This window comes from Portunus trituberculatus, chromosome 23 (genome assembly GCF_017591435.1).
Source record: "Portunus trituberculatus isolate SZX2019 chromosome 23, ASM1759143v1, whole genome shotgun sequence".
NCBI classification, from domain to species: Eukaryota; Metazoa; Arthropoda; class Malacostraca; order Decapoda; family Portunidae; genus Portunus; species Portunus trituberculatus.
In genome coordinates, this window is record NC_059277.1 from 12712847 (window position 1) to 12784547 (window position 71701).

Here is a 71701-nt window from a genome sequence, read left to right on the forward strand (position 1 = left end):
ACTTAGATGCCAGTACCCGAGCAGGTCTGAGAGAGTAAGCCAAAAGAGGATAAATGTCTTGAAACTTTCCTCTGAAAATGAGTTCAGATCATAGAGACAAATACAGAAGCAGGCAGAGAGTTCCAGAGTTCCAGATTTCATATATGACAGCATTTTAATTCAATAATTGCCTTATTTCGACTATTATACCTGCCAATATAAGAAGATATAAAGGAGGGATTTCATGATTCTAGTAACAGTTTAACAAGGAATCATTATTAACATTTGGTAAAGACACAGAAACAGACACCCCGCCGCTCCTTGCCTGAAATCTGATAGGGTGTCTTGGCGTGTGTTGTGATCCTATTATACTCTCAAATGCCGTATGTTCTCTTTCCAAGGCCGCAGAGATGATTAATAAGGTTCTTAGTATGGTTTCTCCTGTTAATAATGTGGAAATCTTGTTAATCTATCACTGGAACCATGTAAAAAAAATCCTTAAAAATCTGCCACATTTCAACTAAAGCCCTAAGTGTGGTCCTGTGCAATATAAAGGTTAAATTATGCGTTTGTTCTGATTATGTATCCTTTTTGTATCATTGTATTTTGGTTATTGACTACTATTTTATTTTATTTTTTGTTTGTTACGCACGTCATAGTGATAAATATTCGATCCATGCTGTAGAGTGACTTAAGTTTGACACCTTTCAGAAAGTTACAAGGCTTTTATTGTTCATTTCACCACATCACGAAGGAATTAAGCTTGTGACTGTGATGGCTGAGTGTGACTGGGAGGTGGATTTATGTATGCAAGAGTAATAATTATGTAAGGATGTCATGTGATATGTAGGAAAACGTGGTCTCTGTGCATCCATATATCTATTATTCATGACCCGTGTGTGTGTGTGTGTGTGTGTGTGTGTTCCCCATTTTACGATTATTTCAGGATCTCTCTATTAGTCCCTTGATTTTTTTTTTTTTTGACTATAAATAAATGAGAAAGAAAACGAAAACGGAAGGAAGATAAATAGGATGAAGAAATAAAAGACTGAAACATTATGAAAAAAAAAAGGAAATACGACGAAGAGAAAAGAAAGACAACACTGCAGACAAATTATCCTCATGCAGTGACATTAGTATAAATTTCCTGCCTTAGCCATAGAGGAGAGCGCGGCTACCAATGAATAAACGCTTTCTTTTACTACACTAACAAACACTGACGGGGGAAAAAATATATTGAACAGCATAGGCAATGTGTGTGTGTGTGTGTGTGTGTGTGTAGGCAGGCATGGCAGGTATCTAGGGAAATGTTTGGGCTCGTGGACTGCGCAACTCCCGCCACACACTGACAGTCGGCTGGGCGTGAACAATTTCCACGGGGCGCAATGCTGCTGTAGACACGCATTATCCTCACTCCCAGGTGGGCAGAGCAGAGCCACCTTGCCTGCCACGCCGCGATGAGCCTGCAAGGTGTGTTAATGAGTGTTGAAACACCTGGAATGTCCTGCTTTGGTGTGGTGGCAGGGAACACACTTCACCTCTGTATTATTGTATTGAAGTGTGTATTGTCTGAATCTCTCTCTCTCTCTCTCTCTCTCTCTCTCTCTCTCTCTCTCTCTCTCAGGTAGTATGCGTGTGGTCCATACAGGTGTGGCAGGAAGACATTGTTAACTAATCTTCAAAATGTACCTTAATATCCTGTCAACACCTTGCTGGTTCTATCAGTAGTGCGTATGTTTGTACGTTGGCTTCAGTATGGCATGGCGTAAGCTCATCTGCATGTTAGGTTAAGGTTAGGTGAGGGCCTTGGGTTTGAAGTAGCTCGTTTTCAAAGTGGTGTTTTTCATCCTTGGACTTGAAATAGCGGACCCAATCTGGTTAACCACTTGAGTACCTACCATGACACTGTTCCATATTCATTCTGGTTACTATTTGATGATGTTATACTGCTTCAGAACTTATGTGAAGGATTAAGATAGTGAAGACTGTGGCCATTAATCATCTGCCTTCCATACACCCTTCCTAATGTCAATAAAATGGTCTACTTGTACAGAAATCTTGAGGTAAAAATGTGTCCCACTATTGAAGGAGTTAATCTTGGCTTCACTGCAAAATCCCACCTTCCCACCAGACCCCAAGGTTTGCTGCAGTTGTTGGAGACAGATAGAGGGAGAAAGAAGAAAGGTACATGGGATGCTAGTCCCAAAGAGAGGTCAATAGGGTATATTCATAGTTATAGGATGTGTCATGAGTTCAAGTCATAGGAAGGAGGAAATACAGAAGCAGAGGTGGATCCAGAATATTTTGTTGTGGGTGGTCTTACCTTGATTAGAGTAGTTGGTTTGGTTAAGTAAATTAATTTCCAAAACAATGGCCTACTAACTGTCATTTTTTACTCTTATAAGGCCATAAGACTATTCACGTTTTACTACTTTTACTCCATAATTTCCTGTAGCTTCGGTTTATAGCCCTGCCCAATAGTGAGGTAAATGTAGCGTCAGCCTTATGAATAAAGGAATGCTGGTAAATACTAATTTCCAACAACAAGCATACATAAAACAGAATCAACAAAAAAGTAAATGAACAACAATAAAGAACAGTGAAAATAAATTTTATGGCCAGATCCACACACTGAACATATACTTTCCCCATAAAATGTTGCTTATAAGAGTCTGCCACACCTGTACTCTTCTATCTTACTCAATTATAGCCTACAGCATACACTGCAAGGAAACTTTCAGCAGATAATGACTGAATGTTGGCAAAATGGAATATGGTAACTCAGTCACTAAACCAGGGATTAAAATAATTTAGGTAGCACCAAATTACTTGTCAGGCTGAGGATACATTGTAAACTTTGCAAATAATTAGGTGGTGCTGGTACTGTCCTGGCTCTGTAAGCAAACCAGCATTCCAGGTTAGATTAATTTACTGTACTTAGGCTGTATAACACTTGTGTTTTTAGTAAATTCCCAATAATTATATATTTCATGAACCTGGCCATGAACTAATTTTGTCAGATTAGATTGATACTGGAAAAAAATATTACAATGGAAACTGACTCAGTGAGCACAGAAGGAATGAAGAATTTAGTTTTCTTGCATCAGGTTGGCAATGAAAGAAAGGTGTCAAATCTACTCTTAAAACTATTACAGAGGTGACTCTTGTTTACATAATGACTTAAAATGTGTGATTGAATTTACATTTTCCTTTTCCTTTTTCAAACTGAATTACAAATATCGTATTCAGTAACTGAGAATAATTAATCAATCTGAGACAGGCAGCTTGGAGGTCCAGAACACATTGCTCCCCCATGAATCCACCACTGAGGAGGCAGGGAGTTCTTAGGTATACCAGGAAAAGGGATGACTGATTGAAGACACTGGTCAACTCTTGCATTACTGACCGGAGTCATCTAACACAATACTCTTTCTCTGCAGTGACCTCAGCAGTGATGGGCAGTGTTTGCCGGTCTTCTTGGCTGTGGTGGTGATGGCGGTGGCAGTGGTGGCTGTGGGGGTGGTGGCCAGGCAGCAGCAGGGTCCCCTCACCTGCTGGTCCTGCCTGGCTCACACACAAGGGCCAGACTGCTACGACCTGGACTATGAGAACATGACCCTCACCAAGATGTGTAACCCAGAGGAAGTGTTCTGCACGGTGAGAGAGAGAGAGAGAGAGATGCTGGTTATCCCTCATATTATATATTTATTATACTAGGTTTGTTGGATGAGGATTTGTTAGGTTACTGCAGCCTCCATTATGTTGTGTTCTCCTGCTATGTTGCTGCAGCTTCCCTCATGCCTTGTGTTGCCTGCAGGTGAATCGCATCTGGTACGTGGTGGAGGCAGGAGCTGAGGCGAGGAACTTGAGTGTGAACCGTACCTGTGCCGCCGACTGCAGCCCGTCCTGTGTGGTGATTGGCGACAGGACCAAGGTGAGTGCTAGCTGGGTGGGCAGTGTGATGTTTTTACTCAAAGTGAATTTCCTGTGTCTTTGATGTAAATACATAGGTATACAATATACACAATGTAACAAGGTAATCACATTGATGTAGATGTAATACATGACACAGCTTGTGTTGTGTGTGTGTGTGTGGTGTGGTGTGCAGCTGCCACGTGCCACCATACCCACTGCCTTGAAGGTGACATGGTGACTTGTTCTACTGCAGTACTCATGGTAGCTCCAGATTGTTTGTTCAGACATTCATGTCATTGCTCGGGAAACTCACACCATTCAGGCAGCAGTGCTTGTGGTAGGTTTAGAGACCCTCCCATCCCGTACATGGCAGCTGGGCTGTGCTGGCTGGGGAAAGGCAGCGTGTGGGATGTGCCTGAGCTATAATGTACAGCTGCTGCATCACCTGATTCACCTTGCCCTCAGACGTTATTCTTTGTAGTTTTGTGAACAGCGCAGTACGTATATTCTAGTAACACTGGTAGTATATGTATTTTTATTTATTTATTTATTTATTTCCATCTTCATTTTAAGATATTTTGTGTTTGGTAAAGTAAACAAAATTTCTCAAACTTGGTTAAAGGGAACCTGTTATAAGAACTAATGGCACAGTCCAGAAGTTGAACCTCGGACTTTCTACTTGGTGGGCAGGTGTGCCAACCATTACACTGCAGTGTCCTCTGGGTGACTGTCCTCACATAAAGGCAGACAGCACTAACACCATCACCACCACCACCAAGACAGTCCCCTGGACACACCAGTACATCCTGGGCTGCTGTGTGGCTTGAGGCCATGACTTTCTCCAGGGTGGGGAAAGTTGTTCAAACACTCACAATAAGCAAACATTTATGATGTTATCATGAGCCAGTCCTCTGATCAAAGGAAGGAAGATAGAGGTGTCAGAGATGGAATAGACCTTGGAGGGGAAACTTATCAGCCACTAAACACTAAAAGGGTCCATGCACCAAGACTTAGCTTGATGCTTCCATGGAAAGACATAGATTATATTTCTTTGCCTGGAACACAAAAGTAATGCATTATTAAACAAGCAAAATGTTTCATCACATTAAAGAGGCTCGTGTTTTGTTTGATAAGAAAGGAATTACAATGCAGGAGTGTCAGGTGCAGTAACACTGGTAGGAGTTTAGATAGACACATGCCTTATTTGTGCTCTGAAGGTTTGCTCGTTGTGGGTGAGCACGTCCCTGAGGCACATCTAGCATGGTAGTGGTAGTGGTAATGGAGCCTTCATGGGATGAAGGGCCCAGCAATTTGATGGTTTGTTGGCCCAGCAGTGTAAAGCTTGTAATGGCAACACATGCTACATTGTTTCTGACCTAAGTATACACCAATGCTAAGTAGTGACTCTCCTCTAGATCCACTCCTGCACCTCCTGCTGCACAACATCATACTGCAATGTAGGCAGCTCAGCCTCAGCCCGGCCCACGGCCAGCAACCACCTGGTGGTGGCCGCCGCTCTGCTGCTGGGGGCCTGGAGTGGCCTGGTCTTGCCCCGGACACATACCCTGCCGGCTGGCTGAGCCAAGTCTGCTTTGCTTTGTTTACAAATTATAAGATTAAGTATTTTTGTAAAAGTACCAACGTAACTTTTGATAACTCTTATGCACTAGTCCTATAGCATGTGCTCTCTGCTGTAAGAACTAAGGGGTGATTTCCAAATAGCATTGAAGGTGCCAGTAAACATTTACTATAAGAGCATACAAGCCCAGCTTTCTTTATAAGTGCCAGAGCTATGTTACAGTGCTTGCTTCAGCGATGCATTCCCTCCCTCTGATATCAGCGGCGGAGAGCTTAGCTAGACGGTACCTGAGTGGTGTGGCAGTGTGGCAGCAGCGGCAGTACAGTGGTGAGTGGTACAGTTGACCTACCAGAACCCTGTGGTGTATTGTTGTGGTGGACATGTGCCCTGCTGAGGCTGCCTCAGCCACATACTAGCTTGTTAATTATTGTTGGTTGTTAATTTATAAAAGATTTAAAAAGAATTTCATCAGGTTAAGATTATTTCTCTAGCTGACAAACAGCCAAGTGTTTGGTGTTAGCAGTGTCAGAGTAATGCCTCAGTGGTGCCAATGTTTCCTACTTGCTGGAGTCCTGGCATGCTGGCAGTGTGGGGTGTGGCAAGGTGTGACGGGAGGTCATTGCAAGAACAACTTTATTAATGTTAACAGGTGTACTGAGATAATGGGACTCACTGGAGAGTGTTGTGTGGCAGGGTCAGCCACTCACTGTATTGCAAGGGAAGAGAGTCATGGGCCTTACTGGCAGGGTGTTGCTGTGTAGTGCCCAGTCTCTCTCTCTCTCTCTCTCTCTCTCTCTCTCTCTCTCTCTCTCTCTCTCTCTCTCTCTCTCTCTCTCTCTCTCTCTCTCTCTCTCTCTCTCTCTCTCTCTCTCTCTCTCTTTTTGTTTCTTTCTCTTATCTCTCTCTCTTTTTCTTTTCTTTCTCTTCTCTCTCTTCTCTTCTCTTCTCTTCTCTTCTTCTTCTCTTCTCTTCTCTTCTCTTCTCTTCTCTTCTCTCTCTCTCTCTCTCTCTCTCTCTCTCTCTCTCTCTCTCTCTCTCTCCTCTCTCTCTCCTCTCTCTCCTCTCTCTCTCTCTCTCTCTCTCTCTCTCTCTCTCTCTCTCTCTCTCTCTCTCTCTCTCTCTCTCTCTCTCTCTCTCTCTCTCTCTGATATGCATACACTTAACTGGCTTGGGTGGAAGATATTGGAGTTTTCAATGGTGTTTTATAAGTTCTAGTCAGTTTCAATAGTCTTTCTAGTGTAAGGAATCATGGTTTTCCTAAGTATTTTCATGGTTCTATTCTGTGCAAGTTTTCTCATTAGTGGGTCTATGGTTCTAGTCATAGGTTTAACAGGCCTTCTGAAGGTTACTGAGGTTTTCAGGGATATTTGGTCAATTCTAGTCATTTAGCATCAGGCTTTATAGGGTAAGGTACTGGAGTTTTCAAGGGTGTTTGCATTATAGTCATAAGCTTGTATTCTGAAACACTTTGCTCTCTTACCACAACTATTTTCCAAGGCCACAGAGTTGATTAGTGGGATTTTTAAGAGTTTTTCTTCAGTTGATAATGTACAAATCTTGTCACTCTGCCTCTAAAACCTTAAAACACCCTAAAAAAAAAAGTTTAAATTCAAATAAAGCCTTTTGGAAGTGTAGGTGAAACAAGGAAGTGTTTGAGAATATGAGCCATAGTCTTAAAAAGTTTGTAGTGGAGAATTATCAGGATTTTCAAAGATATTTTCATCAATCTAGTCATAGTTTAGTAGAGATTCTTCATTAATGAGAGACAAGAACACAAAAAAACACCCATGGAAACCCAATTCACTAACACTATGGCCTATGAGAACACTCCTGACTACAGCTCAGAATGTTTCCAAATCCAGGTCTTGTTTCATCATGACCTCCACAACCCTTGCAGGCAACATTCCTTCCTGGCATGTCACCAAGTCATGAGCACATAATGTCAGTTAGAACACTTTTATTAGTAGTATTAATAAACAGTATTCATTCTTAAGTATTGATTTTTACTATATCCTTTCCTTCACCTCGTGTGTGTATAGGTGAAGTTGATCTGGACAGTTGCTAGGGTGTACAGTGCAATGGTGACAGTCGTGGTTGTCTTGCTTGCCGTGGTTTGGGCTTGAATTACTTGTCTTGGCTTCAGTTGCAGTGACACAGAGGTTGAAGAGTCTGTGGTTTTAGTGATACAAGGATACAGGGATAGTGTGGCGAAAAGATGATTTTTGTCTCCATGCTTAGTAAGGGTGTGTTTGTGGACACTCTCTCTCTCTCTCTCTCTCTCTCTCTCTCTCTCTCTCTCTCTCTCTCTCTCTCTCTCTCTCTCTCTCTCTCTCTCTTTCTTATTAGTCAAGTCCCTGCTGAAAGGTTCGTGTTTACACAGTTTTCTCTGGTGGCACCGCTCTGCCCCGCCCCCGCCCCGCCGCAGAGTTGCCAGTGGTCCGCGGTTTACCTGCGGAATTGGGCTGTTTCTGGTCAGAGTTAGCGGGGGAAAAAACGATAGTCGAGGGCTGGCAGTTTTGGGATAGTTTTTTTTTTTTTTTAATACACAGCCGCGGCATACGTACAGGATGACAAGCTTCAAATGTCAAAGATACGAATATATTTTTACCCGGCTGTAACATGTTCAAGGAGGATTATAATGATAAAACTAGCTGTGACCTATATAGAGCCTCATTTTCTACTTAACACGGTCACATGGTTCACTCTATTAACAACAACATCCCTTGTGATGACTGAATAAACTTAGAAGTTGCAGGATTCAACACGTGAGTTTGGAGAACACACTGCATGTGCGTCTACTCATGCACAATATTACCACACAAATAACATGTTGCAACGACTTCAAACCAACAGTTAAAGGATTGATGTTCTCCTTTTTTACAAAGAACGTAACAGTAATGCTGGTGACCACGAGCATTGTCGAGTGACCGTATCTGATGTAGTAATTTATTAATTAATTTATTTTTTCTAGAAGAAGAGACATTTGTATGTATGTTACAGCTAGTATGCCCAGCTATCCAGAGAGGTAGGCGGACTTTGTGAATGACTGTCTATATCCCCCCCAAATGGCTCTACATGTGCTGTCGTACGTGTCACTGATGCTCCCGTCTCGTAACGACAATGATACCACCTGTACCGGGTCCTCCTCCCATCCTGCCTCCTACACGATGCAGGATATAAAGACGGAAGGAATTGTACATCTTGCAGTGTTGGACGTTTATTCGTTGTATTGTTGAGATATTACACTGCGTTCCCTCCAAAGTCTTGTTCAGCAGTCTCTCTAGATGGATGGGGTCATGCAGTCTCTATTTATTTGCCATACACTAAAACCACAGGATATAATTAAGATCAGCGAAGATTAAAGAGCGCGACACAGATGGAAAGACATGGATCCACATGTTACGCCAAGGGCAGAGAGGGAAAGAGTTATGATTGCGTAGCTGCCCTTATTGGACAATTAACACCCCTTTGAAGGGCGATCAGTGAGGTGCGACGAAGGGAGGGGCGGAGCGTCATCTAATGTGACATTCCTGAGACATATAGGTGGTAGTAGTGGTAGTAGACAGTACCTAATAGTAGTGGTAGTAGTAGTAGTAGTAGTAGTAGTAGAAAGAAAAGAAATACAGTACATGACAGATATGTTTTTCCCTCTCATGCTATACTTCCGCCAGTCACCTTTAAACTGTTTTTCCGTTGTTTTCTTTCTTTATTTTTTTCTTAAAGACCGAGGTCGCTGATTTTGGGCTGTTTTTTTGGATGGGATTCCGCGGGAACAGAATCCACGAGTGGCAACTCTGCCCGGCGCTGCGGCTCACGTCTCACTCTCACAGTGAGTCTCACTCTCTCACCCAGTAGTCCCTCAGCTGATTGTGAAAGGATCGGTAGTTGCTCAGCTCGTCCGCGAATCTACAGCACACTTTCCTCCGAGCACGACACTTGAAGGGGCGTGGGAGCATGACACTGTTTAGGAACACCGTGTGGTTCCTGAAGGGGCTGAAGGAGTACACGAGGTGAGTTTGGGGTGTGTGGAGAGTGGAGTGGAGTGTGATGCGTGAGAGAGGCATGTACTGGTATGTTGTGTCACGTTCCAGGGAAGGGCAAGTGATTAGTCACTACCTGTGTGATGTAATGAAGGACACGGTGAGTGTTGGGGTGTATTGCGTGACTCCAGCGAGTGTTGCATCCCTCACCATCACATGAGGCATCTGGAAGAAATAGTGAATGGTGTCAATACATAATGAGTTGAGTTGGTTACGTATTAGAAGAAACCGCAAGCAAACTAGATGTCACGTGCTGCTTTACGTAAATGTGTAAGTGTCAGTTTTCATCCATGGATATGTGGCGGTGACGAGGTTGTTATGTATGAGAAGAAAATGCAAGTAAACATGCTACGTGCTTTACATAAATGTGTATGGCAGTCTCACAGTTCATGCATGTAAGAGGTAATTACTTCAGGGTGTTAGTGGCGTGACGCAATAAATAAGATGCCTGGGTTAGGAGAAATGGGGAGAAGTGTATGTTAAGTGGTGCTTTACGTAAATATTAGTTGACAATTTTCACGTGTTAGGGAGGTGGTGATTTGGTATTAATGCGTTACCGATTAGGACTAGGAAGGAGTGGTGTGGCGTGGTGTAGTGTGGTGTTTCTTTGTTGCCTTACGTAAATAAAGTGGTAGTCAGTTCATATCAAAATACAAGCATTTGAGAAGTAATTGCTTTGAGTGTTAATGGTGTAACGAGTTAACAAGACAGTTACCTTTTATGAGAAATTGTAACAAGGAATGTATTATTATTGATTTTCTTTTATTTTTTATGTAAAGTTGTGCTAGTTTCCATTTTCACTCAGTTCAAGCATTAGAAGAATAAACAACGAGGTGACGGCCATGATAGCAGGCTGATCTGTTAACTATTCACGTGCGCAGACGTAAACCATTAACAAGAAGTGGTCACAATAGTCGTTAACGAGCTGACTGCCTGTTTACCCCTTCAGTACCACGACGCATTTTCATATCCATTTTAGTTACTATTTAGCGATTTTATACAGCTCCAGAAATTTACGTGTGGATTAGAATAGTGAAGACTCGCCATTAATCTTCTGCCCTCCATGAACCCTTCCTACTGTCAATAAAATCGTCTACTCATACCCAAAAATCAAGGTAAAAATGCGTCTCAGTACTGAAAGGGTTAACTACTTACTATTCTCGTGAGCAGGAAGAACCAGCAATATAACGCAAATTTTTAACCTTCATTTGTATTGCACCGCATTTAACAGGACACGAGAACATTTTTTTTTCATACTTTTTTTTCTCTACAATGAATCATCGAAATTAATATTATTTTACGATTTTCATATGCTTTCCTGTCTCGCCACTACTAGTTTCCCAGGCCGTAGGGAGAACTAGCTGGGTCTTCAAGGGTGTTTCTCCAGTTGTAAATGTAAAAATCGTGTTAGTTCGGCACTAGAACCATGAAAACCCATGTATATAACTGTAAGGGGCCTGGCACTAAGTGGGCCTATTTTTTCGTTTTATGTTGCCCTTGGACAGCTCTCTCATCTTACACGAAAAAAAAAAACAGCTTTTTTAATGTAATGAAGGGGCAGTGGTAAATGTTTCAGAATATACGGCCAATGGTTCGTTCCCCAAGCTTGATTGACCGCCACGCAGCAGCCTGCGTAGTGCACTGGTGGTGGTGGTGGTGGTGGTGACATTATAATTCTGTAAGGTGTTAATCTGCCGTATTTGATAAAGGCTGGGTGGTCTCTCTCTCTCTCTCTCTCTCTCTCTCTCTCTCTCTCTCTCTCTCTCTCTCTCTCTCTCTCTCTCTAAAACCCTTGAAAACCAACAATTTCATGTACGTAGACAACCCCCCCCCCTCTCTCTCTCTCTCTCTCTCTCTCTCTCTCAATATTACAAGATCTTTGCTCGGTATGAAAAAGAAAAAAAATTATGAAGATTACTTGATATTCGTTAAGAACGTGAGGGAGCTTATAATAAGGAGGCAGCGATGTGTGGTGGGCTGGCCTGACAAGCCGCCGCACTGACCACACTTCGCACTTGTCCACGGTCACGTACCGTCATCACTCATAAACCTATTCAATCTTTTCATTTATTTTTATTCAGCTTTGTTTTTTTTTTTTATGGAGAGAGAGAGAGAGAGAGAGAGAGAGAGAGAGAGAGAGAGAGAGACGCATTCTAAGCTTGACATAATACAAAATTACTTTGAGAGAAGTGCTATGATTGAAACCTCCCTCGTAAAACAGTGCAAGTCATTGAAACTTGAACGATCTCTAATTTAATGTGTGTGTGTGTGTGTGTGTGTGTGTGTGTGTGTGGACAGTTATGATATTCTTGTTCAACTTATTCCATTAATTTGCGATTCTACTTGGCTTTGTGCTTCCCTACTTTCTTTTGGTATAATTTTGTTTATCGTGTATATACTTTTGTTTGTTTTGTTCACTGACTACAAAGACTTGAAATGTGTTTGAACTGCGCTGGTATTTTATTTGATGGAGCTTCACCTGCCCCAGTCCAGACCATCACAATAGTTACGCAGTGAGAATGGTGAGCTGCTGCCTGTTGTGGCCTGAACACCAGCACAGTGATTTGCACGTATGTACAAGTGAACACAAAAAAGTAGATATCCTCACTGTCAAACGTTGTAGAGGGCACTCACGTTGATGGCATTTGGTTACTATTTTAGAATTAACTGCACCATCATACTGTATAATATTGGGAATATTTATTTATTTATTTATTATTATTTTTTTTTTTGCATTCCTTATTAAGTAGCTAAAAATGTTCCGAGTTTCTCTGGGAAATGCAGTTTCTTTTTAATCATCTCTTCTCAGCAAGTGTGGAGATTTTTCGGGAACAGGTTTTCCTGTCGCAGAGATAAAAACACTGATTTACTATTGAAATGAAAGATAGAATGCTTAAGAAGACAATTTTGGTCTGGTCACGCATACAAAAGATCCCTCACACACACACACACACACACACACACACACTTCAACTGATCTTTAATTATTTCTTGTAATCCAACCATCTCTGCTTCCCTCGACTCAGTCCATTGTGTTTTCTTCAGTTCCCATTCCCTTGCAAGCCTTTCATTAGTGAGCAGAATGAAAGGCTTGAAAGGGAATGGGAACTGAAGAAAACACAATGGACTGAGTCGAGGGAAGCAGAGATGGTTGGATTACAATAAGTAATTAAAGATCAGTTGAAGGAAGACAAAAAAGAAAGGTCCAAGGAACTGGTTAATGTAATGAAGAATAAGGAAACATTGATAAGGGAAATAGCAGAAAAGAAGAAGAGTGTGTTAATATTTGGGATGAAAGAACAAAATATAACATATAAGCCTAAGAGAATTAAGGAAGAATTGAAAACGGTAAGAGATCTGTTCAAAAATCTAAATGATGATGAAAAAAAGACCTACAAGAAGAAGTGGAAGAGATCCATAGACTGGGTCCGTATAAGGAGGGAGTGAACAGACCGATTAAAGTAGTACTGAAGTCACAACAATCTGGAGGATATCCTATATAGAACATCAAAGTTAAGAGAGATAGAAGGTTGTAAAGAGGTGTTTGTGAGAAAGAATAGAAATGAGGAAGAGAGGAGAAGATATAAGGAATTGGTGGAAGAGGCGAGAAGGAAAAATGATGAGCGGTCTGAGGAGGAAAGAGAAAAGTTTTTTTGGAGAGTTATAGGAGAGAGTCAGAAAGTGGTATGTGGAAAGAAGGAATACGGAGGAACCCCTAGAGGGAGCAGTGGGTGGACCGTAATGTATACTAATATAGATGGGATACTGTCAAGTAGATTGGAATTGCAAGACTATATGATGGTGGAGAAGCCTGATATAGTGTGTTTGACTGAGACAAAATTGCATGAAAAAACAAAGATAAATTTGGATAATAAATATAATATATGGAGAAAGGATAGAGAGAGTAAAGGTGGAGGAGGAGTTATGATTATGACGAAGAAATAAATAAATGTGGATAAGGTTTGGTATGGGAAGAACAATGCAGAAGTGATAAGCATAAGGATAAAAAGTGATGGAAAAGAATTAATAATCATGGTGACCTATGTACCTCCTAAAACAAATTCTTGGACATTAAGGAATACGACAATATGATCAAGGATACTTTACAGAGTTTGGAAAGTGTATTATCTGGAAAAAGAAAGGTGATACTAGTAGGAGATTTTAATTGTAAGGAGGTGGATTGGGAAAATCTAGTAAGTGGTGTTGGAGAGGAAGCATGGGAGAGAGATTTCTTAATCTAATGATGGAAAATATGATGGAACAGAGGGTGAAGGAAAATACTAGATATAGAGGAGATGATGAACCGGCTAGACTGGATTTGGTGTTAACAAGAGAAGTGTACCTATGTGGAGATATACAATACAAGTGTCCTTTGGGAAAGAGTGATCATGTGGTTATGGAAATGCAGATAGCAACAACACAGCAAAGGAAGGACGAGACATACAGGAGTGGTAGATTGAATTATAGAAAGATGGACACAGAAAGTTTGAAAAATTATTTCAGAAAATTAGATTGGGAGGAGATGTTACAAATCAGAGAAGTGCAAAAGAAATATGAGATTTTTATGAAATATTATAAAGAAGGAGTTATGAAATTTGTACCAAAGTATAAACCAAGAGAGGAAGGAAGAAAGGATTGGTTTAATGCAACTTGTGTTAAGGCTAAGGAAAAGAGAGATGTGGCTTGGAAAAGATGGAAAAGAGCAGGAATATACTAAATAAGGAGAATTATAGAGTGGCGAGAAATGAGTATGTGAGGGTAAGGAGGAGGAAGAAAGAAAATTTGAAAAGATATTGTAGACAAGAGTAAGGAACATCCAAAATTGTTTTACAGGTTCATAAATGGTAAACTTAAAAGAGAGAGTCCATTGAAAGATTAAAAGGAGAGCAAGGGATAGTAGATGACCCTAAGAATATAGCGGAATTGCTAAATAATAGGTTTCAGCAAGTATTTACTGAAGAAACAATGTTTGTAAAGCCTCAGAATGTACAAGGAAATGTGCACATGGATGACATTAAGATACCTAAAAGGAGTTATATAAAATGTTGGAGGAACTTAAAGATGATAAAGCGATGGGACCAGATGAAGTTTCAGGAAAATTATTGAAGGAGTGTAGAGAAGAATTGATTGATCCATTATATGATATTATAAGGTGTTCATTAGAAACAGGGAAGTACCAGTAGAGTGGAAGAGAGCTGAAGTGGTGCCCATTTATAAGGGAGGCAGTAAGGAAGAGCCTCTTAACTATAGACCTGTGTCTCTAACAAGTGTGGTCGGTAAGATTTGTGAGAGGGTGATAAAGAAATATTGGATACGGTTCCTGGAGGATCATAAGTTATTATCGGATCATCAATTTGGCTTCAGGAAAGGGAGGTCATGTGTAACAAATCTACTGAGCTTTTATTCAAGAGTGGTTGACAAAATACAGAGAGAGAGGATGGATGGACTGTGTATATTTGGATTTAAAGAAAGCTTTTGACAAGGTACCTCACGAGACTGTTATGGAAAGTAGAGATTTATGGAGGACTGAAAGGAAAAGTGTTAAAGTGGATGGAAAACTACTTGAGATGGAGGAGATGAGAACGGTAATAAGGGATGCAAAGTCGGACTGGTTGGTGGTGGAGAGTGGAGTCCCACAAGGCTCAGTGCTGGCACCAATACTTTTCCTTGTATATATAAATGACATGCCAGAGGAGTAAACAGTTATATTAATTTGTTTGCGGATGATGCGAAGTTGTGTAGGTGTGTGAAGAGTGAAGAAGATTGTGAAATTTTACAGGCAGACCTGGATAAGATTTGGGAGTGGAGCAAGAGGTGGCAAATGGAATTTAATCTGAGCAAAAGTCATGTGATGGAGATGGGAAGAGTGGAAGACGGCCAAGAGGGTCATATAAGATGGGTGAAGAAGTAGTGTTGAAAAAGGTGGAAAAGGAAAAGGATTTGGGAGTGATAATACAAGACCATGGGCAGTTTGAGGCTCATATTGATAAGATGTTTGGAGAAACGTATAATTTGATAAAAATATTGGATTAGCCTTCCATTATATGGATAAAGATATGATGAAGAAATTAATTAGTATGGTAATTAGACCAAGATTGGAATATGCTGGAGTGGTTTGGTCCCCTTATAAAAAGAAGCATATAAGGAAGTTGGAGAGATTGCAGAGAATGGCAACAAAAATGGTTCCGGAATTGGCAGAAATGACCTATGAGGAGAGATTAAAAGAAATGAATTTGCCTACCTTGGAACAAAGAAGAGAAAGAGGAGATTTAATACAGGTTTATAAACTGTTGAATGGACTGGATGAAGTGGATAATGAGCAAATGATGTTGAGAGAGGAAAACTTAAATAGAACTACAAGATCGCATAGTAAAAAGATAGCCAAGGGAATATGCTTGAAGGATGTGAAAAAATATAGTTTCCCACAAAGATGTGTGGAGGTGTGGAATGGTTTGAGTGAGGAGGTGGTGTCAGCAAGGAGTGTGCATAGTTTTAAAGGAAAGTTGGATGTGTGTAGATATGGAGACAGGGCCACACGAGTATGATACCCAGGCCCTGTAAAATTACAACTAGGTGAATACACACACACACACCAAGCTAACGCAAAATATAGTCATAACACCATACAACACATCAAAATGCCCCCAAACACACTCAAAATACATCCAAATGCTCAAACACACCTCCACACCACACTCAAGATACGTAAAAAAAATAGAAAAAAAAAAAAAAATAAAATAAAATAAAACACACTGAAAACAAGAGTACCCAAAATGCACTTATAACACCCAAAACAACCCGTAACACTACCAAGTACACTTAAAACACCCCAATTATACCTCCAAAAACGCCAAAATGCATTTTAAAGAGTGGCAAGATTACAAGGGAGACGATTAAATGTTGCAGCTCGGCTCCTCTTCTGCCTCCTTATCTTCTTTCTTCTTTCTCCTTTGTTTCTCCTTTTTCTTCCTTCTCTTGGTTACATATACACGCCTGAGCTTAGAAGCACATCAGAACATTTAGAAAGCACTAGATATTAAGCAAAACACCCAGAGCTATGATGTCACCACCTTGTCTGAGATGTCATCAGAGAAATGACAGCGGTGACTTGGCTAAATTACGTAAATAATTTTAAAAATGACCAATAGAAAAGATGAAGCTACGACCAAATACTTGATATTTTATAAACTAATAAATATTTTAACTAATATGTACAACATCAAAACATCTCCTGTCTGACTACTTTTAAAGAAGTGTGTAAATTAAGTATGGTAAAAAAATATATATTCTTCACTTTTAATTACTAAAACATCCAGCCATTTCGACTTTATACTTCTTTAGAAAAATATTAGACAATACATACCATATTCTCAGGCATCCAACAGTTAGCTAGAACCAGAAGCGAACACTTGAAAAAATATTTATAGAAAAAAACGGTGTTGAAATCTAAATAAATTAAAATTCTTGAAGTAATTCATTTTCACTTGGCCAACATTCTAATACACTTTATAGAGTCATTGTTATCTATGTGAATGTTGAAACGGTGTTTAGTCCTGCTAAACAGAAATTATGTATATTTTTGTTTTATTTGTTTACGTTGGTGTTTGATGTGTGCTAGAATACTCGCCAAGTGAAAATGTTTGTGTTTATTTTTGATAATCTGGCTTGTTCCAGACAAACATGAACAAATAAAGCAAAAATATCTATAATTTACAGGACTGAACACCATTTCAAAATCCATATATTTGACTCAAAGGAATATTGGTGATTCCGTAATTGATATCATAAAGGCCCAGTTATAGCTCAAGATAAAAAAAATGCTGACTTGGGTTGTACTGCATTCTTGTCTTGCCACTTGGCACTGCTAAAAATGGGCTGGGAATATGGCAACACCACTTGTATATATGTATGTATATTAGGGCATGTATTGGTAGGCATGTTCTGGATGCGTTTGGGTGCATTTGAGTCTGTCTATGTTTGGTTATATGAGGGAGCTTTTGAGTATGTATGGCTGTGTATGGGTGGCAAGACAGAACAGTAACTAACACTACTACCACTACTGCCACTTCAATCTGTTTGATCTGTAGCCACAGGTATGTCTGTGATGGCAGTATCTATAGTACAAATGTCTATGATTACTATCTTTTTCTAAACCTATTGTTAATGAGATACTAGACTTATACAAATTTCACTTGTTGATTTATTGATTATTTAGACATCATTCTTTTCATTATCATGTCCAGCTATGGTTATTTGTCAAAGCAATAGATATTTTACAGCAAATGTTTTCATCTCCACTGGGAAAAGAAAAAAAAAAGAGATATCAGAAAGGTATTTCTATCACATCTCCCTCATATCCAACCCTACACTGTTTTGAATGGCTTGGGTAGATTAGTATCCCTAATGGAGGGGGTCCAGATTAGGTTGATACTCTTGGGGATGCAGGAGATGCAGTTGGTCTGTTAGACTCAGAGTAGTTTTCTGAGGGGGGTTGTTGAGGCTGAGCTTCCTGGCTTGGAAATGAAATTTGCTGGTAAGTTTTGGTTGTAAATTCTATACATATATCTTGGGAAAATCCATAGCTGTGGTTATGACTTTAAAGCTTTATTTTTCACCAAATGTCACCAGTTTGCCTCCCCTGACCCAAGAACCCTGCATTCTCCACTTATCCCCAAACTTGTTAAGGGTTGGGGAATTTGGGGATTATGGTGTGATTCTAAAAAATGTTTTGGCATTAATTGTTCTGTCTTCCTCAGCTCTGGATATGCCCGGGCCAGCAGGAGTTTTGTGGAGGGGGACCTGCAGGTGGATTGTGCTGGCCACCACTACATGATTACTGGTGAGTGGTGAGGCAACACTTGTAGCAAAACGTGTCTAGCCCAGCCACCCACCACACTATCAGAGAACAAGTGCCTGTCTGTCTTCCTTTTAGTCTTAACTATTCACCTTAGCATCTCTGGTGCTGTGGCTATTGGCTTGTGCCCCTGTCTATTGTGGATCTGTGGGCTTGACTTCACCACGGTACTAGAGCAGTCAGCACACAGCTCAGCCAAGTGTGCTTCCTTCATGCAGGCCTGGCTAACAACGGGTATCTCAGGAAGGTCAATTATGGAAACAAGATGTCCCAGAGTACAGGATATTAATTGTTGTAATGGCATAGTGGGACACACACACACACACACACACACACACACACAGTGTGTGGTTAGAGCGCTGGCTTCACAAGCCAGATGACCGAGTTGATTGGCCGGATGGAGATATTTGGGTGTGTCTCCTTTCACGTGTAGCCCCTGTTCATCTAGCAGTGAGTAGGTACGGGATGTAAATCGAGGAGTTGTGACCTTGTTGTCCCGGTGTGTGGTGTGTGCCTGGTCTCAGATCTATCCCAAGATCGGAAATAATGAGCTCTGAGCTCGTTCCGTAGGGTAACGTCTGGCTGTCTCGTCAGAGACTGCAGCAGATCAAACAAACAGTGAATTACACACACACACACACACACACACACACACACACACACACACACACACACACACACACACACACACACACACACACACAGCGTCACCATCGCCGTCGCTGAGAGAGGACAGCTCGTCTCTGGCTGTGGACGGGAAGAAGAGAAACTACCTATGGTGTTACAGGGCCCGGGTATCTCTGTGTTAATGTCCTATTAATGTCCTGCTGTCGCATAGTGTAGAAAGTGGGCCATTTTCAAGCGGAATATGGAGAGTGGTCCCTGAGAGGAGAGAGTGGGCGGTGATTGTTTTGGCCGTAGTTAGCCGACGATAACAATCATGACGTCTATGCCTAGACAAGCCCGGGACTTTGAAGGTTTTGTAACTACTCCGAGAGGACTGGAGAAACTAGATATGGATGCAAGAATTCAGGCACTAGAAAGTAAGTTCCTAAACATTTTGTCCATAGAAGAAAAACTGGATAGAGTTAAAGCTGAGAATGATTCGTTCAAAAAAGAGATCTGCTTGTTAATGATAGAGAACAAAGAGCTATTGAGGGAAAAAGTAGAAATGGAGAAAGAAAATCAACAACTAAGGAAACAATGTGAAGAGATGAAGGCTAAACTCCTAGAAATGGAGATGAAAATATCCGAAGGGGACTTGAGGAAGGAGGAATGCCTTAATCTAATTGATACCAAGATGAAAGAAGTGAACCATGAACATCTGGAGGTACAAAGGTCCTTTAGGGAGATAGTGAAAAAGCAGGAAGAGGAAAATAAAGTGATTAGGCAGAGTGAAATGGTAAAGGCACTAAAGGAAAATGAGTATGTGGTGAGAGATATTGCTGAAAAGAAAAAATGCGTGATCATAACAGGATTGAGGGAGGAAACTAACAGGAACTGGCAGGATAGGAGGGATAAGGAAAATGACAGGATTAAGTCTTTACTGAATGAGATCTCTGTGGAGGAAGAGGACTTGTATGCTGAGGTAGAAGAAAGTGTGAGATTAGGAGCTTTTGAGGAAGGCAAGAATAGACCATTAAAATTGAAATTAAAGTCTCAGGTGGCAGCTGAGGCCTTGTTGAGGAGGGCTTGGAAACTTAAGGACTCTGAGGAAACCAAAACAATTTACATAAGAAGAAATATGTCACAGGATGAACGAATGAAAATGAAAGAGCTTGTAACTGAAGTAAACGAGAGGAATGACGAAAGAACAGAGGAGGAAAAGACTAAGTTTTTTTGGAGGATGAGAAATGGGAGGCTAAAGAAGTGGTGGATAAAACAGACGGAATAGACATTACATGGAAGAAAGAGACTAGGAATGGAATACAAGTGACTTACATGAATATAGATGGATTTCTGTCTAAGAGGCTAGAATGTATGGATTACCTAAGAAATAATGAACCGGACATAATGTGTTTAGTGGAAACAAAGCTAAGGCCCAAAATAAAGCTAGATTGGTTTGTTGTAAAACACTACAAAGTATGGAGAAATGATAGAAAAAATAAAGGAGGTGGTGGTATAATGGTTCTTACTAAGGAAGATCTGATAGTGAAGGAGATGAACTATAGTAAGGGAAATGAGGAAGTGATAAGTATGCTTATAACAGATGGCAAGAGGGACATTAATATTATAACATTATACATACCACCCAGAACCAGTGCTTGGGAATATGAACAGTATCAAATGGTGATGAGAAATACTCTAGACAGAATGAAGCAAGAACTCATCAGAAAGGATAGAGTGATGATAGTCGGGGACTTTAATTGTAAAGAAATAGTGTGGGAAGACTACGAAAAGGTAAAAAATGGGGAAGAAGTATATGAGGATGCTAGAGATATAGCTGAAATTTTGAACAACAACTTTTGCAAAGTGTTTACAAAGGAGGAGCATTTTATGGGAGGAAGGCCTACGGAAATAAAGCAAATGCAGGACATCATGGTTACTAAGGAAGATGTAAGGAAAATTATAAGCAATTTGGATATTGATAAATCAATGGGGCCTGATGGCATATCTGGGAGGTTGCTAAAAGAATGTAAGGATCAATTGTTGAACCCCGTATTTGATATTGTGGAAACCTCCATACGAACAGGATTAGTCCTGAAAGAGTGGAAAAGAGCTGACATTGTGCCTATATATAAGAATGGTAGTAGAATGGAACCGCTAAATTATAGACCAGTATCGTTGACTAGTATATTGTGCAAGGTATGTGAAGAAGTAATTAAAGCTAAGTGGAGTGAGTATCTAGAAAGTGAAAACATTCTGAGTGAAAGACAGTTTGGTTTCAGAAAAGGAAGATCGTGTGTATCCAATTTATTATGTTTTTATTCAAGAATGACTGACATACTACAACATAGAGAGGGATGGGTGGATGCTATCTACCTGGACTTGAGAAAGGCCTTTGATAAAGTACCACACAATAGACTGATGTGGAAACTAAAGAAGATTGGAGGAGTAAATGATAAACTAGCAAAATGGATGGAAAATTACTTAGTGGGAAGAGAAATGAGAACAGTGGTGAGAGGAAGGAAGTCCGAGTGGAAGAAGGTAACCAGTGGAGTTCCACAAGGGTCAGTGCTGGGTCCCATCATGTTTTTGATTTATGTTAATGATATGCCAGTAGGAATTGACAGTTACATGAACATGTTTGCGGACGATACTAAAATTATGAGGAGAGTAAAGAATGTGGAAGATTGTAACAAGTTACAGGAAGATCTTGATAAAATATATGAGTGGAGTAAAGAGTGGCAGATGGAATTTAATATAGACAAGACCCATGTTATGAAAATGGGAAGAAGTAGATACAGACCAAACAGGGATTACAGGCTGGGTGATGAGAAAATTAAAGAGACCAATGAGGAGAAAGACTTAGGAGTAACCGTGCAAAACACTTTGTCACCGGAGAAACACATTAACAAGATTTTTTGGAAAACATATAACATGCTTCAAAATATTGGCCTTGCATTCCACTACCTAGATGAAGGAATGATGAAGAAGATATTATGTACCTTAATAAGACCCCAGTTAGAATATGCAGCTTGTGTCTGGTCACCGCATATGAAGAAAAATGTGAAGAAGGTGGAAAGGGTACAGAGGCTGCCAACAAGGATGGTACCAGGACTCAGGGAGTTAGACTATGAGGAAAGACTGAGGAAACTGGGGCTGACCACATTAAAAGAGAGAAGAACAAGAGGAGACATGATAACTATGTATAAATTGGTGAACAAGATTGACATATTGGACAGAGAGTTGATAAAGGTGACCACAAGTAATCATCTCCGAGGATATGGAAAAAAGCTACTAAAAGACATCTGTCTAAAGGACGTGAGAAAATACAATTTTCCGCATCGTAGCATTGATAAGTGGAATAAACTGAGCAGTCATGTCGTTGATGCGGTGTGTGTCAATCAGCTGAAAGAGAGATATGACAGGAATGGACAAGGAGACAGGACACAGAGAGCTTAGCTTGGGCCCTGTAATACACAAATAGGTAAATACACACACACACACACACACACACACACACACACACACACACACACACACACACACACACACACACACACAGCTCTCCTCTCATCCCCATGGTTGTATTATGCTGCCCTGCCTTCACCTTCTCCTACTCCTACTAACTTTGACATCAACATCTATTTGCATGTTGTGTAAATAATGCAGTATTATAACTACATTTTTTTTTTTTCTCTCCATAGTCACCAATATGCTGTTAGCTGGTCTTGTCATGGTGTGTGTAGACTCTTTGAGTCCAGCAGGCAGAGTGTTCCTGTAGCCTCTTGTTACAGCTTCCTTTGTCTTTTCACTTATGCTCACTACTAGTCTATTTTCTCTTGCCTTTTGTGTATGAGCATCAGAAAGTCAAGAGGTTACATAGAGCTTGTCGACCTAAACAGGGCAGCTCCAGTACACTCAATGCAGTCTTCTATCTCATCCCAATAAATTCTGATTCTATACTTGCTGCCTTACAGTGTGACTTCTCTGTCTGTGTTGTGTGCTCTTTTGGTGCGGCGTGTTATGGGCATGTGTCCACTCTTTCCACAGGGGCCAACAGTGGCATTGGGAAATGCATTGCCCTGGAGGTGGCCAAGCGGGGCGGCACAGTGCACCTGGTGTGTCGGAATCCCACCACAGCAGAGCAGGCCAGGAAGGAGATCAGTGAGGCTGCCAGCAATGAGGTGCAATGTTCACAACAAATACTATTACACTATTGTTCTCTGTATGATTGGTCAGTGTTGGATTGTCATTGTCATGTATATGTGGTATAGTTGACTATGAATTATTGATTGGCTTATTGTATCATTGACCAATAATAATGAGAGCCTTTCAATTTGCTTAGCCTTATTTGAATGGTGTGTGTTGCAGTAGTAGTAGTAGTAGTAGTAGTAGTAGTAGTAGTAGTTAGGTGGTGGTATTAATGTTGTTGTCATTGTTTGGTGTTTGTATGCAAATGTTGGTATCTTATTCATGTTATTTGCTTGAAAAGGAAGTGACATGTAATGAATGAGTCTCCTTTGTGTCCTTGATGAGATGGTATGAAGTTCCTCACAAAATTTCATTATAAATGTTAATTATAATCATGGTAGATTTGGAAGAGTAGTACATAATTAGAATATCTTAGAGTATGGATCTTTTATTCACTGCTTATTTCAAACACCTGCACTAATTATTTGCAGCACAATACACAACATTACTTCAGTGTGGCAGTGATCAAGGTGACGTCAGTGTCTCGGCTGTTTCTTACCTGTCTCATTTTCATCCCTGCAGAATATCTTTGTACACATCCTGGACTTGTCAGACTCCAAGGGCGTGCACTCCTTCGCGGCAAAGTTCTGCAGCACCAACGAGGCGCTGCATGGCCTGGTAGGTCCGCCACACATCCTGGCTAGTGGTTGGGATGGCTGCCTTTTTTTTTTTTTTTTTATTTAATTTATCTTTGTTTTTTAAATATATAAGAGGGAGAACTAGTCAAGGGCACCAAAAGCAATTAAACAAAAAGGCCCACTTAGATGCCAGCTCCCAAGGAGGTCTGAGAGAGTTAGCTAAAAGAATGGGATAAATGTTTTGAGACTTCCCTCTAAAATGAGTTCAGGTCATAGGAAAGTAAAGAAGCAGGCAGGTAATTCCAGAGTGTAGCAGAGAAAGGGATGAATGATTAAGAGTACTAGTTAACGCTTGCATTAGAGAGGTGGACAAAATAGGGTTGGGAGGAAGAAGAAAGTCAAATAGAGTGGTAGATGAATGGAGTGGACTTGGTAATCAGGTTGTCAGTATGGAGTCTCTAGAAAGCTTTAAAAGAATATTAGACAAATTTGTGGATGGAAAAGCTGGGTGTCTTTCACAAGAAGGCCTGCCTGGCGACTTCTTGCATCTTCGTTATTTCCTTAAGTTCCTGTGTCTTTTTTCCCACTGTCATCCAGATTTTGAAAGATTTTATGAAGATTTGTGTTGCATGTTAGTTAGATTCACCTGAAGGAGCTCAGTAAATACATTGGTACAATAAATCAAGAAATGAAGAATGAAAAGGTACAACATGCTAAATCAAGCAATGAGAAATGAAAAGGTACAACATATCAAAGAATGAGGAATGAAAAGGTACAGCATATCAAACAATGAGGAGTGAAAAGGTACAATAAATGAAGGAATGAGAAATGAAAAGCTACAATAAATCGAGGAATGAGAAATAAAAAGCTACAATAAATCAAACAGTGAGGAGTGAAAGAACATAACAAATTGATGAGTAATGACAGATGAAAAATAAATAGTTATGATACTTTTCCAACAACACCTCCTCTGTGGCGGCCTTAAGCAATCATATCAGATCACCACCTTCCTTCATATCCCCTGCCATCACCACCTGGCCTCCCTCCCTGCCACACAGGTGAACAACGCCGGCTGCATGGTCAACACTCGGGAGGTGAACGAGGCAGGGCTGGAGAAAAACTTTGTCACCAACACACTGGGCACCTACATCCTCACCACTCGCCTCCTGCCCCTCCTGGCCAAGTGAGTCCCACCCCACTGCTGCTGCTGCTTAAAGACTTTTCCCCATGTGTTAAATGACGTCACTTTTCTATTGGAACTAATACCTTTAATAAGCCTTTTTTTACCCTTTCTCTTCAGTAGATCTTTTTTTTCCCTTTCTCTTCAGTTGGCCTTTTTTTCCCTTTCTTGCATTAAAAGGCCTGATTTTCTTCTTTCTTCTGGTCACTGCTCCTCTTAAAAAATAAATCACTAATTGATATAAAACTTTAATTATTTGTTATCTTTATTTTGGATGACATGACTTCTTAATGAACTAATACCTCAGTGGCCATTTTTTCCCTGTTGTACATTAAAAAATCCTGTTTTCCTTTTTTTTCTTTTTACATAGGGAAAAAAAGAGCCATATAAAATTTAGATGATGTAAGTTTTCTAATGGGACTAATACATCAATGGACCTTTTCTTCCCCCTCATATTAAAAAGGCCTGTTCTATTTCTCTTTTGATAACTGTCCCTCTTTCATAAAAAAAAAAAAATCACAGCCATATCAAACTTTAATAATATATTTAGCTGCATTTTGGATAGCATGACTTTTCTAATGGAACTGATATATACCTCAGTGCTCTTTTTTTTTTTCCTGTTCATTAAAAAGGACTTGATTTTCTTTCTTTTGGTCACTGCCTTCTTGAATGAAAAATTAATCACTGAGCCAAGACTTTAATGATGCAACTTTTCTTATGGGACTAAGACCTTGTTGGGCCTTTCTTCCACCTGCTCTTACATTAGAAAGGCCTGATTTTCTTTTTTCTTTTGTCACTGCCCTCTTGAAAAAATGAATCACTGAGCCAAGACTTTAATGATGCAACTTTTCTTATGGGACTAAGACCTCAGTGGGCATTTCTTCCCCTTACTCTTACATTAGAAAAGCCTGATTTTCTTTTTTCTTTGGTCACTGCCCCTCTTGAAAAATGAATCACTGAGGCATACAAGACTTTAATGGTGCAGCTTTTCTGATGGGACTAAGATCTCATTTGGCTTATTTTTCCCTGTTCTTATATTAAAAATTCCTGTTTTTCTTTTTTTCTTTGGTCACTACCCATCTTTAATCCCATCAGTATCAGTACACATTTTCATATTTTTTCTGCTTTGTATTTGGTGATTTTATACAGCTGCAGAAACTTCAGTGTGGATTGAAGTAGTGAAGGCTCTGGCCATTAACTCCTTCACTACCAGGACACATTTTTTCCTTTAAATTTTGGATTCCATTAGATGATTTCATTGATATTTGGAAGGGTCTGTGGAAGGCAGAAGATGAGTTTTCACTATTTTAACCTCCACATAAGTTTCTGAAGCTTTATAAAATTGCCAAATAGTAAGCAAAATTAATATGGAAACGTGTACCCTTCCTAATGTTAATAAATTTGTCTAATTATACACAAAACTTATGGTAAAAATGCATCCCAATAATGAAGGGGTTGAAAAAAAAATGTAACTGAGCCATAAATTTTTTTAATCTTTGTATCATCTGCATTACTTTACAGGACAGAGAAGTCAAGGGTGGTGACGGTGAGCTCAGGAGGAATGTTGGTGCAGAAGCTGGATGTGGCTGACTTGCAGTTTGAGAAGATGAGTCCCTTTGACGGCACCATGGCATACGCACAGAACAAGAGGCAGCAGGTGGGCAGCTCAGTGGGATGGGTGTGAGGTCATTAGGTCTCTCTCTCTCTCTCTCTCTCTCTCTCTCTCTCTCTCTCTCTCTCTCTCTCTCTCTCTCTCTCTCTCTCTCTCTTCTTTTTATGTAAGAGGGGAAATCTGGGCAAAGCAACAAATTTATTAAACAAAAACGTCCACTGAGATGCCAGTTCCCGAGCAGGTCCAAGAGAGTTAGCCAAAAGAATGGGCTATAATTGTCATGAAGCCCTCCTCTTAGATGAGTTCAGGTCATAGGAAGATGCAAATACAGAAGCACCTTGCCCTCCTGTCATTCTGTTGAAGCTGACTCACCGTGACTAGCCTCTCCATTATTGTAACTGTTGTAATGTAATTGGCTGGAAGTAGCCCAGTTAGGGGTTGAAGGAGTGTTGCTGGTAAAAATTAACTTACTACTTTTCATTTTTGTTGTTTATTTACATGTATGTTTTCTATGAGTGAAGAGAAGAATGGTGTGTTATACTGGCAGTCATGAGCACTAGTAAAGCATTGTGCACTGTAGTAATGACAGACCAGGAGAGAGAGAGAGGAACACCAGCGGGCAGTGATCCAAGGGCATTCTTTCAGCAATGGATCTAACAGTGACCTTGCAGCCAGTCCATCCTTCTATCCCATGTTGGATTCATTGCTTATATTCTTGATTGAAGAGTTTTCTTAGCACCATTTAAACATTTGATCTTTATATTAGATCATGCTATTGAGTTCTTTATCATCCATCACTACAGAGATCTCTATGTTCAGTATTCAATTCGAAGATTCCATCACTCCTTCCTTCACTCACTTCTCATTTTGTGCAGCATGACAAGTGTAAGTGTGTGTGTGTGTCCTGCAGGTGGTGATGACGGAGCAGTGGGCCGCCCAGCACCCTGAGGTTCACTTCTCGGTGATGCACCCTGGCTGGGCAGACACTCCTGCCGTGCGCACCTCCATGCCTGAATTTCATGCCAAGGTTTGTCGATTTCCCAGTATTCTAAGCAGCAATGTGGCTCATTACCAAAGTGTTAGTGTTGTGTAGATTCACCTGTTTGTTCATGCTGGAGAGTGTTGACTGTTAGGTGCGTCCAACAGTAGTAGTGTGTGTGAATAGTTATTGGTGCATTTGTGTTGAGAGTGGACGAGTTTGTTTGAATTAACGTGGCATCATTGTTCCCAGATGAAGGACCGCCTGAGGACACCAGAGCAAGGTGCAGACACAGCAGTGTGGCTGACCCTCTCATCAGCCGCCCTGCAACAACCTTCAGGACTCTTCTTCCAGGGTGAGTTGCTGCCAAACACACAAGCTGACCAATCACTCACCACTAAATCCTGACACACCACTTGGGATTGGTGCCGCCTACTCACTGCACCTGTGTTTGCAGATCGCCAGGCTGTGGCCACCCACCTGCCGCTAGCCTGCACCCGGTCAGATGCCAAGGATGGGCAGCAGCTGATGGCCACTCTTGAGGAGCTGGCCCAGAAGCACCAAGCCTGAGCCTAAGCCAGCTGCTTCCATCTTACAGTTCCTACCAATCGACTCTTTCACTGCTCACATCATCCTTTGCTAATACTCTGAGCACTAAAAAGAATGCCTGCATGACACACAAAAAGTGAAAATATGAACTTGATTTTCTTTTGTAGACTATAAGTGTTATCTGAAGACATTACAGTACAAAGGAAATGTTTGTAAAGCTGTTGGTAGTTATAAAAGAAATTGTCATGCAGTGGAAGGGTTGACCAGCCAGTGAAGGAAGCAGCACAAAAGTTCTTAGACAATTTTTATCCAGTATAAATCCAATATAATTGCTAATACTCTGAGCACTAAAAAGAATGCCTGCATGACACACAAAAAGTGAAAATATGAACTTGATTTTCTTTTGTAGACTATAAGTGTTATCTGAAGACATTACAGTACAAAGGAAATGTTTGTAAAGCTGTTGGTAGTTATAAAAGAAATTGTCATGCAGTGGAAGGGTTAACCAGCCAGTGAAGGAAGCAGCACAAAAGTTCTTAGACAATTTTTATCCAGTATAATTGTTTCAGTAATGCCTCGCCATGTTGCTATCACCACGGCGAGGTGAGTACTGCTGGGGTGTTGATCGTGTGTTCCGTGATGCATTCAAGCTGGGTGCTGGTTTTATTTAAGCAGCTTTAATTGGTTAGTAATTATTTGTGTCGTGTTTTGGGACCACTGGTGTATAGGAAGTGTTCTACTTCATGATAGATGCTTTACATTTGCACGTATGCACACACACACACCCCTTACTTTTTCTGTGAAGTTTACTGGTGTCTTATTTAACATTGGCTCTAGTGTTTCATATAATCTGTGTACGTTAAGATAATCTTCAAAGAATTACAAACTTTCATGATTTGACTACAATGTTTTTGCATTTCTAAGGATCCTTAGCAGCCCTGACACTGGTTCAGTCTCTTATCTAGAAACTTTGGGATCAGATATTTTACAGATTTCATCTTTTTTTAGATTTTTAATGGAAGATTTTCAGTGTAGATTTTCAACTTTTTTATTTAATATTTTTATTAGATGTTTCTAGATGAAACATCAGAAAGAGTGGATGGGTCAGTGTTAGAGTGTCCAGTGTGTGGCCACAGTAGCAAGCAAGTTTGCACTTGATCCAGGCCATCACTCGATGCTCTCTTGTCACCCTCCTGGTGGGGCTGCACAGTCTGAGGTGGCCTGTCTCAGGGATTCTGGACTCCTCAGAATAGATAAAACATAAACTTACTCAAACTAAGCCAAGCATATGATACTATGCTTATATATGTTTTGCCTTGCTGTGGCCTCATCATTTCATCACATTGTAATGGATCTTGCAAACTTAACATTGAAGAAAAGAAAGTGATGGCATTTGTTCAAGAGAGGCTCGGTGATTGTGAGACTAGAGGGAAGACAGGAAGATCAGAGGTGCAGCTTACTGGCCTCTGTTTACCAACCTTCATCAACTTCCACCATCCACTGTTTCCCTTCACATGTACAGTGACAGTGACGTGTGTGTGACCTGCTAGAGTTTGCAGTCACAAAGGTCGCTGGCGTCTGCTGCTGAGATTCTCAAGAATCTTGAGCTTATCCAGTTCTCAAGAATACTGTATATATCTGTCATGGACCTCAGTAGCACTTCCTCCAGGCTCTGAGTGAGTATGAGCTCTTCTTGATTGAGTCTTTATATAACCTTACTTTACAAGAAATCATTACAAGCAGACAGCAAATCAAATGGCTCTTCATTATTAAGCTCCAGAAATGACACCTGTAAATTCTGTTTTCTGTATATGGAGTTTGTCATAGCGATAGTTGACATTGTAAGGGATGGTGCTGGCATGTGGATCCTTTTCCCATGTGTCCAAGGCTTGCTCCCCTTCAGTGGTTAAAGTCTTGCCAGTTCCTGTCTGTCCTTATCCAAATATCGTATAGTTGAACTCATGAACATATTCGTGGAGTTCTTTGCTTTGTTAATGTTGATCTGTTTAGCATTGTGACCAAGGACATGATCAAAGGTGAAGGTCTTGGCAAGCTTCTTAATTGCTCATTCCTTGACCACCACCTCCATCCTGTTCTGTACTGTCATGATATTGTGTGACTTGCCAGCTTTCTCTTGAGGACTTTGATGTTGTAGCTTATTCCTCCTTCTGACAGGGACTGGGCTGCTCATTGTGGTTCCTGGTGTGATGGAATGCACACCACACAAAGCACACAGATTTCATTCAGGGAAGCCCTAAAGCACATAAACACTTGAGGTGGGTCTCCTATTACTACTTCCCTCTGCAGCCATGGCGTGCATGGCAAAGGATGCACTAGCACCAAGAACAGCTGCCACTGCCAAGAGAAAGAAAGGCTCTGGGCTAAAAAGGAAGACATGTAAAAACAGTATGTTGATAGGATGTGTGCCTTCTAAAAATTGAGATACTGCATCCTCTTTCTCTTGGTCAGAAGAGGTTTCTGAGCTGCAAGGCAACAGGATTGCAGCCTTCACCACCTGTGTGATGGCTGTCTCTGTTCTTTCTGTCTTCCCTCCAGTCTGACAATGACTGAGCCTCTCTCAAACAAATACCATCACAACACTCCTTTCTTTGTTGTCTTGCTCACCAGGACCCATTGTATTGTGAAGGGATCTAAATGTCAGTGATGAAATGAGAATGTGCAGGAGAGCACAGGAGAGACATCTTTGACTGTGCCTGACGGTTACTGTCAGTCACTCGAAAACTGAGCATAGCATGTTCAAGGCACGCAAGATGCCATATGTGATAACTCACCACTTTTTAACACCTGCCATGGAAGTGAGCTGAAAGTTTAATCTTCATTAAATGTTATGGAACCATCTTACCATTTTGTGGAATTTTCCATCTGATCAGAGACGCATCATGTCATTCAACAAACTTTTGTATCATGTAATTTCAGATATTGGATTCTCAACCAGTGTTGAAATTCATTTTAATACAAGTAAACTTTACAGAAAAGTATGAGTGTTCTCTTACTATTAGATAACAAATTCTAACTCAGGTATTTACTACTACACAAATTAATATAAATGCAAAATATAAATGAATTAGATATGATACTATTTTAGAATACTGTGTTTAGATATTTTTGCAGACCTACCATCACCTGAAGCATTGTTTTCATTTCAGTGTGATGTATTTTAGAGTAATGTTACTTGTGTAATTGTTCTCAGTGTGCCTTGAATCTTGCTGCCTGAAGGTGGTTCTTATAAAGTATCAAACATTTATGACAAGAAACAGTTAACAAATAATATGAGGCATCTCTTGCATCATATCAGGAAAGTGTAAGTTTATTTGTTCTTGTGACATTTTAGGCTTCATCCAAACTTAAGTGAGTAATTTGCAATGTACTATTTTTTTCCCTTGAGTCTGCAGAAAAAGATGAAATGGAGCTTAAAGTTATATCATTATTTTGTCACAGTGCTACAAAATATATACTTGTATTTCCAAATGATTTATGTACTTGTCAGTTTTCTATATGACTGTTGCACGTTACTATCAGTGTCTTGTTGAAACACTTGGTGGTCATCCTGTCAGTGGTTAGGTCATGTGGTAGGAGGAAATGGTGTTGGTGTTTGCTGCAGAGGAAATGTGCAATGATCATTAAGCTCAGTACACTCACAGGAAAGAATAGACACATCCCCATCTTGTATATTCTGCACAAGAATGATTTTGTATCAGCTGTAGTTTAGGTTTCCATTATTTGAATACAATCTTTGTATGTACTGTACCTGTATCCCATAAACCAACATTTATAACACATGACCTTTATTGTACACCCTGTGATGCCTTCCAGAGTCTGCTCCCCGACACACTACTGCTGCACTGCTGATGCCTCGGTGACCTGCTCATCAGATCTTCATTGTCACAAGTGGATGGTGGGAATGTGATTGGAAGGATTTTGTATGGAGCTTTGCCAGGCAGCTCATGAGAGGTGGGCTGTTGCCATCCAGCACTTTATGCTGCATTTGGGCTGCTGTAGTGAGATGATGGTGGAAGTTGTGGCTGCACTGCTGCACTTCGGCATGCAAGTCTAGTGTTCATGGATCAGGACTTAGACTTTCTCTTGGTTGGGTCAGCCTCCTGCTAGTGGTGGAGTGGCAGTGGTGGGAACAAACACGAAAGACTGTTCTTGGTTGTAACTATTGGTTTACAGGGTACTAGAGGTTGTACTGATAGCAGTAGTAGTAATCGCAGAAACAGTATCACAGCAAAACCACTATATTGTTGAACTTATTCTGGGAACTGTCTCAAGTCCACACCTGATGCTTTGATTTATCTTGAAATCAGTAACGGTAATTAGTTTAGATATGAATTTGTTTCAGAATTTAGTGTTTGCAAGTTATCATACAGTAATAAGGATACTGACATGAGCATTTTGTCATCATACAGTAACAAGGATACTGACATGAGCATATTGTAATTTAAAGTTTATTCATAAATAATAATTCTCTAAAATCATATAACATTTGTGTATAAACTCAGGCATGCTCAGCTTACCAAGGGAATTGGGTGGCTGAGTAATCAAGTAACTGCAGTTTTAACATGTCACTCATCAAAGTGAAGTCAGATCTGGAATATCATGTACAAGCACTCCACGGGGATTTGTGTAAACAATTGCACACAGTTTTGTGCAGTGGCACCAACGGCAACGCGTGTTTTGGACGTATGCGCGTGGCATGAAGAGAGCAGCTCTGTTGTATTACCGGGTTAATCACGTCACTTGGTGAACAAATGCGACTCACAAAATTTCATCTGTTACAGCAGATTATTTGTGCAGGAGACGCCTCCAGTCAGCGTGATACACTCTACTCCCGGGTTGTCTTGAACTCCCCCCAGCCATGGAAGCAACGTGTGAACTTCTTGGATTCCTTGCCCTTGAATGTACAAAGCAACTTGCGAGGCATGTCAGGCTGCTTCACTCTTAAGTTTTGGACATAAACCTGCGAAGGAAATAGGTTATCAGAAAACTGAGAGCCACAGTCAATCTGGCATAACTGGGAATTTGCCTGCAAGACTTTATCCAACCAAACTGAACTGTCTTTCATGACAATGATGTTTCTTTAAATTTCAAGATTATGACAGTCATTGTCGTGACTCAAAACTGTAATTGTAAATAGTAATGCACACTATCATGCAATCTAGCACAGTATATATCAGTTGGTGGTTACTTGTCTCACTCACTGGTTAACCTACACACGTGTGGCAAATTGATTTTTTATATTCCTACCAACATTCTTAATGATTTGTAAGATAATAATGGCATTTTATAAGCAAATGAAGATCAAGTAACAATACAAAATCAATGACCATAAATGTGTGAGGCATCAGTGGATAAGACTCTACCACACTGGTGCACCCTCAGTGTGTTGACTCCACAACAGCATAGTGGTTCATCTCTCCCTCTTCCCCTCCAATCTTCAACCCTCTCAATATTGAGCCTCATTCCATGTGACTATTCATTCTTTCCTTCAATATCTTTCTGCCTATTACTTCTGTAATCTACCTTCCTTACCTCTTTCTTCTCTATTCCAGCCTTCCTTACATTATTTCTCATCTTCTATTTTCCTTACTTCCATGAGCAACCACCCTCCTCAACTACCTTCTGCCATCTCCAAACCCACCAATACTTCTCTTTCCCCAGTCATATTTATATGTTGTCACTCTTCATCCCTTCACCACCACACCAGTATATCAACCCAAGCACCATCAACAATGGCAGTATGGTTCAGAAGGTAGAGGTCTCTATACAAGCTCTCCTAACTGAATGACTCCTTTTGCCTAACAGAGCAGCCTTACCTGGGCAGATTTTAATGCTAGTTTGATCTCCACATCAGAAGCTTTGGAGCCCAACCACAAGAACACATGGGCACCGTCATCCAGGATCATTGTATCGTCATCAGCCAAGTCGTCCTGCAGTGAAAATTCCTCTTTAGTGATGGTGATGAAAGAAATCTGTAAGGGTAGGAGGCACTGAGTTTGTAGGGAGAAGCTGTGCAAACCAATCAGTGTGGAGGGTTGTGTGGTGAGATTCAAAGAGACAAGAGGAGGGAAGGCATGGCAGGAGACAAGAGAAAAAAGGAGGGAAGGTATGGCAAGAGACAAGGAGAGGGAAGATAAGAGACAAGAGACAGGAGAAGAGAAAGCATGGCAAGAGGCATGAGACAAGAGGAGGGAAGGCACGACAAGAGGCAGGAGACAACAGAAAAAAGGAGGGAAGGTATGGCAAGAGACAAGGAGAGGGAAGATAAGAGACGAGACAAGAGGAGGGAAGGCACGGCAAGAGGCAAGAGGAAGAAAGGCACGGCAAGAGGAGGAAGGCACGGCAAGAGGCAAGAGGGAAGGCACGGCAAGAGGCAAGAGGGAAGGCACGGCAAGAGGCAAGAGGAGGGAAGGCACGGCAAGAGGCAAGAGGCAAGAGGAGGGAAGGCACGGCAGGAGGAGGGAAGGCACGACAAGAGGCAGGAGGAGGGAAGGCACGGCAAGAGACAAGAGGAGGGAAGGCACTGCAAGAGACAAGAGGAGGGAAGGCACGGCAAGAGACAAGAGGAGGGAAGGCACGGCAAGAGACAAGAGGAGGGGCAAGGCCATGTCTTCTCTCTCCTCTCCTGCCTTGTTATGTCTTCTCTCTCTCCTCGCCTCTTGTCCCTTTCTTGCCGTGCTATGCCCTCTCTTTATCTTGTCTCTTGCCTTAAGAGATGAGAGGAAAGGGCATGGCACGAGACAAGAGGAGAGGAGCAAGAGGACACAGCATGGTGCAGTAAGAGATAAGGAGAGAAGACATAAGGCAGGAGACAAAAGGAAAGAGACAAGGCAACAATGTAAGAGAGAAGAGATAAAAGCACAAAGCAAGGCAAGAGAATGAATTGAACTTTTACTAACCTGACAAAAGTCTGAACACTTTTCTGAGACAGCAAAGTAGCCTTTCTCATTGGAGCACCTGAAGAGCCTGGTGTGGCGCATGTACTCTGCATCCTTGTCGTATGGTTTCCGCCCGCCAATGCCAATCCAGAAGAAGTTCTCTGGCTCCTCACCTTCCCTCACAACCTGTGGGACATTTAACCATCACAATCATGTCACAAAAACCACAATACCTCTTTACTAATTTGTTTCTTCCATCTACACACCAGACTGGCAATTACTAATTTGTTTCACCCAGACAAGACACTACATATGCACACACACTTCATCTTATCACACTTAGCTTCCAAAATTATGAATTGTGTATAATTTGTGTGGCATCTGACACAATTCAGATACTCCAACACTAGGTGCCACAGATACTCCAACACTAAGTGATTGCCAGTGTAGCTCTAGGATATCCCTGTTTTTATAATAAAAAGAATTATTAACATGTGAGAAGGAAGGCATGTTTCACTGCTATTTTTAGTTCAATGCTGATTTTCTGTAGAAATTAATGGAAGTGTCTATTGCAGAGTATTCAGGCACCAGAACCAGTACTGTATATAGGCTGTCCTAGGAGTTAAGTTACATTCACATAGAAAATAGAATTTTCTGAGTCTGAAATACTTCGACATGCTATATGCTGTAAATTGAGAGAAAAGTCTGGAATACTTAGACATATGCTGTATGCTGTATTTTGCAAGAAATTATGTAGTTGTGTGTAGTGGGCAAAACTTCCTAAATTTCTATCAAAATAAAGCATACTTGTATAGAATATTTTTGACTTGGAATTACCTGAACTACTGAATCCCCAAGTGTGTACCTTGACTCAAGACACCCCCTAGCACCAGCACTGTACATGTCATCACACCACCACCAGCACAAGACCCACCTGCAGACTGTACTTCTCTGGGTCGTACATCTCCTGTGCCGTCTCTTCTGCCAGCCTGCCTTCCTCCTCGTCGCTCTTCTCCCCCAGCCACACATACACGATGCCACTGTCGTCATCCTGGCCAAAAGGAACCTTGAGAATGTAACAAAACTCTGAGTTGAGAGCGGCTGCATTGGGTATGATCTGGATGCAACGGGTGAAGAGTGGTGAGCCGTTGGATCGCATGTGGAACAGCTCCGGCTTGGGCTTCTGCTGTTCCTCGTCTGGTCGAGCTTTGGGTCTTGGCTTTGCTGCCCCATCTGTTTGTTCCTCCTCTGCTCTGCAGGACAGCTTGTCCAGTCGTCTCCTTCCCGTGTGTATGACAAACTTTCTCTTAAAGTGTGCCATAAATTTGACTGCCTCCTGCTGCTGGTGCATCCTGACAACCTCAAGTTTGTCTCCAAATCTTGCCTCAAACTTCTTCTGTAGACTGAAGGTGAAGGTGAGCCAGCCCATGTTGGATGCCTGTCTGCCCTGCCAGAAGTACACCACACACTGGAAGTCGTCTTCTGGCTCCACCTCCTCTTCCTTCTCCTCCTCCGACGGCTCCCCGGGCACCCAGTAGCGACACAGGAACACGTAACATTCCGAGGAGTAAAAGTGGCCCAGCTCATTCTCTGGTAACTTGACAAACTTCTTGCCCTCTAGAACAAAGGCATCCATGGAGTCCAGGTCATCATTCCATTCGTCCATGCACTGTTGGGCCTCCTCCAGGGCCATGGGCTGCTGCCGGGGGGTGAACAGGGCACTCAGGTCAACCTTGGTCTCTTGTTTAGCTGCCCAATCCTTCAAATTGGCTCCAGTTTTCCTCACGGACTCGGCTGTTCTGGTGAAGTCGACATCAATGACGTCCGTCCAGCCACTGAACTTTGCCTTGAAGACCTGCGGCTCCGTGCCTTCCTTCACCAGGGTGGTGACAGCATGCTCTGGCCGGATGATCATCCTCAGCAGCTCTTGTGACAGCTTCAGAGCGGCCGCCCTCACCAGCCGGGTGGATTTGCGGCCAATCCACACAAACACATCACAATAACAGTCCAGAATGTACACATTCTTTGTTCTCAGTAGCTTCTGGTGTAGCTTCCCTTCTGGAACCTCAACCTGGGGCAGCTCCAAGTAGCCCATGCCCAGCCCAACCTGGTACAGCTTGGGATTGACAGGAGTGAAGTGGGAGTCAACATGCTCCTCAATTTCCAGGTCCTCTTCCTCCCCTTCCTCCAGACCCAGAGCTGCCCAGAACTGTGGCCACTCAGTGTGCTCCTTGTCCTGCACCAGTGTGTGGATCTCGGCCTGGTTCTTGCGCTCCTCCTTGTTGATCTTCTCTGCACACAGCCTGCTCTTGGTGGTGACGGTTTTCTTAGCCTTGCTGCCCTGCCACACGTACAGCACCTTGCCATCGTCCAGCAGGAACACGTGGCGAGGGTCCAGGGAGTCCACCGTGCAGGACACTGTCTCCAGGTGGATGCCGATGGTGGTGGGACACATGCGGTACAGCCGCAGTGGATATTCCTGCAACCACATCACCATTACATCACTGTTACATACAACAATCAATTTATCGACAAATCTTTAGTTAAACATTCTAATTAATGTTTTTATAACTGAATAAATACACATAAGCAAGCTAAATCAAGTATAAACATTCACTTCTTAAGATCCTTGGTTAATTAAATCAATATTACTCTTCTTAAGACCCTTGCTTCAATAATATTTCAACTTAAACCATGGACAAGGTAATGATATGCACTGAAAACTGAAACAAGGGTGAGTCAGTATAGAACCACCACAGGAAGGTAAGGAGAAACTACCAAGGGTGATTGAGAATGGAAAACGAGAGAGAGAGAGAGAGAGAGAGAGAGAGAGAGAGAGAGAGAGAGAGAGAGAGAGAGAGAGAGAGAGAGAGAGAGAGAGAGAGAGAGAGAGAGAAACCCCCTCCTTGCACACCCTTCACACTCCAGCTCACCATCTCCTCCACAGTGAAGAATCCCGAGGCAGTGCGGCCACCCTCGATGTAAGTAATGTCGTGGTGGAAGAGAGCCAGGAACTCCTCTGACTCATCTGCCTGCTCCTCCCGGTGGGTGCGGCTCTGGGCCCCAAGATAGTTCCTCAGGTTGACGGCATGGATGGCAGAGCATGCCTTCTTGTCCAGCTGTGAGGGTGTGCGAGAGTTTGAGAGGTGTCAGTTAATTCAAATAGAGATGGAGTTTAACCCCTTCAACATTGATACACAATTTTTACCTTGATTTTTAAGTATGATTAGATGATTAAATTTGCATTAGGAAGGGTCTATGAGGGATCAAAAGATTAATAGCCAGTCTTCACTATTCTAATCCCAACATAGGTTTCTGAAGCTGTACAAAACTGCCAAATAGTAACCAGAATGAATATGGAAATATGTCCTGGTACTGGAGAGGTTAAATAAGGATGTGACAGTTGGAGATGTGAGTCAGCTAAATAGGGATGGGGAGTGTCAGATGAGAGTCAGTTAGTTAAATAAGGATGGTACAGTTTGAGATGTGAGTTAGTTAAACGAGGATAGGAAAGTTTTAACTGAGATGGGAGTCAGTTAAACAGGGCTGGGTACAGACTGGGATGTGAATTGGTTGGATAAATGGGACAGTTTGAGATATGCATTGTTTGGCTAAATGAGAGTGGGACAGTTTGAGATGTGTCTGTCAGTTAAATAGAAGTGGGACAGTTTGAGATGTGTCTGTCAGTTAAATAGAAGTGGGACAGTTTGAGATGTGTCTGTCAGTTAAATAGAAGTGGGACAGTTTGAGATGTGTCTGTCAGTTAAATAGAAGTGGGACAGTTTGAGATGTGTCTATCAGTTAAATAGAAGTGGGACAGTTTGAGATGTGTCTGTCAGTTAAATAGAAGTGGGACAGTTTGAGATGTGTCTGTCAGTTAAATAGAAGTGGGACAGTTTGAGATGTGTCTGTCAGTTAAATAGAAGTGGGACAGTTTGAGATGTGCCTGTCAGTTAAATAGAAGTGGGACAGTTTGAGATGTGTCTGTCAGTTAAATAGAAGTGGGACAGTTTGAGATGTGTCTGTCAGTTAAATAGAAGTGGGACAGTTTGAGATGTGTCTGTCAGTTAAATAGAAGTGGGACAGTTTGAGATGTGCCTGTCAGTTAAATAGAAGTGGGACAGTTTGAGATGTGTCTGTCAGTTAAATAGAAGTGGGACAGTTTGAGATGTGTCTGTCAGTTAAATAGAAGTGGGACAGTTTGAGATGTGTCTGTCAGTTAAATAGAAGTGGGACAGTTTGAGATGTGTCTGTCAGTTAAATAGAAGTGGGACAGTTTGAGATGTGCCTGTCAGTTAAATAGAAGTGGGACAGTTTGAGATGTGTCTGTCAGTTAAATAGAAGTGGGACAGTTTGAGATGTGTCTGTCAGTTAAATAGAAGTGGGACAGTTTGAGATGTGCCTGTCAGTTAAATAGAAGTGGGACAGTTTGAGATGTGTCTGTCAGTTAAATAGAAGTGGGACAGTTTGAGATGTGTCTGTCAGTTAAATAGAAGTGGGACAGTTTGAGATGTGTCTGTCAGTTATATAGAAGTAGGACAGTTTGAGATGTGAGTCAGTTATATAAATGTTCATTCTTTCTTTCTTTCTTAGGAATGAATGCCTTGAGTTTTTGTCTGTGTCTGTGGTGAGTGACTTGTGTTTCGTCTCTTTCTTCATTATTTGTTTAGGATGAATGAATGATTAAGGTTTCCATCTCTCTTTGGTTTGTGAGTAATTTAAAACTCGTCTTTCCTTATTTGTTTCTTTGGGATGGGTGACTTAGAACCTATCTCTCCCTTAATTGTTTATGAGTGACTTACTTGTATCTTTCTGAATTTTGTGAGTGACTTGGTTCTGTCTCTCCCTCAACTGTTTATTTGAGAAGTGATTTTTGAGTGTTTCTTCCTCAATGATACAAGAAATGCATTGTAGTCTTTCCTCTTTCCTTTTCCCCTTAATCATATTCCATAGTAAATAAAAAAACTAAACACTGTCTTTTCTCTCTCTAAAACTGCATTCCCCTTCCTTTCTTTTATATTGCTCAAAGTGTTAATCATACTCTATAGCAAATAAAGAGTTCTGCACATTGTCTTTTCTCTCTCTAAAACTGCATTTCTCTTCCTTCTTATTTCCTTTCCTTTATACTCCTCAAAGTGTTAAATTAATTTGACAACAAAACACAAACCATTCACCCCATCAACTCCAGCACAACTATCCTCTGTCAATGAGTTAAATTAATCTGACACCACAGAAACACAACACTTAAACCATTCACTCACCAGACTTAACTTAGCAATCCAGCACACAACCTTTTCTCCCCCTATCTTTAGACCAACCATCAATAAAACTCACCGTTGACTTTTCACCAATCCAGAAGAAAATTTTCCAGTCTAAGTTCTGAGAGTCGTCAAGGAAGGTCTGGAGGATGATGTAGCAGTCACCCTCGTAGAACTTCCCAAACACTGACTCATCAATCTGGTTTGGGAGGAAGTTCTCAATCTCCCAAATACTGAGTCCTGGAATCTGGCCCACATCGGTGTCAAAGAACTCTTCATAGTTCAGCGGCGGCCGTTCCAGTGCCTCATCCCATCGCTTCTGGCTGTTGGTGGAGAGACGGCAGTACAGTAAGGAAGGTTCTTGGTGGAGGGTAGAGTGTGAGGCTCATCACGAAAATTATGACCAGAAAAATTATCATAAAATACACACAAAAGACAAGAAAATAGTTCATTACAAAAGTAAGCAACAAGAGGAAACTGCAAAGATGTAAGTACAATACTGTCTCCAACTATTATTCTTATGGGAAAAATTTAAAAATGTCAACATCTCACCAGAAATGTTCAATTTTTCATGATTTTCATAATTTTTCCTTAATTTGCCATATTGTTGTTCACACACTCACTGTTTTCAGCATAAACAGAAATCATATGTTCCAAAAAGTTCCGTGGAACACCGTGGTGATGCTGCAGTGCACTCTAATGTCACAATCCCCTCAGCCCCATTAACTGCAGCGCAAACCATTATTTTGTCAAGGCACTCCTCACCCACAAAGTTTGGTTCATGTTGCAATTTCAGTTTTCAATAAAAACAAATTTCTTGGGATGCTGGTCACAAACTTGGTGAATCGCAAACTTGAAACTTACAACGCTGGAGACTGTAGTGTACTATTTTTTTTACTTTCTGGTGACTTGCACTTCAATGGGCTTTTTCTTTCCTTATAAATATGTTGCCCCTGACTGGTATGTAATTTTGCATGCAATTAATGATACACTACTATTGCTACTCAAGCTGCACCACAATATCAAATGTATTTTCTCTCCAACTCACGTCTTAACCTCCTGGCTCCTCTCCTCTGTCATCTTGTCCTTCTGCTTCTGCTTCTCCTCATCCTTGGCAATATCCTTCATGCCCTTCAGAATCTTCTCCTGCTTGTCATCCTGGTCTTTCTGCTCCTTACGGAACTGCCGGAGCCTTTTCTTACGAGCAATGGGATCTTTGGGTGTGCCTGCAAACACCTGAACATTAGTGGGATGCAAAGGTTGAGTCATGTGTGTGAAGGATTGTCACTGTCACATCAGGGGACATTTGAGGAACTGTTCATTGATGGATGGATGAAAGGATTGATGGATGAGTGGACGAGTAGACAGACAGATGAATGGATAGGTAGATGAATGAATGGATGGATGGATGAGTGAGAGTCTGCAAACTATTTCTCAAGTATTTCTTAAATGTTTCTCATGTTTGCTGATGTGACCATGGCTTCACTAACTCCCACCACCACCACCACCAGCTGCTGAGACAATGGGGTGTATTCTAAAACACTTTGTTTTCTCACCACAACTACTTTCAAAGGCTACAGAGGTGATTGGCCAAGCTCTCAAGACTATTTCCTCTTTTAACAAAGTAAATATCTTGCCAATCTGTCTCTAAAATTCTGAAAACACCCTTAAAAACCATGTCACTTCAACAAGAGCTTTTTGAAAGCAATGGTGGTGTGTTAGAGAAGTGTTTCAGAATACAGTGGTTGTGGGAGCACTGACCCTGCTGCTGGGCCAGAGTGGCGGCTAGCTGAGCGGCCTGGGCCCCGGCGTTCCTCAGCTGGGCCTGGAGGGAGAAGTCGATGTTGTAGAAGGTGACCCCTGAGCCCTGGGCCATCCCTCGGGGCTTGGGCGGCCACACCATCTCAGGGTTGTCGGCCAGCTCCAGCTGCTCCAGGCTCTCATTGATGAAGTGGATGGCTTCGGGCAGTGTCACCAGTCTGTTGCTGTTCAGGATCAGCTTCTTCAGGTTGGGACACCTGTCAACACACACCACTCAGTGACTGTCCCCTCCTGGACCAGTGCATGCAGTTGTCAGTGACATGCTGGACACTTTGTTGTCCTCTAATGGAGGTGAAATCCTTGAAACAAGTGACATGTCCAGTTTTGCCAAGATTTCTGTATCAATGACTAATAAAGTAAAATTTTGGAATAACAATACTCATTTGAATTCCTCACAAGGTTCATCAAAGATAATATACTCAAGCAAAGATAAGTTTTAGATAATACTAAACTCCTCCCACACCTCTAGTGCAAACATTAGACACCAACCTGCACAGCCCTTCAGGGATCATTTCCAGCCGGTTGTGAGCTGCAGAGAACACCTCCAGACCAACAATCTTGCCAATACCCGATGGAATGCCTTCAAAGTCCAACTGGTTCTCATTCACCATAAGACGGCGAAGGCTCTCCAGTTTGCAGATTTGTGAGGGCAAGGCCGTCAGCTTGTTACGACACATGTTTAGCACCTCAAGCTTGGGCCATTGCTCTGAAAACACCAGGAGTTCAATTAAAAACAAGTAGCAACCCTTCATCGATTAAAATATGTGACCAGCCTACAATGTACATCTTCACCATTCATCATTTTGTAAAGCCTCCCACATGCATACACACAAGGCTTTGTTCACCCACTCAAAGCTCACAAGGTCTCAAGCAGACTGTGGAAGCCTTCTAAAGAACACAATGATCTTGCTACACACACCTAAACACATCATTACTCATTAACTGCACACACAACACACACACATCCTCACCATGACTGCAATGAGATTTTTTTTTTCTTTTTCTAAGAGAGGCACAGGCCAAGGAGAGAGAGAGAGAGAGAGAGAGAGAGAGAGAGAGAGAGAGAGAGAGAGAGAGAGAGAGAGAGAGAGAGAGAGAGAGAGAGAGAGAGAGAGAGAAATACAGGAGCAGCACCATAAACCTTCTCATCCCAAAATTCCAGTAGAACAATGAAGTAATGCTAAGAATCAGCCATAAAACACTTTCAACACCCCAAAAACCTAAAACCTGCACAACAAACAAAGCTTCAGTCACAGTTCTCTTGGAAAACTGAGTCCTAATAAACTCAGGAACTCCTTGCCTGCTTCCTATGACCTGAACTCATCTAAGAGAGAGGATTCAAAACATTCCTCCCATTTTTTGGCTAACTCAGACCTGCTCAGGGACTGGAATCTAAGTAGGCCTTTTTCATTTGATCGTTTTTGTTATCTTAGACCAGATTTATTTTACATGTGAAAAAGAAAAGAGAAAGAAAGAGAAAACATGACAAAACCAGACACACACCAATGCCAGGACCAATCTCTGTAATCTCATTGTCCGACATGTTAAGTCTCTTCAGGCTGCAGAGAGTGAAGATACAGTCGGGAATCTTCTGAAGGTTGTTGTGCGAGAGATCCACATCAGCCAGGCAGGTGAGGCCCTCAAGACTGGACGGCAGGTTGGATGGGGACCGCTGTGTGGCTCGCATGTGGAGCGTCTGTAGCGCCACCAGGGACGGCAACTGTCTGTTGGTGACAGAAATACAAAGGAATGTTAGTCTGTGGGGTGACGGAAATACAAGGAATGTTAGTCTGTGGGTGACAGAAATACAAGGAATGTTAGTCTGTGGGTGAGGGAAGTACACCTCAATCTTACTGTCTATGCATGCGTGACAAATACAAGTGAATATTACTAACAAACTTAACCTTTTGGCTGGCAATTAGTACACCTTTTCCCATTCACCACCTTTAGACACCTTTATTCCACAGCCACATCCAATATTAAACTGGGAAGGGATTGCAAAAATGTATCAGTTTTCATTGCTAACTTTCTTGTTGATGCTTACAAAGACTTCATGCTGCTAACTGTTTTGTGTCAAAGTAGAAGGGTTGGCCAGATCTGGACAGTGACTTTTGAAGCCTGAAAGGTGAGTAAATCTGTGACTCCATGAATGATGCAAGACTAATTGAGCAGTACTACTTGCTGCAGCCACTCTCTGTTAACCATGAAGGAAGGAAGGGAGCTGTGGTGACTTCCTGAAACACACTTATAGAGAGTGGGGAAGGTGATGAATTTCTTTTTATATGAGGGACTCTAGCTAGTAAAAAAAAAAATAATAAAATAAAAAATAAATAAATAAATAAAAAAAATAATAAAAAGAATTAAAAAGTAAAATAAATAAATAAAATAAAGAAAAATGATAATAATAATAAATAAAAAAAATGAAAAAGTAAAGAATAAACCATTACAAAATTAACTAAATAAAAACCTGAGATACCAGTCTGAAAAAAAAAAAAAAAAAAGCCTAAAACTGAAGGATAAGTGTCTTGAATCCTTCCCTGTGAAAGCAGTCAAGTTGCTCAGTGTACCTTGGGTGGGGGATGGGGAGGAATGTCAGTCATAAAGAAAGATAAAGTTACCCCAAACTGAAGGATAAGTGTCTTGAATCCTGAAACCTCCCTTGTGAAAGTGTTCAAGTCACAGGAAGGGTGGCGAGTGGTAGCTTAGGACACAGTATACTGGGAGAGTGAGTGGGTGAAATAAAACAAGAAAGACTGTGGTGGTGAGCAGGTGCAGACAGTAGACAGTGTGGTGGTGAGCAGGTGCAGACAGTAGACAGTGTGGTGGTGAGCAGGTGCAGACAGTAGACAGTGTGGTGGTGAGCAGGTGCAGACAGTAGACAGTGTGGTGGTGAGCAGGTGAAGACAGTAGACAGTGTGGTGGTGAGCAGGTGAAGACAGTAGACAGTGTGGTGGTGAGTAGGTGAGCAGGTGAAGACAGTGTTATGGTGAATGTGGTGGTGAGCAGGTGAAGACAGTGTTATGGTGAGTGTGGTGGTGAGCAGGTGAGTATTGGCTCCACACCTGAACTGGAAGTGAGTGAGGGGGTTGTTGTTGAGGATGAGTGTCTGGAGGTGGACCAGGCGGCGTATCTGTGGCGGGAAGGTCTCCATGTGGTTGTCCCCCACGTTGAGGTACAGCAGGTCCGTGCAGTTCACAAACACCTGGGCCGGGATCTCCACAATTCTGCCGGAAAATGTGGAGGGTTAACACTTTTCTGTTTTTTTATTCTATTTATTTATTTATTCATTTTTTTTTTTTTTTTGTGAGGGAAATCTGGCCCTTCTCAAATCTCAACTTTGTATCTTTATTTTTATGCAAGAGAGGGGATATCTGGCTCTTCTCAAATGTCAAACTGGTATCTTTTCTATGTTAGTGGGGAAATATGGTCCTTCTCAAAAGTCAACTTAGTAACTATTTTACATGTGAAGGGATATCTGGCCTTCCTCAAATGTCAAATTGGTATCTTTTTTATGTAAGAGGGAAAAATCTAGGCAAGACCAAAATAAGAGATCAAATAAAAGGGTATGCAGTAAGTCCTTGTTATACGGTACGGAATATGAAAACATTACCACAAATTGAAATTGCCGTATACCGAACCCATTATAACATATAATAATAGGGGATGTGTTCAAGCACGTCGAAAGTCACCCTACAGACATGAAAATAGTCATATAAAAAAAAAATAAATAAATAAAGAAATAAAGAAAATGTTTTTATTTACCTTTTACTCGCCACATTCTATCATTTGATGTCCCACCTGATGCTAACCCCCTAAAACTTAGGGACGTTAGGAGTTTTCGCTCGCGCTAACTTGGCAGGTTTGGCGAGAAACACACAAAATAGCTTGTATTCACATACTGATTACACTTGGAAATTCAATAAATGAGTGAGTACAAATGGTGTTCTGTCCACAAGCAACTCTTCCTCTCTTCAATGCAAAAAACCATAAGTCTCTAAATGCTATAGTTACCAAAGTATCACAGGTTGAATGAGGTGGTATCATCGGTGTACGTGGCCTTAGTGTCTGATCGGGTCCAGCGGCCTTGGATAGAGTGATAGAAAACGGGCCCCTTGTGTCCTCTCTCTCTCTGTTTTATTATTATCAGTAAGTATTACACTGGCCGCCAATGAAAGTGGCGCGTGTTGTTTTTGTGTTTTTTCGTACCATGCATACCATTAAATTTGCCTTAATCATCTATTACTATCATTAAAAATATAATTTCTTTACCTTACCTAATATTTTGTGCTGTTTCCCTTCCTCTTTATGACAGATTCCAACCGACGTGGTACAGAATCTGCTAGTTTTTCCAGATATGTAGGTGACAGTTCTCCCCACACTTGCACGACCGCCTGCTTGAGCTTCGCTACACTGCTCGTGTCCAGATCCTGGAGCTTCTTTTTCATCATACTCCACACATTTTCAATCGGGTTTAGGTCTGGACTGTTTGCTGGCCAACTTTCAAAATAATTAAGTTCACACATGCCAAACCATTCCCTTACAATGTTGGCCGTATGGCATGACGCACCGTCCTGCATGAAGGTTTCACCGTTACACTTGTCGAAGCACTCTTCAAGATTGTCATGCAGCAGGTCAAGATATGTTTCTGTGTTCATTGACACTCCTTTGTCAAGCATAACTAAGTTGCCAACACCAAAGTAGCTGAAACACCCCCACACCATCACAGAGGAGGGATGCTTAACTGCGTTTACAGTGTACCGTTCGTCATATCTGTCCGAGTTTCTTGGTCGGCGTACTCTTTTGTGTGGTGTTCCTGTCACATAGAACATGCTCTCATCTGACCACACTACTCTTCTCCACTTCTCTAATGGCCAGTCTTTATGGTCCTGAGCAAATCTGACTCTTTTAGCTTTGTGGGCGGGTGTAAGCAGTGGTTTCTTTGCAGCACGGTAACTTTTCATGTCGAGGTCCTCCAGTGTCCGCCGCTGTATTGTCCTTATGGAGACATGTGTCAGCAGATCAGGGTAATTTTGTTTAATTTCTCTTCCTGTGAGGAATGGCGAGACACTTAGCTGACGCTTAATCAGTGTCAGTGTCCTCTTTGATAAAATACGGCTGCGTCCAGGGGCAGTTTTCTTCACTGGTGCTAATTTTCCGGTATTGTCTCTGCATCGCTTCAACCAGCGTTGTACTGTTCTTAGTGGGAGTCCTGTCTCCTTTGAAATATGCTTAGAGCCAAAACCACCCTTCCGGAGTGAGTCAATAAGGGCTATATTGACTGGGGATATTTGATGTTTACGTGCCATTGACACTTAAGTTTCCACACCAATATGAAAGAGAACGAAGAAAACTGACACACTGTGCGGGGAGCGGGTAAGCAAGTGTACTTCCTTACGTGAGCAAGTGACAACTGAGTGATAATTTTTTGAAGTGTGACGGTTGATAGATGTTTAAAGAGCCGGCCTATGTTGCCACTTCTAGATATTAGCCACATTCTTTTCAAATGAGCTACAGTTCTTCCCGCGCTATGAGATACGGGTTTGTTTATAATGCGCGCCACTTTCATTGGCGGCTGGGTGTAGTAAGGCGCGCAGAGAGGTTCACACCATGAATCACTGTCACTCCCACAATCCATCGTGGGAGTTGGTGACAGTGACATATAGCACATGTTTACTCCTGATGAGTGTTGCCAGCTCACAAGCAAAGAAAACAGGAAGAAAATAGCCAAAATATAACCCAAAAACGCCTAAACGTCTATCGACACGCCCTGAATCTTGCGTGATGAACATCTATCGATGTGTCCTGACTTTTGCGGGCTAAGGGACAGCAGGGATTTCAGCCCTTACTCATAATATCCACAAAAAACACACCATAAGGATTTCACTTGTGTTCAGTGGGAAACACAGGAATAGACTGATTGTTTGTGGTGGCTATGCGGCGTGGTGGCGCTACAGTACGGTGTAAGCAAAACACGAGCGAATACCGTATGTGAATTTTTCTTACTGTAAATAGAATCGTGGGTAGTAATTACTAAACACTGTAACTGTGAATTTACCGGATAACGAAGTACCGTATAACGAAGACTTACTGTACTTGCTTCTCATTCATGTTATCAGTCTGTCTTTATACCAAGTTAATCTCAGAAAGGGTGACAAAGCAAGACATCTACTCAGTTAAAGAAATTAAAATTATCTGATACACTCTGGAGCTCCCTGCGTGCTTCTGTACTTTCATCTTCCTATGACCTGAACTCATTAAAGAGGGAGATTTTGAGACATTTATCCCTTTCTTTCAGCTAACTCCCTCAGACCTGCTCAAGGACTGGCATCAAAGTGGGCTTTTTTTGTTGTCATATTTGTTGCCCTTGGCCAGATTTTCTATCTTACATAAAAATAAATAAAGAAAATACCAATTTGATATCTCAGAAAGGGTGACAAGGTAACATTTCTACCAGGTTTAAAGAATGCAAATATTACCAATACATTTTGCCTCAGAGCAGAAGAAAACACAGTAGCAGTGCCCATGGCCATTGATGCATCCCTTATACCTGTCACCTCACAAAAGGCAAGAAACACAGACACACTCACTGGTTATTGGAAAGGTTCAGCACCAGGAGAGACTTTGCTTCCTCCAGTCCCTCGGGTATTTCATTGAGCTGGTTCTGGGAGAAGTCCAGCATGGTGAGGTCGTCCATCTCAAAGAGGTCTCGAGGCACGCCATTCTTCTTGATCTTGTTGCGCCGCACGTTGAGGGAGCGAAGGCAGGGCAGCGTGGTGACCGACCCATACAGCTTCTCCAGGTTGTTGTTCTTCAGTGACAAGTGTTCCTGTTGATCCAAAAACTTTACTTCACCACCACTTACACACACACACACACACACACACACACACACACACACACTCTCTCTCTCTCAAAGAATCTGCATCATCCATACAGCTTCTCCAGGTTGTTGTTCTTCAGTGACAAGCATTCCTGTCGACCAAAATATTCACTTCAACACCACTTACACAAACACTCTCTCTCTCTCTCTGTCTCTGCATTATCCACACAGCTTCTCCAGGTTTTTTTTCCTCAGTGGCAAATCTTCCTGTAGACCATAAACCACTTCACCATCACTAAACACATTTTCTTCTTCCTCTCACTCCCTATTCTGTCCACCTCTCCAATGCAGTTAACTCTCAATCATTCCTCCCTTTCTCTGGTACACTCTGGAATTCTCTGCCTGCTTCTGTATTTGCATCTTTCTGACATGAAATGATTTGAGAGGAGGTTTCAAGACATTTATTCCATTCTTTTGGCTAACTCCCTCTATCAGACCTGCTCGGGGACTGGCATCTAAATAAATCTCTTTTGTTTAACTGTTTTGTTGCCATTGGCCAGATAAAAAAAAAAAATCTCTGGATATTAATTATTTTAGATTTTCATTTCAATTCCCGCTCTCTCTCTCAAACACTCACACACACACACACACACACACACACACACACACACACACACACACACACACACACACACACAGAATCTGCATTATCCAAACATATTAAAAACTGTTACAATATCTATCAATTCAGTCACTCTGGCACAACAATGACCCACCAGCCACCCTCCATCCTCCACCACCCACCAGCTTCTGCAGGTTACAGATCTCCTCTGGAATGGCGTCAATGCCGGTGTTGTTTGCCTGGAGCCATCGCAGGCTGGACATCTCCTTGATGCTCCGTGGTATTCCTGTGTTCTGAAAACACAAAATGGTGTGAGATGGTGTCTATCACTGTGTTACTTACTTGTTACTTGTGCTTCTGGTTTATCGGGCCCTACTTCTGCCAAAGCACTCTGCAGAACAAACACTTTACTTCACTAACTTTTGAGTATTATGTATAATGATGTTTCTATGTACAGGCAACCCCCCTTAAAGAAGGTTCACACAATGAAATTTTGTTACAACGAAGGTTTCATTTTACTACCATCTCCTTGTTTAACGAACACCAAACTTGCTCTAATGAAGTTTTATCCAGGTAATTTTTTCCATGTTTGAAAGACCCGCAAGCTGACAGGCTTTTGAATACACCAGTGCCTCTCGTGGACAACACACGCACCACTCACTCCCCTAGTTCAAAACAATAACAGCGTCAGCAGCAGCTCGTCTTCCCTTGCTCAACTTACCACCAAAACACCCTGCAATGTCGCCTAGCGTTGCTAAGAAGACCAGAAAGTCTCTTACTCTCGAAGTCATATTATTCACAAAGACGAGAAAACTAATTGCATTGCTCACCACCATCTTGACTCCATCTACCGTCTCTACTATTTTCAAGTCAGCAGACTCTATTAAGAAGCTAAAAGAACCACCTGAACTTGTAACTCTACAATGGATAAAATGGAAAGCCTTGTAGAAATGTGGTACCTACATAAGTTTTGTATGTGATATAATGATGCGCCCTTTATTTACATTCCACAGGTTGTCGGTAAGTGTCTTTCCCGTTTCACTCTCCCTCCCTTCATAAATTTAAGATCAACAACATTATAAAGTTATGTACAGGCAACCCCCGTTTAACGAAGGTTCACACAACAAAATTCGCTACAACGAAGGTTTGTTTTACTACCATCTGCTCGTTTAACGAACACCAAACTCACTTCAACGAAGTTTTATCCAGGTAATTTTTTCCAAATTTGAAAGCCCCACCATATCATGCAAGCTGACAGGCTTTTGAATACACCAGGAGCTGCTGGTACTAAGGCCTGCCTCAGGAGAAATCCTGAGACACCTGTAGAATAAAGATCAAGATCAAGCCTCTCGTGGACAACACAGGCTGCCAATACAAAGGCCTGACTCAGAAGAAATTCTGTCACCTGTAGCATCAAGATCAAGATCACGCACCCACTCACTCCCCAGTCAAAACATAACAGCGTCACCAGCAGCTCATCTTCCCTAGTTCAACTTACCACCAAAATGCCCTGCAATGTGGCCTAACGTTCCTAAGAAGACCAGGAAGTGTCTTACTCTCGAAGTGAAGCTGGGTATTATTCACAGACAAGAGAGGCCAGAAAACTAATAACATTGCTTGCCACCATCTTGACTCCATCTACTGTCTACTATTTTCAAGTCAGCAGACTCTATTAAGAAGGCTGGTGAGACCGCATCTTCCTTGAAAGCTAAAAGAACCACCTGAACTCGTGACTCTACAATGGATAAAATGGAAAGCCTTGTGGAAATGTGGTACATAAGTTTTGTATGCGGTACCATGATGCGCACTTTGTTTACATTCCACAGGTTGCCGGTTAGTGTATTTCCCGTTTCACTCTCCCTCCCTTCATAAAGTTAAGATCATCAACATTATAAAGTTACGTACATACATACATTAGTGTACATTATAATGACTTAAATTAAACTACCTAAATGCTTAACTTCATAATTTTTACTTTCATTAAACCTTTTACTGTACTATGATGCACTCTCGCTTTGTTTACTCTCAATGGAAGTTCAAGTCAGGGGTTAAACTTGTTATAATCGGTTTGCTTAACAAAATTTGTGTGTATTGCCTGCTTCCGTGTATTGTTTGCTTCCGTGTATTGCCTGCTTATGTGTATAGTCTGCTTCTGTATACTGCCTGCTTGTCTTTCTATTTCTGGGAGTAATGCCTTGCTGGCTCTGAATGGAGGTTGTTGTTTCTGATGTCATCTCTGGGCCAAGTGCAAAAAGTGATGGATTAATTTCTTGTGTCACAACATGTCATACACCACCAAAAAGTGATAAATGACAGCAAAGCTAACATGCAATCTAACCAAATTAAATCTTTGCAACTAATAATGCACAAGACTCTACTTTCTCTCCTTCCTATTGTCCATCTACCTTATGCAAGAGTTAATCTGGCAAACTCTGGACCAAGATCTTTCTGTACTAGTGTGTGTGTGTGTGTGTGTGTTGTACATACATATATGCATCATTATTCATGTTTGTAATATCAGGTAAATCTGTGCTAGTCTTTACAGGTGTCCATGAGGTGAAGGGTTCACCTTGCACAAAGCCACCAGATAAGGAACAACAGATAGGCAGAGATATGTCTTATCTATAATAAAGGCAGGTGGCACTGTTGTTACTGTCAAATAATATATCTTATTGTTTCCACACAGGAGTGAATGTCTACCCCAGTATCATTGCCTTGCTTGCTGCAGAGACCCCTCATGTGCACACCAAAGTAAGGATACTTGGAGAGGCTGTCTGTTGTGACAATAGTGTGAGACCAGTGATGGTCACCAGCAACACACCACCCACTCCACACCCCACTGAGGAGAGGCCATTGCTGATGGTCACTGCAGGAAGTTCTTTGTGTAGGTAAGGAACTTTGTACAACTTGTGACCTCACTAGGGTGCACCCAAGAGTGGTAAGACTTTCGGGGTTGATTCTTTGCCATACACGCCTGAGTCACGGAAAAAAGACAACCTCCTGATCTGTCCAGCCCACACTGCAGCAAAAGAAGCCCGGCTGTTGTCATCCAGGGTGGCTAGGTTACCCGACCCCTTCCATGCCAACACCAGCCTGGCACTGCCATGCGGGCCACACTCACCACTCCTGACAGGGTGTGACGAGAGACCAGTAGAGCCATCTTCAATCAGCCACAGTTTTTGTGATCACGTCACAACAAAAATAGGAAAAACAACACTGCTGTGTTATGCCAGACTTCACCCCCAGCACTGCAACATCATCCCGGCAGTAGACAAGATAAGCCCATAACATTACAATAAAACTTTGCTATGGAGGAATCCCTTGCAAGGACATTGACAAGAATAACGTCCACCAGGTGGTGTTTGGCATCACACGGCAGGTGTTGCTGGGCAGAAAATCAAAGATACAGTACAATGATGCAAGATTTGGTGTGGCATGACAGCCTTCTGAACACCTTGCATCACTCACCATAATCACTGGGCAACTGTGTGTGTGTACGTACACAAAACCATTAAAAAGCATCCGTGGTGGTCTGTACATGCAAGTATACAAGACAGACCCGTTACCACGCTCTCACCAACCACCCAATTACCTGACAAGTGACAGCCAAGGCACATGCCATCCCAGGCCATTATCTTTACCAAATGACCATTCATCACTTGACAACTTACCACTTTATTGATAACAAAGGCCACCTGAAAGGCAAGACGGTTAGGCTAGGCACGGTACAGCGGGAGGCCACCCACACCCACACCATGACCACCAGCAAGCAACATCTTATCACCACACCTCATCTCAACTCAACGTCAAACTGTCAAACGTTACAAATCCTTCACTCCCCACACATTATCAAGGAACCACACAAACACACACACGCACATACAAACAAACAAACTGAGCAGCTCTAAATACCGCACTCCACTTCCTGACTAATATAAATAAACAAGTCCCTCGCACACCCTGGCCTCATTTCACCAGGGTAACGCCACACCACACACCACACACCGCCTTTCCACCCCTCCATAGCTTCCCCGTGTGGTTAGTGATGGGACTCTTACCTTAAAGTCATTCTTGGTGAGGTCTATGCCCCGCACGAAGGGCAAAACTGTGCCACCCGCAGCCATGACCTCCTCCGCCGCGCCCCTCCCGGATGTGCGCCCAGCTGACTGATAGAGACCCCCGCCCCAACGCACTCCAGAGACCGCCAGCACTAAGACCTTTTTCTCTATGATACTGTCTGTGGTATTAATTTTTACTTATGTTTTCTCTAGTTTATTTTTAACGTATGATTTATTATATATACTTTTTTTTGTCTTGTTTGATTTTTTCTGACTATTAACCCTACATAAATGTATGCATCCAATTTTTTTTTTTTATGATTCGGGTAAGCATTTAGGAAAAAAATACAAATAAACAGACATGTTTAGGTAATTGATGCCAGGTAAGTAAATGACGGTCAGGTAGGTACAAAATAAATATCCCTTACTGGTACCTGCGAGTTTTTTGTAATAAAAAGAAACTGAAAATCTGACAGTCCACTGGAAAAATTTCTCCACAAAATTAATGCTCAGTGATTTGCAGGTCTTTAAAGAAATTATAATTGAGAAAAAAAATGTTACCAAAGTAAACTACCCACCATGATGGTAGATGCCACATTCTGCTTGTCAAACTTTTGCTACAAAGCAATTATGGTGCCTGGAATGAATCAAAATGGGTGATTTTAAATTAAATCTGTGCCAAAAGGAGTCATAGCATGTGCCGTAAACATACCGCTCTACCACCATCCACCGCCCGCCTACCACACAACGCCCAACGCAAACCTACCCCCTCATTACCATCCACCGCCTGTTGACAGCCTACCACCACCACCACCACCCACCGCCCATCACCACCACACAACACGCCCACCATCACACTGACTCATCACCACCACCATCCACTCAACGCTTGCCGCCACCACACAACAAACGCCCACCACCACTACCACTACCCACCACCACACAACACGCCCACCACAACTATCACCACCACCACCACCCGCCAACACACAACCACCACCACCACCACCACACAACAAGCCCACCACAACTACCATCACCACCATCACCCGCCACCAGAGAACACACACCCACCACCACGGGCCTATAAAAATCACCAACACCTGCGTATGCCTATACAAACCAATGTCAGTTATTTAACCACCGTGCATGTAATTGCCTGAGAATGAACCCAAAACACACTCAAAACACCACGCAACACCTCAGAATGTCCCCAAATACACCTAAAACTCACTAAAAACTTCCAGTATACGCCAAAATCATCCTGAACCACCCAAATACACACACAAACCACTTACAACACTCAAAACTAACCCAAAATCACTCAACCAAGCAACATCTCAAAAGGCAACAAAACTAACACAGCACTCTCTAGAAACACCACTATACACCAAAATCACCATCCCACACACCCAAACCATTTAAAACACTCAAAACCAACATAAAACACACTCAAAATACCATGCAGCATCTCAAAATGCACCAAGACACGTAAAACTCACCAGAAACACCCAGTATATATATATATATATATATATATATATATATATATATATATATATATATATATATATATATATATATATATATATATATAAATCACCCCCACATGCCCAAACCACTTACAACACTCAATACCATCCCCCACCACACTCAAAAAGCCATGCAAACCCTCAAAATGTCCCCAAACACACTAAAACTTACTAGAAACACGCAATATATACCCAAATCAGACCCACACACATCCAAAGAATTCCTAGCACACACCCACACAGCTTAAAACACTCAAAATTAACCAAAAAACACTCAAAACACCATACAACCCCCTCAAAATGCTCCCAAAACACACTCAAAACATGCAAATACTGAAACATCTCAATCTACATTCTCAAGATTGGTAAAACATACTTAAAAGGCCTAAAATACACTGAAAACATACAAAATGCACCAAAAACATATTCATAACACCCTGGAACAATACTAAACATGCTTGAAGCACCCCAAATATATCCCAAAACCAACAGTATGCATTATAAAGAACGTTAAGATTAAAAGGGACACTTACCTAAATATTACACCTTGGCTCCTTCTCCTATTCCACTTCTATTTCTCATATTTCTTCTTCATCCTCCTCCATTGTATCTCCTTCGTCCTCCTCCTATTGCTTCCATCTACACGCCTGAACTTAGAAACACAAAAAATAACTAAATGTTAGACAAAATATTGAGGAAATGGAGGGTGACTTAAGTATTGTAGCTTGTTGCTGCTCCTCTTCCTCCTCCTTTCCTCTTTATCCTATATTTCTCCCTTTTTCCTCCTCCTGCTGCCAGTATCTACACACCTGAACCTAGAAACACACGAAAACATGTAGAAATCACTAGATATTAAGCAAAATATTGACGAACTGGGGTGTTGGAAAAGAGGCGCCAGCCTGGGGCTATGATGAATCACCACCTGCGCTGTGGCCATCATAGAGAACGGGAACGGGGGTGACTCGGCTAAATTACGTAAATAATTTGATTTAAAAAATGACTTTTAGAAAAAACGAAGCCACGTCCGAATGCATGCCATTTTATGACGTGATAAATATTCAAACTAATTTTCAAAATATCAAAATATCTCCAGCTCAACTAGTTTTTAAAAAAATGTCTAAATTAATTACGTTAAAAATGTAAAACATTTTCAACTATAACTTTCCTAAAGCATCCTGGAAAGTCAAGCAACTTTCACTTGGCGAGTATTTTACCACATTTCACGGAGTATGAGCTATCTTTTAAGGCATTCTACAACGAGTTAGACCGAGAAGCAGAAACGTGAGGAAATAAAATAAAGAAAAATAAGACTTTTACTCAACAGCACCAAACACCATTTCAAAGTCCACATATTTCTCTCAATAGATTGATTTCACACTTAAAAGAGCATTGACGATTCTTTGCTACCATAAAGGCTCACTTATAGCTTCAAATAAAAAAACTCAAAATGGAAATTGAAAATTTTGACCGTTAAAAAGCCTTTAACATACGCCATAAAACACCACTAAACGCTACATATTTATCCAATACAGGCACGAAAAACACTTCAAACACAAAGAAATATTTATAGAAACCATAAAAACATACCATGGAAGCGTAATATTATCGTTAGGAAATATTTGAAAAAAAGTATTTGACCCCGCAGGCTGCCGGTGGGTGGATGATGGCCGGGGGACCGCTGTGGGAGGCAGCCCGGAGGCAACGGTGGCGGACATGTTGTCTTTTATTTCACCAAGCCAAAATTAAGCCATATAAGGAACTTTTGACTATGGGATATGAAATAGTAGACTGGTGGTTGGATTCTGACACAGGTTTGGCTTACGGTAAGCGAAGGAAGCAAATATCAGCTGTTAATACTGGCGCATTGCTTCTATAATGATCGTTATACCTATCACCTTTTAATATTTGCGTACTGTTTTCACTCTCATATGTAAAGGAAACCTAAAAATAAGTGAATGACCTTATAAATACCTTTAATTGATGAAGATAAGGCAGTGTGAAGGGTTGTGGCGAAGGATTGCACTTGTTTTGCCGCTTTGTGCTTGATGGTGCTTTGTGCTGCTTGAAAACTGTCCGTAATATAGCAACACTTCACTTCACTTGTCTGTGTGTATGTAGACATATTTTGGATGTGTGTGGGGGTGTTTTGAGTGTGTTTACGAATGTTTTCAGTATATAAGAGTGTTTTTTGAGTGTTTAAGGCTGTGTATGTGGGTGTGTATGGGTCAGTATAGCCCACCGCCACCACCACTATTACCACCACCACCATCACAAGACTACTGCCGTTTTAAACCAGTAGCAGAAGGTGTCTGTGAATGCACTACGTGTCTATAATAGTATGATAACCATCTATTACTAAATATATTATCAATGAGATACTATGCTTGTAAAAAATATCACAATGATTTACTGGTTATTGTGAAATCTTTCTCTTCGTTATCGTGTCCAGGTTTGGTTATTTGTTAATGCAGTATATATCAAATTGTATCTAGTTGTACAGCAAATGTTGGCAGCTCCCGCTGGACAAGAAACACACAGGTGCTTAAAAGGCAGACTATTTCATTTCTCTCATTCTCTATTTCTATCGATAGACTGATGATTTCTCTGACCGAGACCATTTTAATCAGAGAGTTGTGATTTATGTGTATATATTTATTTTGCACTGAAAATATTTCAACGATATTATGTATACAAATAAAACTATGAAAGTGTATAATTACGATTTGAGTCTTGCGTGATGTGATGTGAATGTTTTCCCTCCACGTTCAAGGAAATTTCTAAGGTAATCTCTTCAATTCAAAAAATCTAAGGAAATTTTGTAACTGATATAAGGAATTAAAATTCCCCGCTGTGGAAGCAGCGAAGCACTGCCGCCGCCATCCCTTTATCTTCAAAATAGGGTTTTCATCCTTCCCTCACTATATCCTGCCAACTACGCACCTTGGCACTACCATAGTATAGACATCCCCACCTTTAGTCCATGGAATGTTCATCTATACACGTTGTTCAAGTATGGAGTGGATGTAGTAGCACACAACCTTAGTTTCTCACCACTTCTTCCCTCCTTCATGTCTAGACTAGCCCACCGCCATTCCTTCATGCGTCCTTCACAATATCCTGTTTTTCATCCTTCCCTCACTTTTACGTATATCCCACAAAATCAGCACCTCTAATTCACGGAACCTTCATCTATATACTATTAAAATATCCAGGCACGTCAATCAAGGAAGGAACATTAATCACTCACCGCGTCTGCCTCCTGCCGATCGCTGCCCCATCCCTCGCGTTATCGCGTTCTTCCCAAGGCTGCCTGGACGAGCGTAGTGCATCCCGCACAGGTGAAGCAGATTCGATCCAATGAATTCTTTTACCAAGTTAATGTTGGAGGAAATATCAAAAGAAAAGCATGGTGGCCATGGATGTAGAAAACATGAATGCAGAGGAGGAAGAAGTATGCTCAGGGATTTTCTCTAGAGGATTTATGGGAAAAAAAATCACAAGGTAAAAGGAATCGAAATGGGAATAATAATCTCGTTTAGTTAAAGGTCTCCTTTAGATTACTTATGTACTGTGATACACTGAAAGGAAACTGATTTACTTTTTAATGATTTTTCTCTCAATTGTCTAACTTTGGAAGAGAAAAGTACGAAGAAGGTGCAAGGGTTCCTACATTGTCATGGATTACCTGCTTGGAGTAATTAATGATCCTGTTATTCAGTCAGTAGCAATTATAGTACCAATAGTTAACTAATATACTGAACAGAAGTTAATACTACATAGTTATTAATTCATATGGATGATAAAGTAATATAATAAACATACAAGGATTAGGATATGAGTTCATGATAGAGAATAATAGACTATCGGAGGAAGAGGCAAAGGACTGAAATGTAAGTAAAAGAGGATTACGTACAAGAAACCCTAGGACTTGGCGTGAAGAGGAGAAAGGATTGCAGACTCAATGATATGATAAGAAAATTGCAAATAACAGTGAGCTCAATCACCTTAATCTTTCTCTTGTTCTTCCACGTGCAATCTTCCTGCCTCGGCGAATTACAAGCAGTAGTGAAAGGTTGGGATCAACAATTAAGACAATACTAAACCTTATGCAAACTATAAAGAAACTGAATCAGCGAAGTTTGAGGAAGAATCTGAGAAAGTTTCGACTAAACACACACACACACACTCTCTCTCTCTCTCTCTCTCTCTCTCTCTCTATATATATATATATATATATATATATATATGTCAGTGGAAGCAAGAGGCGTGCCAACATAAACAGGGCTTAATCTGTAGCGTGTTTCAGAAATAAGCGAGTAGTGAGCGTAATGCAAACCGGAGAGATGTATGGAGTTAGTGTGTGTCTATGGACGAGTGACGTAATCTAAACGACATTCTCTTGCCCTCCAGTGCGTCTCCTCGTCAATATTTATCGTCCTTAACATCGCTCCCTGGTGTAACGAAGAAGCTACCGGGCTGATGTGTGCAGATAGGTGGACAAGTGTGTGTGTGTGTGTGTGTGTGTGTGTGTGTGTGTGTGGCGTGTAGTAGGGGAGCGGGAATGGGCGCCTGTCGTTGCTTGTTTCTATTGTTATTATTGCTGCTGAAATAGTTGTTGTTATTGCTTTATTTACAGTGTAGCTAAGAGGGGAGGAGGAGGAGGTAAGAAAATAGTAGAAATGGAGGAGGAGGCTGGCTTCTATGTTTTTAATGTAATATCTACTAGGCGTCAGAAACAGATGACATTTAGTTTAGTCCCCCTTCAGTTCTGCGATATTCAACAATTAACAACATTCTAAGTAACATGATATTATAGAGTCAAAATTTTCACCGCTATATTTCGTAACTGTACAAACTTTTACTTTATTTAATCTTTTTTCTTTTTTTTTTTTTTTTACTAATATACTATATTTGCTTGATTTCTTACCTTAGTCTTGTCTTGCAGAGGGAAGCACAGGGAAGAGGAGGAGGAAGATAATGGAAAGTGAAGAGTCGGAAGAGGAAGAGAAGGATAATGAAAAATGAAGAGTCGCAAGAGGAACATAATGAGAAGTGAAGAGTTGCAAGAGGAAGAGGACGATTAGAGAAGAGTCACAAGAGGAGGAGGAAGAGGATGAGAAGTGAAGAGTCGCAAGAGAAAGAGGAAGAGGATGAGAAGTGAAGAGTCGCAAGAGAAAGAGGAATATTAGTGAAGAGTCGCAAGAGGAGGAAAACGAGAAGAGTGAAGAGTCGCAAGAGGAGGAAGAGGGGAGGAGAAGAGTGAAGAGTCGCAAGAGGGGGAAGAGGGCGAGGAGGAGAACGAGTACAGTTAAGAGTCACAAGAGGAAGAGGAAGAGGATCGAGGAAGAACTGATGGGTACAGGTGTGTGTGAGGAATTAAGTCTTTCTTTTAACCCTTCAATACCATGACGCGTTTCCATATTCACTCTGCTTGCTATTTGGTGATTTTATACACCTTCAGAAACTTATGTGGGGGGGATAAGAATACTAAAAACTGTGGAAGGAGGAAGATTTCTTATATGTTTTTTTTTTTCATATAATTCATTTGGTTGTGTTTTGAGTCGGTGGGTGTGAGTGAGAGGTGAGCCTGGGAGAGGGGAAAGCTAGCTACGGTGCCACGGGTGAGTGTGTCAATCTTGGTAAATTGCACGCAATTAATTGCCTGAAAAAAATCTCGGAATTGTCAATTGTTGGAACAGTAAATTGGTGGAAATGCTTGGAAACATTCACCTTAGCAGTCACTCTTCCAGGCCTTCTCTCTGTGCTGAATGACCACACGCTGGCAAGGCTACTCTCTGTTCGTGTGGCTCTCCTTTCTTCCCATACCAACCCTATTCATTGTCATCAGCCTTGCCTTACAGTCTTCCCTTAATTGTTAATACTCGTCACTGACAAATACACATAGGAAATCGGAAACTATTTATCATCATAGCGCGTATGAATGTATGTATATATGTATGTATGTATGTATGTATGTTGAGGGTATAAATGGGCAGAAGATTTTCTTTAATGCATGTTTGGTTGAAGGTGATGGCTAATTCATCTTTCACCATCTTTTTGAGGATATTCTCTTTATTTCTCAAGAGAATCTTATTCTCTTCTAAAAGTCTGTTTATGGATTTAGCAAAAAATGACCACCTACGGAGAGGTCATAAACAGACTATTAAAAGAGAATAAGACTCTCTTGAGGAATAAAGAGAATGTACTCAAAAAGATAGTGAATGCTGAATTAACCATCACCTTCAACGAAACATGCATTAAAGAAAATCTACCCATTTATACCCTCAACATACAGACATTCATACGCGCGTGTACAGTGTTAGCTATGATTATATTCTAGCTATGTATGTATGTATGCATGTATGTATGTGTGAATATGAAGAAAAATGAAACCCTAAAACACATAATCCGTATTACTTGAAAAAAAAGTGAACTGAGAAAAATATAAAGGTTAAAAATTCTTGGCATGACTTGTACTTCGCGGCAAAACTCTACTGAGAACACTCCCGCGTTTCACTAACTCTACGGGCGCGCATAGCACTTCTCACACCTGCCTTTGCGTTCCCTATTTACTTTCATCTGCGCTTCTAAATACTTTTAATTGCGCTCCCTCAGTACTTCTAAACTGTTGATGCTGCTAATGCCGTTATTATTGCTGTATTTGTTGACGTCTAGAGCTGTGTTGTGCGGGCACTGGTCTTGGTGATAATGGCGTGTGTGTTGGACACTGGAGCAGCAGCGAGCAGCGTGAGGTGGGGTTACAGAGAGAGAGAGAGAGAGAGAGAGAGAGGGATTGTCTTTATATTATATTGTATACATGTTAGTTTTTTTCCTCTCTCTCTCTCTCTCCCCACTGTTTAACGAGTATTATTACCTCCTCTCTGCACCACTTTCCTCTCTTCCTTGTACTAAATCTTTCGTACATACAAGTGGATACATTGACAGATACAATGATAATGACTTATAATCTAGTTTGACATGTTTATGCTTTATTATATTTCATTTTGGTTCAGTGTTGAGTATAACAAGTGAAATGAGTGCATTGTGGATTACCCACCGCCCAGCTTTGGCCACCAGGCAGCCACTGGTTCAGGAGGGACTTTGGAGAGAGAGAGAGAGAGAGGTGACCGACCTACTGACTCTCAGTGCTTTGCGAATCTATTGTTTTGAATTTGTGGTGCGGGATTGATGGCAGTGCAAGAGACTGTACCATCATCAAGTCAATGTGACTCACTAGTGGTCATCAGCAGTACAGCCATATAATTGTTAACTCCTCTCTTTAACTCCTTGCCAATTCTGTTTGAATTCCATGCGTTTTTTTTCTTTTTTCATGTTATGGCCTATAGCACCTGTAGGTCTACTTGTAGAGTATGGGAAGCACTGTCCAGCTTCCACCCCTTTAGTGGCGCAGGCAGCTTTATTCATAATGATACCAATATTGTGGCCCATATCACCACACAAGCGCATCTTTTGTGTAAGGCAATTAGGTACACCTCCACCTAGAACCTGGGTATCATGGTGACATGTAGATAACTTTAAACCACTCGACAAATGACAATGTTTCAAGCTGGTATGTGGTGGTATTCAAACCTATGTATGGATGTCTGGCCAATTCCACGCTCACCACTTTATCCACTACGCCACCGCCTCAAATGAAGGTTGTAGGGTGAATGAAATGATTCAAGATCAATTTGTTACTTACATTTTATTGCTTGTCTTCCTTCACACAAGATCACAGTTAATCAGTCACATGACACGCATAAAAAGAAACAAAATAATAAAAATAAAGACTAATAATACTGTAGCTTGCTGCCTTCTGGAACTTGATAATGACCATAACAACTGTAGTCAATGATGGGTGAGATGATCAAGAGGCTGCACTGGAAGAAGGCAGGGGAGGGCATGGGGCAGGGAGTAAAGCCTCTGGATCACCTTAGCCTGCATTACTGAAGAGTCCTGAACGCATGGCTGTCTTTGGAACTTACTGGAGAGACAAGGTGATGGACAGCGTGGCGAGAACATTGGTAACAAGACAATTTAGGTGAAGTCTGCAACATCACTAAAACAGAACACACCGCCTGGCTCCACGCAATACAGCATCTTGTCAAAGTAAATAGCCAACAAACACCTTGTGCTGTCAGGGCAGTTGTAATGTTGTGATAGCAAGGATCTTCTGAACATGCAACACATTCTCTTAGTAATGTATGTTTAGATCCTCTGCATTATGTAGCCTACTTAAGGAAACATTGTTCTATTTTGAGATATAAGTTCCTGAGATGTGATTAAAAACTCAAATTATATAAAATACAATAAACTTTTGGATTTAAATTTTTGTACCATTTCCTTTGGATTAGTGGCTTTGTGCACCAGAACACTCCTCAAATGTTTCCCATGTTTCCCCACACACTAAACACTTCCTGGAGGCTGTGTGTGTGTGTGTGTGTGTGTGTGTGTGTGTGTGTGTGTGTGTGTGTGTGTGTGTGTGTGTGTGTGTGTGTGTGTGTGTGTGTGTGTGTGTGTGTGTCTTACTTTCTGTAAGCAGTGTTGGGTTTCCTGCAAAGAGTCAGGAAGGCAAACACTGGTCTAGAGGAAGCAGAGGAGGCCACAGGGGGCCACGCTAACTGTGCTGATGTGAATGGAGAGTGCAGTTCGAACACTTTGAAGTAATTGTGTGTTGTCATGGTAGAATGGGGCACATGGACACAGCCTTGCCAGAAACACAGTGCTTGTTCCTGGTGGATATGAGGATTGCATCAACTGTTCTAAATGACACAGTATATCTGCACACACTGGACACACACACACACACACACACCTCTGATGGTCACACACACACACACACACACACACACACACACACACACACACACACACACACACACACACACACACACACAGGGCACTCGTCTCTCCCACTGTGCCCTCATGCCTCCTTGCTTTAGTCTGGAAGCCGTCCAGGAACTTTTGATCACACCTCCTGTATGTAATTCAAGTGTCTTATTCCAGAATAGACCAGCCGTATACACTTTTTTTTACTTATCCTTGATGAAAATAAAATGTTGTAAGTATTTCTTTGAGCACTAAGATCATAACTTAATTTTTTTCACACATTACATCATGTATTGGTTAACTCCAAAAATTAACTAAACATTCTATAAAAAATATAAATACTTCTACAATCCAATCACATTCAATGCTAACATTATATACAATTAAAGGTGTAAACTTTCTTGCTCCTATCACTCAATTGAGTCAAGACTGATGCTTTGTACTATCAGTTCAACTGTGTCAATACAAGGTGTGTGTGTGTGTGTGTGTGTGTGTGTGTGTGTGTGTGTGTGTGTGTGTGTGTGTGTGTGTGTGTGTGTGCAGTAGTAGGGCTCTACAAGGCCTCCCTGGCATGCCTTCTGTAATGGTTGAAGAGGTGAGCCTTGCGCCTGAACCTCAGCAGGCAGTGTTCACACCTGAAGGGTTTCTCACTGGCTTGGGAACACACGTGCTTGTTACGCGCCTCTGTGTCTGGAAAACACGTATCACAGGTGTCACAATGCAACACATCACTACTCAGCTTCACACTTCTCTCCTTGACTCTTGCAGTGGCAGCAGGAACGTCACTGTCTCTCTCACTCACTAAAGGTTCACTCACAGACTCTGGTGTGGCACAGGCAGCTGGTGAAGCTGCAGTGCCTTTACTTCTGTGGTTCTCTGGTGTCCTGTCCACTTTACTGACTTTCACCGGAGACTTTTCGGCATGAAGTGGGCGCCTCTTGGCATTGAGCCGTGTGCCGCGCCGTCCCCTGCACCACATGGCTGTGTGGTGCCGCAGCTTGGAGGAGCGAGAGAATGCCATGCCACATGCACTGCACACATAGCTATTGCTATCTAAATTATCAGTAGAGTTTTCATTGACTTCCTTATCATTCTCACTATCCCTCCGAGTTGTGCCACTTACACTTCTCAGGGTGTCTCTTGTGGTGCTTTTCAAATCTCGTTTTGATTTACGCATCAAAAATATCTTCCTTGGCTTCACTCTGGTATTTGGTTCTCTGTCACTGCCTTCCTCCATTTCATCTTCCTCAGTTAAGGTCAAACTCTCCTCAGAATCTGTCTCGATCTTCACCTTAACAATGTCCTCCTCTGTGTTGCCTTCCTGCATGGTGGAGCAGAAGTCTTTGTACCGCCTGTCCTCCCTGCCATGCTTCATGCTCTGGTGGTACCTCAGAGCGGAGGCTCGCTTGAAGGCCTCCCCGCACATCACACACACTTGCTGCAGCTCCTCACTGTGGGCCTGCAGGTGTGCCTTGTATGATGCCATGCCCTGCAACACTTCCCCACAATCCTTGCATTTGAACTGATTCTGAGTCACAAGATTGTTACTATTAACACTTGCTCTTTTCACCAGCTTGTGTCTACTCTTTTTACTTTCTGTATCTCCATTATTCTTGCAATGTGACTTTTTGAGGTCACTTACACACTTTTCAGCACTCCTTGGTGTTGTTTCAGTCTTATTTTTCAGGTCATGGTCATGCTGCATCAAGCTGCAAGCCTCCTGGTGACTCAGCAGCTGGGTGGCAGAGGAGAAGCTCTTCGCACAAACACAGCATGTGTCCTCTGCTGGAACAAGTTTTAAAGATTTTCTGCATCTTTTTGTGTGTGCATTAAGACTAGAGGCTTGACTGAACTGCTTCTGACACAGTTTACAAGCATAGGATATGTTCTGGTTGTCCTCCTCCTGAAGGAGTGTGTGTGTACTGGTGGCTAGAGCATTCCCCTCCTCTACATCCTGAGACAGCAGCCCACACTCCTCCCTCAGCGTATCAATGACCTCCTTGGTGAGGCCGCTCTCCGGATCCCTCAAGGCCACAGCGTCACCATTGTGCAGCACCCTGATGTGGCGCCGCACAGCTGACCGCTGGGTGAAGCACTTGCCACAGCGGCTGCAGCGGTGTGGTTTGGCCCCAGTGTGGCGCCGCATATGATCCTTGAGGTGGGAGATCTGGCGGAAGGCGCGGGGACACACACTGCAATGGTAGGGCTTGTCCCCGGTGTGCATGCGCAGGTGGCAGTACAGATTAGATGACTGACCAAATGATCGGTCACACACCTTGCACAGCCACACCTTCTTGCCCACCTCATCTATATACGTGATGAATGGTTTGTCTTTCATCTCCCTTTCCTTGGCCGTGTCCTCTTCATCCTCATCACTTCCTGGGGCTTCCCTTGCTGAGTCTGTTAACAGGCCGGAGCTTTCCTCTTCCTCCTCCTCCTCCTCTTGCTGCTGCTGCTGCTGCTGATCACTGTGGTGTTTGTCTTTGAGTGGGGATGTGTGAGTGATGTCATGCACAGCCACTTCCTCTTCCTTGACCTTCACCTGTGTTGACATCACCTCCACTTCACTCTTGACAGTGCCATCCATGTCAGTCAGGTGGATCACTTCCTGCTTCACCTCACACAGGCCTGACTCCGCATCTGCCTCCGCCACACCCTCACTCTTCAGCTGCACCTCCACCCCGCCACCCACACTGTCCTTCACGGCTGGGTTCAGGACGATGAAGTCGCTTTCCTCTCCTATCTTCACGTTGATGTACATGTCAACGGGGTCGCCGCTGGCCAGACTCCTGTTGTGCTCCATGGCTGTGTGCCTGGCCAGGTCCTGCAGGCTTGCCACCTCTACGCCACACACCTCACACACCTGCCGGCCGTCAGAGTGCTTGGCAGCATGGCTCAGCAGGGAAGTCTTGTTTTTAAACCGCATGCTGCACGTTTCACACACGTACTGCGGCAGGTGGCGGTGGGTCTTCATGTGCTCCACCTTGAGGCACTCGCCGATGTACGTCTTGTTGCAGTGCTGGCAGAAAAAATTCTTGATCTTACTTCCTGGCGTGCATTTCTCCTTTTCCTTTTTCTTCTTCACTTGGGTGTGTCCGTCAGCGTGTACGTTCCTCTTGTGGGAGTTGAGCCTGGAGGACTGTGTGAAGGCCGCGTCGCACAGGTTGCACACGTAGGGCCGCTCTCCTGTGTGCACCCGGATGTGGGACCGCAGGTGGGATATCTGTTTGAAACCCATCCAGCACAGCGCACAGAAGTAAGGCCGCTCCCCTGAGTGTGTCCGCAGGTGGGCGATGTAATTAGATGAACTCTTGCAAGGCTTTCCACAATGCTCACAGGTGTACACCTTTTGGGACCGTTGCTTTTTGATTCTGGCTTTCCTACTGCTGATCCTTATCTTGACACACTCTCCTAACTCAAGACTACTGCCTTCCCTCTCTTTCAGGACCTGCCGGCTTCCCTTGGCCCTCTGCCTCTTCCCCTTCGCTGAGGACACAAGGCCAGTAAGGTCAGGCACACAACCTTCATCTTGGGTGTGGATGATGATGGGTTCTTTCTTCCCAGCGTCTATGATGTAGGTGACGTTGCCCAGCTGGTTGGTGCTGTTGTCCTTCCACAGCATAAGTGAGGTGCCGTCAGGTGAAAGGTGCTCCTCAACAGCCTCAGAATACCCACCCAAGGGCTCCAACACTTCCTCCTGGCAGTTTGTGTTGAAAATGCACTCAATGGACTCTGCCTCACATGGGTGTATCATTTCCCCTTCAACCTCGCTGCATATCTCCTCCTCCAGGCCCACAGAGTCCATGTCACACTCATGCACCTCCTCCACCATCCCCACCCCAGGATACAGCGCCCCATGGCCCTCCAAGACATTCTCTGACAGGATGTTCGGGGACAGGTTTCCCTCGAAGGCTGAATCTCTGTCCTTCAAGAAGCTGGAGTCTGAAATGTTAGCTGTGGATGGCTGTGGGAGTCCGCCAGCACCATGATGTCCTTGTTCTTCAGTGCTGGTGGCAACACAATGAAGAAACCCTTGCCGTCGTCACCCTGTGTCTCCAGCACAGTGCCATTCTCCAGCGCCTCTCTCACCTGGGCTGGGTCAACATCGCTGCCACTCGCCTCAAAACTATACTTCAGGTTAGACGCCAGATTCTCCTTCAGTCTGTGCTGTGAGTCAGTCTCTGGGGAAGAGGAAATCTTACTCAGCAATGGACTGTTGGCTTCTGGTGATATACAAGATGCTGGGCTCAGAGGATGCCTGGGAGGGGTGGCTGGTGTTCCTTGCTCTGCATACTTCACTGCTGGTTGCTCAGGTGTGCCATGGGGTGAGGGAGCGTCTGTGCCACCTGACTCTGCCTCCCAGTCACTCTCATGCCTCAGTGTTTCCTCGGATGGCTGTGATGGCTGGGTAACCTGTGGCGTCTTATCATGGGAGGCTTTCTCCATGGCAGATCTGAAGCACTGGTTGGCTTCCTTGTCATGCACGTACAGGTAATTGTCTTTGTTGTTGTGAACTTTGCGGTGCAGCGACAGACTGGCCAGGCGGGGGAACTCCTGGCCACACTCCTCACACTCAAATGGCCCCAGCTTGAGGTGGACGGCCATGTGTGTCTGCAGTGTCACCTTCTCCCGGAATGGCACGCCACACTCACCACACTTGTACCTCCGCTCGCCAGTGTGAATCATGCGGTGGTACTTGAGTCTGGTGGCTGTGGAGAAGGCCTGGCCACACTCCTCACACTGGTATGGCTTCTCCCCGGTGTGTGTCCGCATGTGGGCCATCAAATGCACCTTCTCATATGTGGCATAACTACACTCACTACATGAAAACGCCTTCACTCCTGAATGACGCTTTTTATGCATGTTTAAGGAAGACTTCTGAATAAACCGACTGTCGCACATTTCACATTTAAAGGGCCGTTCCCCTGAGTGCACCCGCCAGTGGTCCGCCAGGTGGTGCCGCTGCCTGAAGGTCTTGTGGCACAGGTGGCACACATATGGTCGCTCCCCTGTGTGGGTCATCATGTGTTTCTTGAAGTTGGCGGAGGAGTGAGATATGCGGCCGCACTTGTCACACGGGAATGCCTTACTCTCCTTCCTCTTTCTCCTTCCTGTTTCTGCTTTTAATTCGAGCGTTTCACTTGTCTCCAAACTGTCTTCCTTCTCACCCTCATTCATGGAGTCCCCATTAATGTTTTTGCCATAGTTTACACCCTCATTAATAGATTCAATACTGTTATTAGTGTTTTCCTTGCTACCTACACTCTCAGGAGACTCAGAAGCCACTGGGGTGAGATCTGAGTTCTGTAAAGGCTCACCATCTTCAAAGTTTTGCATGTCTTGTTTTTCACACTCACTGATAAGACATTCCACATTCTCCATACAAGTCTGCATCATTCCTTCTTCCTCGTCCTGCTCTGTGCTCTCCACTTCTTGTCTCTCTCCATCACTGAGAAATTCCTTATCCTTCAAGCATATCTGTGGCATTTCTTCCTCATGCTGCTCTTTACTCTCCTCTTCTTGTCTTTCTCCGTCAAAACATTCCTTATCCTTCATGTATGTCTGTATCATTTCTTCCTTGTCCTGTTCTTTACTCTCTTCTTCTCCATCGTCAAAACATTCTTTATTCTTCATCTTTATCTGTGTTATTTCTTCCTTACGCTGGTCTTTACTCTCCTCTTCTTGTCTTTCTCCATCAAAACATTCTTTATTCTTCATCTTTATCTGTGTCATTTCTTCCTTGTCCTGCTCTGTACTCTCCTCTTGTCTTTCTACATCAAAACATTCTTCATTCTTCATGTATATTTGTATAATTCCTTCCTTGTCCTGCTCTGTACTCTCCTCTTCTTGCCTTTCTCGATCATCAAAACATTCCTTATCCTTTACGTATATCTGTGTCACTTCCTTGTTCTGCTCTTTACTCTTCTCTTCTTGTCTCTCTGCATCAAAACATTCCTTATCCCTTATGCATCTCTGTGTCATTTCTTCCTTGTCCTGCCCCTCAGCCTCCACTTCTTGCTTCTCATTTTCACTGCAGATATATTCCTCATTCTCTGTGCATGTTTGTGTTGTCATTTCTTCCATGCACTGCTCCTCTGCCTCCATGATGACTCCCTACACAGCAATGAGCCAACCTGTAAAAGCAATTTCCCTGTCACAAACTGTTTTTTTCCTCTATTTCACAAAATTTGCACTTTTCCCTAATTACTAACAATTCAGAGAGAGAGAGAGAGAGAGAGAGAGAGAGAGAGAGAGAGAGAGAGAGAGAGAGAGAGAGAGAGAGAGAGAGAGAGAGAGAGAGAGAGAGAGAGAGAGAGAGAGAGAGAATTTTACTTATTATTACTGTAACATCGCAAAAAAAAATGAAAATAAAAATATATACATAAAATAAAGGTAAATAAAACTGACATGTGCAGGCTGCTTCAAAGATAAGATGATCCTTGGCAACACCACACACACAGTAACCTCATAAAACAACACATGATATCAATTTGAAGTCACCACAGCATTATACTGAAAACTCACTCACGGCTGTCTCTGTGTGTATTTCAGAAGGGGGTTTTGAAAGGATGGTGCTCGTAATGGGTTCAGCTGTCACGTCCTGCAGTGTTATGGTGAGTGCTGTGTTTGTTGCTACTTACTCTGCTGTGCTGGTTCCTGCCTCCTTGCTTCCTTCCTCTGCTCTCTCCACCTTCTCTCCACACCAAGCTCCACTTCACATCTGCATTGGGTAAAGAGAGAGTTATCATAAGTCCCAGATTAGCCAGGACAGTTCCGATTTTGAACCCTTGTCCCGGCATCCTGGCTGGTTTGTAAATTTGTCTTGACGATGTTGCATTTTCTTACTACTGTATAAAAACAGAGGAATCAAATGACATATATATATATATATATATATATATATATATATATATATATATATATATATATATATATATATATATATATATCAAAGATGTATTATAATGTTGCATTATCCTTCTTACTAAAACTGAAATGCATTCACAGTATACATACAGCAGTGCATAATGTGAATGCCTCATCACAACTAAAGACTGCCCTAGATTGTATGTAGAAAATTACGGTAACCTTAGGAAAGGAGGAATCTGACATTGACACACTTATGCATTCCCACAAATCTTTTTAAACCAACATGCAGAAAAAGAATTATAAATAAATAAATAACTAGGTAAAATAAATTAACAAACAAATTGATAAAATAAAATAAACAAATAAATAAATAAATAAATAAAATAAATCCCCAAATAAAATTAATTACTTATTGACCGTCTTGGAGATACATCCCCTATTTTTTACTTTTCCCTCACCTCTAATCTTTCTGCTTATGTTGTTATCCTATCTTCTCTGTTGGGCTCCTCTGATCACAACCTCACATCTTGTCCTATTTCTCCAATACCTCCTCAGGATCCCCCAAAGAGGAGGTGCCTCTGACATACGGCTGTGCCAGATGTGGGGACCTGAAGAAGTATTATGCTGATTTTTCCTGGAATGTTTACTGTTTCTGTGTCAAAGACCCATCTCTGAGTGCTGAACACAGGTGGTAGTGTCTGGCATGGCAGCTTACATTCAGCACTTTTTTCTCAATCTAAACCTTCGGAACCTTACTTTATTTAATGCAGCCTATTCTTGCACTATATATGATTGAGAGCTGGCCCACAAAAGGTATGAGAATCTTTAATCACCTGAATCTCATGCACTTTAAATCTCTGTGCAGTCGTG

At 42.1% G+C, this 71701-nt stretch overlaps 4 protein-coding genes across 5 annotated transcripts in view; 2 read left to right on the forward strand and 2 right to left on the reverse strand.

The window, feature by feature from the left end:
• The first annotated feature begins 357 nt into the window (after nucleotides 1-357).
• Nucleotides 358-6311, forward strand: LOC123507722. The gene is made up of 4 exons (XM_045260880.1): nucleotides 358-362; nucleotides 3420-3636; nucleotides 3797-3913; nucleotides 5310-6311. The coding sequence occupies exons 1-4, from the start codon at nucleotides 358-360 to the stop codon at nucleotides 5472-5474; spliced, it is 504 nt and encodes a 167-aa protein (XP_045116815.1). The 3' UTR covers nucleotides 5475-6311.
• A 2969-nt stretch (nucleotides 6312-9280) lies between these two features.
• LOC123507820 (dehydrogenase/reductase SDR family member 12-like) lies at nucleotides 9281-31918 on the forward strand. Its single transcript, XM_045261036.1, has 9 exons — nucleotides 9281-9483; nucleotides 18270-18352; nucleotides 23024-23157; nucleotides 23747-23842; nucleotides 24861-24985; nucleotides 26504-26639; nucleotides 27505-27621; nucleotides 27826-27928; nucleotides 28031-31918. Exons 1-9 carry the CDS (start codon nucleotides 9428-9430, stop codon nucleotides 28141-28143), a joined length of 963 nt encoding a protein of 320 aa, XP_045116971.1. The 5' UTR covers nucleotides 9281-9427; the 3' UTR covers nucleotides 28144-31918.
• Nucleotides 31919-32577: 659 nt separating this feature from the next.
• Nucleotides 32578-55688, reverse strand: LOC123507818 (protein flightless-1-like). 2 transcript variants are annotated; one of them, XM_045261035.1, is made up of 14 exons: nucleotides 55666-55688; nucleotides 49725-49835; nucleotides 48688-48926; nucleotides 45163-45324; nucleotides 43604-43824; nucleotides 42590-42806; nucleotides 42041-42297; nucleotides 41328-41505; nucleotides 40356-40602; nucleotides 37955-38140; nucleotides 35956-37500; nucleotides 35043-35207; nucleotides 33960-34073; nucleotides 32578-33103 (listed from the first exon to the last, which is right to left on the reverse strand). In XM_045261035.1, the coding sequence occupies exons 2-14, from the start codon at nucleotides 49803-49805 to the stop codon at nucleotides 32969-32971; spliced, it is 3747 nt and encodes a 1248-aa protein (XP_045116970.1). In that variant the 5' UTR covers nucleotides 49806-49835; nucleotides 55666-55688; the 3' UTR covers nucleotides 32578-32968. The 2 variants fall into 2 exon arrangements, with proteins under 2 accessions (XP_045116970.1, XP_045116969.1); XM_045261034.1 differs by lacking the exon at nucleotides 55666-55688 and adding an exon at nucleotides 53601-54308.
• Nucleotides 55689-62818: 7130 nt separating this feature from the next.
• Nucleotides 62819-71701, reverse strand: part of LOC123507821 — a 10453-nt gene continuing 1570 nt past the window's right edge. The window contains 3 exon segments of the mRNA XM_045261037.1: nucleotides 62819-67895; nucleotides 67898-70095; nucleotides 70603-70682. Of these exon segments, the coding sequence (XP_045116972.1) occupies nucleotides 64515-67895; nucleotides 67898-70066 (5550 nt within the window). The 5' untranslated portion in view covers nucleotides 70067-70095; nucleotides 70603-70682 and the 3' untranslated portion in view covers nucleotides 62819-64514.

Bases quoted from the DNA above. Each gene is read 5' to 3' on its own strand.
- LOC123507722 (XM_045260880.1), top strand. The intron at 3,637-3,796 runs GTGAGAGAGAGA...TGTTGCCTGCAG, and splicing joins CAGAGGAAGTGTTCTGCACG to GTGAATCGCATCTGGTACGT. The intron at 3,914-5,309 runs GTGAGTGCTAGC...ACTCTCCTCTAG, and splicing joins TGATTGGCGACAGGACCAAG to ATCCACTCCTGCACCTCCTG.
- LOC123507820 (XM_045261036.1), top strand. From the start codon at position 9,428: ATGACACTGTTTAGGAACACCGTGTGGTTCCTGAAGGGGCTGAAGGAG. The intron at 23,158-23,746 runs GTGCAATGTTCA...TCATCCCTGCAG, and splicing joins GTGAGGCTGCCAGCAATGAG to AATATCTTTGTACACATCCT. The intron at 23,843-24,860 runs GTAGGTCCGCCA...CCTGCCACACAG, and splicing joins ACGAGGCGCTGCATGGCCTG to GTGAACAACGCCGGCTGCAT.
- LOC123507818 (XM_045261034.1), bottom strand. From the start codon at position 53,666: ATGGCTGCGGGTGGCACAGTTTTGCCCTTCGTGCGGGGCATAGACCTC. The intron at 42,807-43,603 runs GTGTGTGTCTGG...TGGTGTTTTCAG, and splicing joins AGAGATTGGTCCTGGCATTG to AGCAATGGCCCAAGCTTGAG. The intron at 37,501-37,954 runs GTGAGCTGGAGT...ATGTGGTTGCAG, and splicing joins TCTTCACTGTGGAGGAGATG to GAATATCCACTGCGGCTGTA.